This window comes from Dipteris shenzhenensis, chromosome 27 (assembly GCF_047967505.1).
Source record: "Dipteris shenzhenensis isolate YYH24624 ecotype China chromosome 27, Dip_SZ_1.0, whole genome shotgun sequence".
In the NCBI taxonomy this organism is placed as follows: domain Eukaryota; kingdom Viridiplantae; phylum Streptophyta; class Polypodiopsida; order Gleicheniales; family Dipteridaceae; genus Dipteris; species Dipteris shenzhenensis.
Window position 1 is genome coordinate 6,019,652 of NC_141622.1, and position 60,948 is coordinate 6,080,599.

At 44.0% G+C, this 60,948-nt stretch overlaps 2 protein-coding genes across 7 annotated transcripts; one reads left to right on the plus strand and one right to left on the minus strand.

Annotated features, from left to right (window-relative positions):
- Nucleotides 1-3,276: 3,276 nt before the first annotated feature.
- Nucleotides 3,277-5,591, plus strand: LOC147883790 (vicilin-like seed storage protein At2g28490). Its single transcript, XM_087399024.1, has 6 exons — nt 3,277-3,765; nt 3,933-4,114; nt 4,252-4,332; nt 4,455-4,754; nt 4,871-5,117; nt 5,280-5,591. Exons 1-6 carry the CDS (start codon nt 3,279-3,281, stop codon nt 5,417-5,419), a joined length of 1,437 nt encoding a protein of 478 aa, XP_087255150.1. The 5' UTR covers nt 3,277-3,278; the 3' UTR covers nt 5,420-5,591.
- A 19,770-nt stretch (nt 5,592-25,361) lies between these two features.
- On the minus strand, nt 25,362-60,049 carry LOC147883791 (Aldolase superfamily protein). Of its 6 annotated transcripts, none has more exons than XM_087398101.1 (14): nt 59,846-59,896; nt 59,512-59,629; nt 59,226-59,334; nt 59,056-59,134; nt 58,872-58,947; nt 58,653-58,736; nt 57,640-57,744; nt 57,461-57,541; nt 57,141-57,205; nt 50,222-50,291; nt 50,055-50,132; nt 45,489-45,586; nt 25,974-26,109; nt 25,362-25,840 (listed from the first exon to the last, which is right to left on the minus strand). In XM_087398101.1, coding segments are annotated over exons 1-14 (1,248 nt in total). In that variant the 5' UTR covers nt 59,848-59,896; the 3' UTR covers nt 25,362-25,693. The 6 variants fall into 6 exon arrangements, with proteins under 6 accessions (XP_087254227.1, XP_087254230.1, XP_087254228.1 ...); XM_087398104.1 differs by lacking the exon at nt 59,846-59,896 and adding an exon at nt 59,914-60,049 and having other exon boundaries at nt 25,363-25,840; nt 58,872-58,950; XM_087398102.1 differs by lacking the exon at nt 59,846-59,896 and adding an exon at nt 59,914-60,049 and having other exon boundaries at nt 25,363-25,840; nt 58,872-58,950; nt 59,497-59,629.
- Between the last annotated feature and the right edge of the window lie 899 nt (nt 60,050-60,948).

Here is a 60,948-nt window from a genome sequence, read left to right on the forward strand (position 1 = left end):
TTGATATGATGGACGTCCTCATGTTCTCCATTTGGTTGGCTGCCAAGGGTGCATACACATGGATACCATTGTCAGGGACAAAGGAAATGGAGCCATCGAATGGCTCACCCTTTAGAACTGTTGTTGTTGTTGTGTCAACACGCAATGCAAAAGATGATGTACCTCCCTCACCAGAAGCCCTTTTGGCAATGGTCAGACCCTCTATCCTAAAGAATTGGCCAACTTGCAAGACGTCTTTCAATTGCAAGACATGCATGTGGAACGTGAAGTGTGATTGTTTTAAACCACGCTTGGTCAATTAGGTCGCTGCGCATGTAAACAAGGTACATAACGTCTTTAGGTTTGAAAGTACCGTATTTAGCTAACACCTTCCCCTCAAAAGCAAACCGATGTGGAAGAAAGTCAGATAGTGTTATGGGCAACACCAGCAAACTATTTGGATTTGGGAGATTGGTGTGTATTGGCACAGTTAGCCTGCTTGGCCCTACCTTGTTGGCGATAACAGCTAGCGCTTCTGCTTGATGTAAAAGCTCCAAATTCTCCCCATGTTTTCATTTCTTGCTGCCCCGGAATTGGAGCTTGCTGAAAAATACCATTGACATGTAGTTGTGAGTGAGGCTTCACTAAAGTTGTAGATTTACTATTCTTGTTTTCATATTGGATTTGGATTTGCAAAACATATAGTTGCGATGAGGGACAAAATGTTCTTTGTCGTTTTCATGTACATATATGAACTTACAACAGTCAAGTTTCAACAACAAATGGTTTTCCGCTCTTTACAAAAATTATCTTCTTTGAACTAAGTGTGACTATATGATAACAAACTTACATGTTGTGGTTTCCATTTCAAATAACATATACGCATATCAAGATTGTCTCTTCATCTTGCATGGAAATATATTTAAGAAGTCAAAACTAGTGTGTGTTTGTAATTTTAAGAAGTTCTATTTCATAAACACAACATTTGGAAAATTCGAAATTATGTTGCCATGTTTGCAAAAATTGAAAGTGTTTAAGTATCTTGTGTTACGAAAGCCCAACCATATTGCAACATTTACAGAATTACACCAAACACTCAGAAAAAACTTTGCATGTTCGCATTAAATTTCAAGTACTTTCATAGGTTGTTCTATCCATCTATTATCTTAGAAGCACTCTCTTCTTCACCAATTGGAGGCTTGATATCTATAGTTATCATGCACTTCAATTTAGTGTTGTAGCCTTTCTCACGTAGCGTATATTCCGAACTGGACAAACAATGTGAGCCACGATAAGTGTAAAGATTATGGTGTGCCTAGAAAACAACTAGAGAAACTAACGCAACAATACCTTCTGCACATGCTTGCTTAGCAGCTGCGTGGAAGCCAAGTCTTTACCATTCTCTTTGCGTTCTTCTTGATAACCGAATTATGAAGAAGAGACTTGTCTTTTCTGCCTCCTCTTGTTGGTGCCAACACTAAAGGCAAGCTTACTACTGTTATTGGGAGAGGGATACATGTCTTAATCAAACAAGCACTCGAGGTAGATACAAAACCTTGCTTTGCGAGTGCCCGGATTGTATCAATCACATCGGTGATCTACCACAGAGTCGACCATAAAGAGAAATTAAAAAGAGAAATAGTTGTGACAGGATGCGAATGCGAAAAGAGAACTGACAGTTCTAATAGGATTTGAACATGAGAAGACAGATATACAACCTTCAACAGACTTTGAGTATGTTTTTCCACCCCCCGCAGTTGCAACAAATGGAGCATTTGCAACAGGAGCTTTCATCAATTGCACTTCGTACTAGGTCTGGCCTACATCTAAACACCCACCGTCCTTTTGCTAGCAATTCTCGAAACAATTTCATTGTAAACGTATATGTTGAACGAACGACAAAGTGCAAAGCAAGGTACAAACAATGATTGCAGACAAATACAAATGCTGACACAATTTGGATGAGCCCCAAATCGTTGTCCCTCAATAAAGTGATAGTGCATGTCGGAGAGGAGCTATAACTCTCATCGTTTGTCGACAAAGAAAAGAACAGAGACAGAACGACGATCTATACTAGGAAGAATTTCCACGCTTTTTAAACCGTGTTGGTGCGCATATACAACAGTCCTGGCACCATTGACGTTCAATTCACCGATTTCCTTTGCTATACAGAAACGACTAGAAGAAATTCATCAAGAGAAGCACTTCTCAAGCAAAGCTTTACCAAAACGACTTTCTTAAGGTCCGAGGACGGCCTGCTGTGCTAACCATTCCAAAAATCAAAGCCAATATGGTAGCCAATGCTAGGTAGTCTCACCACCACGAAGAGCCGACCCCGCATCATCAGCATAGGTTTTCTTGCTCTCTGCCATGTTCATCATCCCTGAAAGCACAGAAGGAAAGGATCCAAAAAGAAAAGAATGATATCATCAAAATGTTTCAAAGGAGTCCAAACGACGAATACTCAAACCCGAATCCAAAAACAAAGAACCTCTCTGAAACTCGCCACTGCTTGTATCCATGGAATCCCCAGAGTCGTTTGGTCCCTCTGCATAACTTGCTTTGCGTCCACTCGCCATAGCTAACAATAGCTTCTCACAACAAGAACAAACTAGAATGCTTGGCCAGGTGCTAAGTATATTGTAAGTAGCTAATAATAGGCCAATTGATCTAATGGCTTAGAATGTGCCACATGGTTGCGTAAGATTTTATTTAGAGTTTCATAAAACGCTCTAGTGCTGGTCAAGTAAACACGTAGCAAGCATAGAACAAATAAGCCAAACAGCCAATCGTCACAGTAAAGCCCTTCTTACACATCGAACCACAATGTCTCCATTTAGACACACAAAGCCATCCCATGTATGGAGAGCTTCGCCACCCATAACCCGCAAAAAACTTTCTTTCCTCGATGCGAAAGACTCTCATGCAGCACACATCGACAACAACGTTTTGCCATGCAGCACGTAAGCCCCAATAAGGAGACACGCAAAGAGATGGGGCGCGAGGAAATTGGTGAGGACTTCACGTCTAATTAAGAAGGTAGGTTGAGCCTCTCGCAGTTCATCATGAATTACACCACCCCTAACTCTCCGGGAAGAGAAGCATGTGAAGGTGACAAATTTCACGTTAGCATGTGAAAACGGCAGACAAGTGGCACCTCCCCTAGCGCCACACACACCCGCTCAAAGTAGAAAGCAGCTAGTTAAGAAAGATCACAGAAAAAGCTAGTTAAGAAAGATCACAGAAAACATCGTGGAAGCCAATCTCCTGTTTTCGGAAGAAGACGACGACGAAGAAGAATGGTTACGGAGTTTTGCAGGATGAAGGCGGTGACGTCCCCGGTTGCGTTGCTGCTGCTTCCGCTCTTGTGTTGTTGGATGTGCTGCTCGGTGCAAAGCCGCAGCATTGAGGAGCACCAGCTGCAGCAGAGTCAGAATATTGAGCAAGATCCAAATCAGGATTGGAAGCCTCAGCTCATCATGCCCGTGCCTGGTCGGATTCATGCTCGGCCGAAGCCCGAAGAGAAACAAGATCCAGATCGCTCACATGACGAGGATGACGAGCGATCGGAACGCGAGTATGATGAGCCAGAGGGGAGCCCTTTCATTCTGGAGAAGCCCATCAAACTGATCAGGACGGAGGCTGGGGAGATGCGGATTCTTCCTAGAGGGCGGGACAGCATCCTGGCGAGACAGCAGATTGGGCTCAAGTTCCTCGTTTTGGAGCCCATGGCTTTATTGCTGCCTCAGTACATCGATGCCAGCTGCGTCTTCCTCGTCCACAAAGGCAAGGATTTCTCACTTCTTTTACATACAAACGACGGCCTTCAGTGTCGTAGACAAGGATCGTTGATCGAAAGCTCTATTGGCAACTGGCTGCCCTTGGCAAAATGTGTCCGAGTGCTGTTTAATACCTCACGTGGGCCCCTTGTATTTGTGATTTCTACCGTTCAGGTAGAGCGAGGCTTTCTTGGGTCGATGACGGGAAGCTGAAAGAAACAAACATGGAAGAGGGAGACATTTTCAAGCTCGAAGGTGGAACAGTCTTCTACGTTCTGAACTTAGACGAAGGACAAAGGCTGCAAATTTTCAGCATACTGGATACTCATGCAGTGTTCAATCGCGACATCTTTCATGTCTCTCTCTCTCTCTCTCTCTCTCTCTCTCTCTCTCTCCTCCCCCCCCCCCCAAAAAAAAAAATCATGTGGAAAAAACACTGCTTTGAAATTACCTTTGCCCCATCTCTAATACAATTTCAGGGGCCTTCGCACAGAATTTCTTCGTTGCTGGAGGGGAAGATCCCAGACCCGTTCTTTCCGGTTTTGACGAGGACGTCCTTGCGACAGCATTCTATGTATGTGTTAGATCGATTCTTTCTTAAATGCAGGTTTTTCGACTAGGCCTGTTACTTATTCGACGAAAGTTCATTTCTTAAAATTACATCTCAAAGTCGATGCACGTTTGTATGAAAATAAGGTATCGGCAGAGGAGGTTAGGGACGTTCTGACGTCTCAAACTCAAGGGTCCATCGTCTATTCTATTCCGAGGAACGATACCAAAGTAGGAGCGCCATCGCACTGGTCATTCGAGCAGATGTTAAGGAAATACCTAGGTATTCCTGGCTTCTCTCACGACAACCCGTCAAAGCCTTACAACATTCTCAAGAAAAAAAAAGATTTCAGCAACGCCTATGGATGGAGTGCTACCGCAGACGGCAATGATTTTGAGGGGCTCAAGGACGTGAACAAGGGGGCTTTTGCAGTGAGCTTGAAGGCGGTAAGTGCAATAAGTTCACCCAATCGTCGATGATAATTTTTTTTTTCAACTTTTCCGAGGAGGTGGCTTGATGAAGACGATGCGCAGATGAGTATTGCTTTCTTGATTGTGCGCAGGGAGCTCTGTTGGCACCACATTGGAATCCGAGGGCAACTGAAATCGGGCTTGTGACGAGGGGCGATGGAGAGATTCAGATAGCCTTTCCGAACGGAACTAAGGCGGCCAGCGCTGCCTTGCGCGAGGGCACTGTGTTCTACGTCCCACAGCATTTCCCAATGTGCCAGATTGCGTCTAGGAGTGGGCCATTTGAATTCATGGGCTTTAGTACCTCGGCCAAACCGAACCGTCCACAGTTCCTTGCAGGTCTTAATACCAATCTTGCAAAACTCGTTAATGAGTGTACGTACTTGTGTTCTGTTCTTCGTTTCCTCTATTACCCCCTTGAAGCTATCGATTTACGCTCTAAGCATTATGCAACCAAAGCGAAGAGATGAAGCAACGCTATTGGGTGTTATTCCTTGGCAGGGTCGAATTCTGTCCTGAAGGTGCTCAGGGAAGACATTTTGGCGACGTCCTTCAACATTCCGGTAGATGATCTAAGGCATTTCTTTGAGGCTCAATCGGAAGCTGTGATTCTTCCGGGCCAACCGGTGGAACCGCAATAAAATCCAATAAACAAAGACCAGAGATGAAGTTTGCAAAATGGGTGGGGTTTCTCATTGAAGGAATGAACTTGATGGGCAACCTTACATGTTCTTGTGTGTGTTGTGCCGTGGTGCTAAGCGGGTTTCTTTATGTTGCTTCTTGCATCACTCTCTCCAAATGTACATCGCATGTCTTTGGTGCACGATGAGTACATTCCTCATCTCATGGGGGAAATGAGAAGGAAATACATCAGTTTCCTTTATTCCCCTTATGCAATGGAGGTTTCTCCCTCCCAAAAACATTTGAAACTCCCTCCGCTCATCCTATTTAGCATAGGGCTCTTATGACCTCGGTGGTTCTAGTTTATGCTTCCTCTCTTTCCCTCTTACCCTCCCATTTATGTCGTGGGATAATCCAAAACACGAGTAGAGGTTTGGAGGGAGAACATTAGAGAAGCTGGTCTTTTTTATGCTTTTCCCTTGGCATGACATAAGCCCCAAGTAAGCCCCAAGTCCGCATAGCTTCTTTCTTATTTCACAAGTGTTGCTTGGATAATAATAATGCAACTTTTATTTTCTTTAATGTGTATGTTGCGATACAATCTATTGACGTGTTCCCAAGGGTTTTTCCAAAATCCATTCATGTGGACCTCCCATTCTTTCTCAACATGCAAAAGAGGTTTTCCCAAACCCCTTCATGTGAACGTTCATCCGTTCTTTCGTATTCTCCTCATACCAATGGCTTCACATAATCATTTTCGTTTGTTATAATCATTTTCGTTTGCTATAATGTAGACTCTTTAATTTTATTTCTAACCAAAAAGAACACTAAGTAGTTATAATATACACACTCGGAGTTTGTTTCTCTCCATTGTTTGTTTAGGGGAGGTACAGAAGAAGTGAAGGTTTGCAAGGAAAACATCAAAGTTTTATGTTTTTCCCCTTCATAACATAAGCTCTCACTTGCATATCTTTTTTTTAATTTCAAGAGTGTTTCTTGGGCCTTTATGCTTTTCTCCTTCATAACATAAGCCCCCTATTGCATATCCTATTCCTAATCTCAAAAGCATCACTTGAGCGTTGGATTAAAACGTTGCCTGGATAATAAAGCATATAACGCTCGTTTTCTTTAATCAATATGCCGCGATACGTGAACTTCCATCCATTCTTTCTAGGTATTGGATAATAATGCATTCAACGATCATTCTCTCTAATCTATATGTTGCAATAAAGTCTACTCACATGCAAAAGAGGTTTTCCCAAATCCACTTGTGCAAACTCCCATGTAAATTCCATTGTCATACCAATGGCTTCTCAATATCATTTTCAGGCGAAAAAGACATCCATTGGTTATAATAGACTCTATTTATTGTATATTCTGTCTCCATTGTGTTGTTCAGGGAGTTTCACATAAAACGTGAAAACGTGATGGGCTTCAAACTTATCTTTCTTTCACTAGAGTATTTCATTTAGTCAAAACCAATATATGATAAGCCATGTTAATCATTGAATATCCAGATAGTTACCTCGTCTTAGTAAAGCACCATAAGCAAATCCTTATGACACTTGCATCTAAATAACACCCCAATAATGCAGCAAATAAAATTTTGCTTTGGCCATGTACGTTCTTTTTATGTAACTGTTGACCCATCGGGAAAATCTATAAGCTTGTGCTCACAATTTGAAGTGAACCGTATTATTTTACATTAATATATCCTCCTTGAGCTTAACAAGTTCCATAACTAACCCATGTAACACTTTTGTCCAAATAACACCCTATTACCATACCTTGGAGCAAATGTTGAAGTTAATGTAATACGTGCAAATTGAATTTTTGCTCTTGCCATGTACATATTTAAAGTGCACACGTTTCTGTGATTTTGCTCTTGCCATGTACGTATTTGAAGTGCACATGTTTTCGTAACTATTGATCGATCTTTGAGGTAAATCTATGTGCTTATAAGTGCGCTCAATTTGAAGTGCACCATATTTTTTACATTTAAATTGCGCCTAATTATTTATGGAGCTATGTATTCTCATTGGAGGCTCACAATGAAATTATGTATTCTTGTTGGAGGCTTACAATGAAATTACCCCTGAGTTTTTATGTAACTATGTATCCTCCCTAGTGGCAAGAATTTTTTCTTACATAGCTATGTATCCTCCCTAGAGGCAAGTATGTTTTCCTCCATGTATCCTCCCTAGAGGCAAGTATTTTTTCTTGCATGTTTTCCTTAGTGTGACTATTTCTTGCATTGAGTATATTTTCTTGCATATTTTCCTCCTAGAGGTGACTATATTTCTTGCATTTTTATTTGGAGCTCGTGTTTGATGTTGAAAGTTGTCTATGCATTTTCATTACTCTCACATTGATGTTTCCTCTTAGAGGTGACTATATTTTCTTGCATTTTTATTTGGAACTAGTGTTTGATGTTGAAAGTTTTGTCTATGCATTTTCATTACTCTATCACATTGCCGAGGTATTATGTTTTGATGTTGAAAGTTTTATCTTCGCATTTTCATCACACTCATTACATTACTGAAGTATTGTATGATCCTGTGAACATCCTGAAAGTATTGGTATGATCCTGCTAGATTTACAATGCGAGATGTGCATCCGCCTTAATCCTGTGAAAGTATTGGTATGAGATTTACATCCACCTCGATTTTATAGGAAACTTTTTTTTATCGCTAAATTCCATATGATGTGTCGAAAATAACATCTTTTAACATGATAGAAGCTCCATGTAACACGTGTCTTGAGAAAAAAAAATCTCAATTTTATTTAAGTGAGCATGATTGGGTGTGTCCAATCAAGGAAACCATTTTGTATCACTAATAATATCAAGAGTAATGAGATGGAAGTTCCATATGACGTGTAAAAAATCTCAATTTTATTTAAGTGAGCATGATTGGGTGTGTCCAATCAAGGAAACTATTTTGTATCACTAATAATATCAAGAATAATGACAAAAGTTCCATATGACGTGTACAAATAACACTTTTAACATGATAGAAGCTCCATGTTAACACAAATAATTGTGTTACAAAAGGTGGACATGTTAGCAGCTCCATATAACTGTGTCCAAATAACCCTTTTAACTCAAATAGTTGTTTCAAAAGATGGGCATGGTAGCAACTCCACCATCTATCTTCAGTAAGAAAGTTGAGAGAAACACAATGGCACTTGAAGGCCACAAGATACTCATTTGAATTTTCTTCAACCCGATCACAGAACACGGGAATGTCAGCCATGCTTAGAAAATGGAAAAGAGAGGGGCGAAATGAGGCTTATCTACTGGCAAACAATGGAAAGAGGTAGCTTGAACTGAAAATCAAGTGAAGATACATTCACAAAGCACACATAGGCAGGGTAGGGTGTGACTGGTGTATTGTGAAATGCTATAAGGGAAGAATCTAGCTTATAGATAATCTTAAAAGGACCAACCCTTATTGGTCGTGAGGCATGATATTGCATCCATCTTTACATGCGAGGGTTAAAGACATGGCGTTGCATGAGGTTGTTCATCAAGGCAAACAAGAATGCCATGACAAATGTCAACAGTTGGAGAGCTTGCACGTCACCTTCAGCTTCTTCCAGTTCTTGTAGTCGCCATGCTATTTCTTCAAGGGATGTGCGGTTTGGCATCCTTCTTTTGAGCAATGTCCTTAAAGACCTTTCTAATGATGTTTTGAAGTCGGTAAACTTGTATCAAATATGCACAACACTTAGTTTCATGATGACCACAACCTTGCATTCCTTACAAATGATCACCCTCATTCGTGGCTTGCGCCTTTATTAGGGCGGTGCTTCCACTCGTTTCATGCGTGATTGAAGTACAAGCTTCACGTGCCAAGAAATCAATAACTAAATTTTGAGCTCGAGGGATATGTTGAATTTTTACCTCTTCAAATTGTTTGTGAAGTTCCAATGCTTATTGATGTCGTGGAACTAAGCCTTCGCTCCGCACCTTCCACCTTCCACTAACTTGTTCACACATGAGTTGAGAATCTCCTCGCACCTCAAGTTGCTTGAAATAATGTTCTTGCGTCTTTTGTAGCCCAAAAATGAGTGCTGAGTACTCAGCTTGGTTGCAAGTACTTGCACGTGCAGACTTGCTATAACAATACACCTCACCCCCCAATGAAGTGAGCTTCACACCCACACCAGCAGCCTTGGTCGAAGGTTTGTATGCTCCGTCAAATTGAAGGATCCAAGATGGGTTGATTAGGTACAAAGGGATTCCTTGGTCGAAACATTACCAACCATAGCTGAGCCCTAGAAACCTTTGTAGTGAGGTCAAGAAGAAATCATTCAAGACGAGCTTATCCACATGAATTGATAAGCAGATGCGCCAAATCCCACCCCAAGCTTGTGGATCATCCCACCCTTGGAATAATGTCACTCTTTTAATTACCTCCGATGCAACAAGTAGCTCAATCACTGCACAATGAGTAGAGATGGAATCAAAGGCCTCCCAGTGTATCACTAGTTCTTCACCTTGGACCATCCAAGGTGTATCGTCCCACCCACCGTCTCCTCGAGCAATGCATTGTACAATCAGTTATTGAAGATCAACATGAAGATCAAGAAAGAGATCTCGCCAATTGGTAGCCGTAATGAGTGGAGTACCAAGCACCAAATCCTTAAAGTCGTCGAGAAGTGACATAAATATCCACCCTCGTCATGTGACGTGCATCCAAGGAGTGAACTTGAAAAAGTTCAGAATCTGCGGTCTAGTATGAGATATGAATAGAGCACATGAAGTGAAATACTTTTGCTTTTTACAGAAAAAGAAAAATCCCCACAGTTAGAGATTACAGTTCATGAGATTTCAACATATAAGCAATATCATTACATTTTGATCACTTCCTATTTGATGGCCCATTAGTAAGTCTTCCGTTTGTGAATGGGGAGGTCTTGGGTTCAATTCCCACTCCTTAATAAAAGGAGAGGAGAGGAGAAGAGAAAGAGAAGGAAAGGAAGAGGATACAGGGACACATGTGTTACAAGAGTTTTGCAACTACACCCAGAGAACGCATGTATAGGCGGATATGCAGGAACCGCGAGTTGCAACACGACCAGAGAACGTAAGAAGAGGAAGAGGATAAAGGGACGTATGTGTTCCAAGAGTTTTGCAGCCGCAACCAGAGAAGCATGCACGGGTGGATGTGCAAGAATCACGAGTTGCAGTCGCGACCAGAGAATGCATGCGCGGATGCGCAAGAACCGCGAGCAAGAGTTTTGTAGCCGTGAGTAAAGGGCATGGAGATGCACCGCGAGCAGAAGACATGCAGATTAGAGGCGCAAAAATAGAGAAGTTTTGTAGCTGCCGTAGAAACGGAGAACCGCGAGCAGAAGATGCCGCAAAACCGCACACAATTGTGGGAGTAACGGATGTCAACAAATTTTATGCCACTAGCCGTGGAGACTTCGAATCCCAGCAGCCATACCAATTCTATTAACTAGAAAAGAAATCAAGGCATGAGGCTAGATGCTAGGCATGGCGACGCTCGAGGGCCATGGGGGAAAGGGAACATGAGGAGAGAAGCATTAAGATGGGTGGGGGAAAAAGGATAAAGAGCGTGGGAATGAAGGGGGAGACTATGGCACAATGGGGAAGGGAGAGGGGGAAGAGAAGCATGTACATGATGGGAGGTGGAATGTAGAGATGGAGACATCAAGGAAAGAGAGTCATGCTTTATTTGAAAGGAAGGATGGGGGAAATCAAAGTACTAGCTAGGTGGCTTTACAAGAATGAGCATGTCACATCAAGGAATAGCCCCTTCCTTTTATAGCCAAGAGAGGGGGTCTCTCCCAATAAATGCATCCTCCCACATGCATGGTGTATGTGGAGGAATCTCCCATGTGGGCTAGGTGGGTACACACTCTCAATTGTGTGTGATAACCCTTTGCCTCATTTTTCCACATAAATCAAACCCCATATCCCAAGTCTAAGATACTCCCTTGGTCTGTTCCCAATTTTATAATACGTTCAAACATCTAGGAGGACAAGTGGAGGGTTGGCACAAGGAATCTTGCCACCTCATCCTACTTTCCCCATTATTTAACTTGCATTATTAGACTATCTACACCCCCCCCCACATGGGCCTATCCTACATGGAGGGAATAATCCAATATAATATCCATCTCCACCTATTTTATATTACTTCTCCCATGGTCCTTGGGCCATGTCTCACTAAATGCAAGCATGGGACCACCTAGGTGGAGGGGTGGCACATGGAGGAACCATGCCACCTTAACATTTTATAATATTACTACCACGGATTATGTACAACACACCTTATGGGTCCTCTTACATGGAAGGGTGGCACATAATCATTCCCTACCACCTCAACCCTGGCCTATGCACACCATATTTTATTATACTATTGCCACACATATAAGTATACACACATATTTATGCCTTTTACCTTGGTCAAATTTATCCGTAACAACACACACACACACACACACACACACACACATATACACACACACGTTTCTACATACACACACACACACATAAAAATACATATGTACGTACATACATACATACATACATACATACATACATACATATATACATACATACATACACACAAACACATGTACACACACACACACACACCCACACACACACACACATACATGTAATAACCTTTTTTAAGATACTTTTATGTTAAACTTTGACTTCATAGAGAGAGAGAGAGAGAGAGAGAGAGAGAGAGAGAGAGAGAGAGAGAGAGAGAGAGAGAGAGAGAGAGAAAGTTTATTAAAGTCTTCAAAAGACCGATGGGTCTATGAGACTGTGAAAAACCTAGTACAAACGAGCTGTGGTGGTGGAGCTACTAAGCGAGCATCCACACCAATGCAAATGCAAAAAATGCAGACTGGTAGTACTAAGTCCTAAGTACAACATAGTCATGTCGATAGTCGACTATCTTGTCATCATCATCATCATCATGACATTAAGGTGGATGAGGCAATGGGGGCATGAAATCAGCGATAGAGGCAATGGGGGCATGAAATCAACGATAGAGTAATGTCGGCCACTCAAAGGTGCAGCTTTGACATGTCTAGCTCTACATCTAACCATAACTACTGTGACCCTCGTCACGTGGGACCCGACTCTAAATAGGGAGGGGATGTCCCCTAAGGGTGATCTATGTGTCAACCCTCTGTCTGAGTTGTCGGGTCATAGGCTCCTGGTCATGGTCGTGTCGAGGCCTCATCTCGTGGGGGTCCATGTGATCTAGTTGAAAAAACTCCGTGATAGAGCTCTAAGAGGGATCAGCCAAGGAAAAAGTATGCTCCTATCTCTGTGCTCGAAGTATGCGAAACATCCTGGTCTAAGTAGGAGATGAATCGGGCCAAAATCCCATAGCTGTCTTTGAAGAGGTAGTAGAAACACCCTCGGATCTCATAGTAAACAGGACACTTGAAGATGAAGTGCTCCTCTGTCTCAACCTTCTGCATGTCACACAAAGTGCATATGCGCCTCTCCCTAGGTAGTCACTCTGCTTTGCCGCTCTCGATACGAAGTCTATGTGAAGAGACCCAAAAACACCCAAGAGAGATCCTCAGTGAGTGGGGTAAGTAAATCTGCGTGTATCCTGGTGGGTCAATGAAGACCCCCTGTTGTGATATGTAAGAAGTGATCTCTATAGAAGATAAGCTTCACTGGAAGATCACTCAGTCCCAACCAAGTCCGAAATGTGTGTAGCTACTATAATAGATCCTCACGGATAACCTGGCTGACCTCATGTGATAGTAGGGGAGAAAACGGATTATCCATGCTATACTGGAAGGAAGGTAGTCTATCCATGTGGAGCCCCAGTCCCTCAAACCATCCCTCTGTGCATGCATACCAGCACCTCTGGTCCCCTCCTATTGCAAGTGCCATAGAAGAGGACAGTGCTAGCCATGGTAGCCTGCTATGCCCAGAGGTGTAATCCCCATACTCCATGACTCGGTACAGATACGTGATGACCTGAAATGCAGCATCTAGCTATAATGGGGATGACCCAAACTCTGCCTGAATGATCTGATGAGGAACGAATGGCTTACCACGAATGATCCCTGATAACATGAGAACCTGTAGCCGCTCCACACAGGCCCACTCTCTATATCCGACAAATCTGGCCCCCAACCTAGCCAATGAAGCATATCCTCTGCTCAAGCGTGCCTGCATGGCGGGTCTCATAGTGAAGATGGGTCTTGAAAAGACAACCCCAAGATAAGTGTATGATGAAACTATCTCAATAGGTGACCCATCAAATGCGAGCTGCTTGTGGTGCATGATGGCTCGAGATATATTAAAGATCATAACCTTGGTTTTATCCAAGTTGACCTTCAAATCATGAGACTCACAAAAGGATTGTAGTGCATTAAGGTATCTTTGGAGCCCCTCTACTGTGAGGAAGACAAGAGAGCCACGCCATCTGTATAAAGCAATATCTGTATCAACGTGCCTGCAAGAGAGCAACCTACCCCCCTTGTGTCTGCATCATTGTCTCAAGCTCGTCAATGTAGAGGCCAAACAAGATAGGTGATAATGGACACCCTTGTTTGACCCTGATAGTGCTCATGATCTCATCTGTCCACCTAGATCCTACTCGGACTCTACTTGAAACTCTCTCGTAAAGTGCCATGACAGCCCAAACGATCTCCTGGTCATAACCCAAATCCTGTAGGCGTTGTATGAGGCAGGCTCTCAGAACTGTATCAAATGCCTTGTGGAAATCCACAAAGCAACAGTAAACCCTCTGCTTCTGTGCCCCGCCTCCTCAATGATACATTTGAGCATGAGAATGTGGTCCATGGTTCCATGATCATGCCGGAATCCGGCCTGTCTTGCTGCTCTAAGTCCTCGACACTCTGCAAATCTACTGACCTCGAAATCAAGTACTGATGCATAAATCTTGGACATGACATGTCCAATCATAATGGTGCTATAGTTCTCCGGGCTCATGGGATCCCTTGCCTTGTGGATGGGTGAGATATTGTTAATGGTCCAAGTGGATGGAAACCTCAAACAAGTAGCTTCATTAAATAGCTTTGCTAAGATTGGGGCTAGGAGGTTAATCCCATATGCAATGAGCTCAGTGCATAGTCCCTCATGATCCTTCGCTCGCCCATTATGAAGTTTCATTACGACATCCTTTACCCCCCCCCCCCCCTAGTGAAGAGGGTGCAGGATATGGGGCGTGGCATATGTGAGAGGTTAGAGACTGGTTGATTTGGGATATCATAAAGTATGCGTGCATAATCAAACCAAATCTGAGTGTCACTGAGTGGTGAGGGGGACCTTCCCTCTAGAAATCTCAGCCAAAAGTCGTAAAAAGTTGTTACAGAACAAAATGTTTAGTAGCTCCTCCTCATTCCGATGAACAAAGTGTTGGGGTAAAGGGCAGTGTGCCCACCCACTTGTACAGTGCCCATGTATACTCATATATATATGATAGAGGAATAAGCTGGAGTAGCTTTTGCTCCACCACTTTTGGTGTCTCCTCTTATCCCTTCCTGAGTGCTTCTCTCTTCCCCCACAACTGGTATTAGAGCGGGTCGTGGTGTTCGAGCTGCGGGGAGCTTCGTGAGGGCTTGTGGTGTGTGCGGATCGAGCATTGAAGGAGCTTTGGATCGATGTCTCTCGTGGAGAAGACGGGGCAGCCATAGCTATGCTGATCTGCTAATCTGAGCTCCAGGAGCTCGAGGAGAAGAGCCTGAGGAGAGAGTTCAGTGGAGCTTCAAGGATTTTGGGAATGGAGTACTCAGTCTCTCTTACGTCCACACAACTCTCAACCTATTGCTGCCTGAAACTTCAAGCCCTAATGTTTCGCCATAACTTGAGCTCCGTGTGCTAATAGTGCGGCTCTTACAGAAACTTGGTGCCTCACCTTAACACGTGCATAACAGTGCCGGGAAACCCTTCAGTAATTGGTGTGATTAAGGCCCTCCAATCGTCCTACGACTTCCAAACTATACTTCATCCTTCGTATGGTGGATTGTTTCCCTAGCTCCATAAAATTTGCCGCTTTTTCGTAGTTTTGGCTCGCGAAAATATACATCCAAGTCAGCGAAGCTCTTGTTCTTTGACAGCCTCGTACATAGGGTGAGGTCGGTGAAGCTTGCAACTCTTCTGCTTATGACATGTTTGGCCAAGAGTCTCGAATCAGCAGGTTTACCATGAAGCGTCACCCTGCAACTACTTGTAGGTAAGCAAGCGACATCCAAAGAGCTTGCAGGTAAGGCCAAACCAGACAGGCAAGAGGCGAGGTTGGAGAAATCAGGAGACAAATTGCTGCACTCGGGCAGACTCATGGCGACCGGGAAAATGCGAGGCAAGGGGAGGGCACATCGATTAAGGCAAAGCCTTCGAAAGAATAAGACAAGTTCTAATTGTCTTCAACAACTGTATTGATGTGGGTTTGACGTGAGGGCGCGAGAGACGAGAATCTCACTCGAAAAAGTACGTGTTGTGGACATTGTGTGGGATATGTGCACTTGTGCACTATGCAGCTTCTTTCGGTTGCAGTTGAGCTTTGTTAGCTTGTGTTTTCCCGTGCATTTGGGTCCTGTTGGACATAATTTGGCTGCATCTTGTCCATGCTGGGCATTAGACAGCGTCAGTTTCTTTCAGTTGGTCTTGGCTTCGGGGAACAGGTGTAGGTCTCCCCGAGTGATAGTAGGATAACAAAGACTCAGGTTAGGAGCTCTCTTGTTAGAGGCCATTGTAGATACTTTTGTCGACTGCGGACACATGCTTTGAGGTCATTTTGACAGTGATTCAATAGACATTTTGACGGTTTTACACCTACATGTATGGTGGTATTTATGTCAGTTCATTGAACAGCTGAGGAGGATGTACTGTCAGATTAGCATTGTTTGGAGCTGTTTCAGGGCTGATTTGTCAGCATTTTGGGGCTGATTTGTTACCGTATTCGGGGCTGATTTTATGGCATTGTGTTTGCCATTGGTCAGGACATTACAATTGCTGCTGTTGCTGTTTTTTATGACAAAACAGTCATTTTCAGGACTGAATATCTCTTTCCTGGTGCGGAATTGCACTTTGTGCCGAACTGGAAAGTTGTAGTTCACAGAACATACTACAACTTTGCTTTTGGAAGCAAGTTGATCCGGTATAAGCTGCAGGAGTTACAGCCTCTGCAAAACCACAAAAAGTTGCAGTCTACTGTCTATTTGTGACCAATGTGCAGCAGGAAGCTGTTTTTCAGGTGAGAAAACAGCTTGGTGCGGAATTGCACTTTGTGCCGAACTGGAAAGTTGTAGTTCACAGAACATACTACAACTTTGCTTTTGGAAGCAAGTTGATCCGATATAAGCTGCAGGAGTTACAGCCTCTGCAAAACCACAAAAAGTTGCAGTCTACTGTCTATTTGTGACCAATGTGCAGGAAGCTGTTTTTCAGGTGAGAATATCTGAGAATCCACAAGGATTTGGCTCTTGAGGTCAACTGACAAATTGTAGATCTTTCTACCAGCTACAACTTTGCTGTTTACAGCTTTGGCATCCGGTCTTTCGGGATATCACTGTTCAAAAACAAGGACAGCGTGTTATCCTGCCCAAAGTGGATGTGATTTCTCTTGAACAACAGTAAATTACAAAAAGTGATTGGGATCTCACTTCAGTCCAAGGGCATTATTGGCATTTTGGCAAGTCACTTTGGCATATTTGGCAAGTGGTGAATGCTTGATTTTGTTGCCAAAGGATTGCGCACTTGAGGTGATGCATTGGTGATGCAGTAAATGCCATTTCGATGCATTATGGATTTGCATTGGTGGATGCCGCACTGATGTTTATGGATAGTTGAGCTAGGCTCCTATTGCCATTGGTTGAGCAGGCATTGCTCATTTAGTTCAGTGCATTTCTTACTTGGATTGCCAGGCATTGGCAGGTTACTGGGCTGCATATATTCTTGTTTATGCCTCTTTATGGCTGAGTGCTTTTGAGCATTGGATCAGCCAGTTTATTTGGAGACCTGATTGGTCTCGACAACACTATATTTTTTGGTCATTTAGGTTGCCTATTGCACTATACTGCTCTTTGGTTGTGAGCTATTGTGCCACAGATATGGCATCTACAGCTAGTAGTGCCCTCTTTGATATTGAGAGGTTGGATGGATCAAACTTTCAGTATTGGAAAGAGCAGATTTATGATGTGTTAGTGCAGAAGAGGCAGCATAAGCCCATTCAATGCAAAGGTGTCAAGCCTAATAGCATTAAACAGAGTGATTGGGATGACATGGATGAGCAAGCATGCTCTATCATTCAGTCATCACTCTCGAAGTCAGTCTACTTGCAGGTACATGATGGTGTACAGGGTGTAGACTGCCATGCATATGAGTTCTATACTCGTATATGCCGGATGTATGACCATGATAGTGTTATGTTACAACATGATGGGTTGAAATGCCCTGATGTGCTGAAATACAGCCTTGATATGCACTCCATAGATCAATTGGTAGAAGCAGGTCATGTTCAAGGGGGAATTCCGAGAGCAAGTCTAGCTCTCGGACTTGTGTTAGATGTTTCTATTGTGGAAAGTATGGCCACATGAAAAGTATTGCTGGAAATGGCTAAGAAAATGCAAGAAGAAGAGCAAGGTTAAGAATGATAGGAAGAAGGAGAAGAAGCATGTTGAGCTTCAAGGCGTGGATGCCAAAGTTTCCACTGATAGTAGCGGTGATGAAGGCATTCTTTTGTCTATGTCTGACACCTCCTTCTTGGCCATTGATGTACCCATTCTCGATGATTGGATGTTAGATCCATGTGCTTCATGTCATATGACCCCTCATAGGTCATGGTTCAGTGCATATCAGGAATGCATTGTGGAGAGTGGTTTGATGGGCATTGATCATTCTATGGATGTCTATGGTTATGGGGATATCCACCTTGTTATGCCTAGTGGCTCTATTCTTGTTCTACATAGGGTTAGACATATACCAAGACTTGCTACAAGCAAGATCAGTATTGGACAGTTGGTTGAGGCAGGTTATCATGTCTCTTGGGTGATCATGCATGGAAGATTGCTAGAGGCAATCTAGTTATGGCTAGGGGATCATGGGTTGGATTCTCTTATGCATTGCATGTATCAGGTGTCCAAGATAAGATGCTTATGATTAGTAAGCAGCCATCAGTTAGTTTATGGTATGCCAGACTTGGACATATGTCTACTGCAGGTATGGAAGCCCTTACAACATTGAGATACATTCCTGTTATGGATGTCTCTCAAATTTTATGTCATGATTGTGATGATGATCAGCAGTCAGGATCCTCTTTTGTGAGGAAGACAGTCAGTGAGAGGTATGTTGAGCCATTGCAGTTGGTTCATAGTGTAGTTTGTGGGCCTATGCCTACCGTTTCACTCGGTGGCGCCTCTTACTTTGTGACATTTATTGATGCTGCTACAAAGTACATATGGGTATATCCGATTCGGCAAAAGCATGATGTATATGATACATTTCAGCGCTTCTTGGGTAATGCTAAAAATCAGTCAGGAAAGAAGCTATTGAGCTTGATGACTGATGGTGATGCAGAGTTAACCTCTTCTAGATTTCAGCATCTATGTGATACACTTGGTATCAGGAGGGTGTTGACCACTCATCTTTCTACTCGTGATGCCTTGGCAGAACGCATAAATCGGATTCTATTGGACAGGATTGGTAGCATGCTACGGTATGCAGGTCTTACCGAATGCTATTGGGCTGAGGCATGTAAGACAGCTGCATACTTGCTTAACACGTCACCCAGGAGATCTCTGAATGGTAGAGTGCCATTTGACTTCTTGACATGCAAGGTACCATGTTATGAGCATTTACATGTGTTTGGCTGCGAGGCTTATGCTCATGGTTCCCGATCGAGGAGGTGTATCTTCCTTGGATACAGTGAGTCCAGTAGGGACTACAGGTTATGGGATTCTTCAACTAGAGAGTTGATACGCAGCCATAATGTCTATTTCAGAGAGGATGCTATGTTTAGACAGCCCAGGACTGTGGATAGCAGGAGAGTGGTGTTCCAGGAGGGTGTAAGTGCACTGATACCTCCGAATTCTTTGCAAGGGCAGCCCATATCCCTTGGAGTGGGAGGTTTTTCCCACGGTGAGCAGGTTATAAAGTTGGGACAGCCAAGATTACTTCCTGATTTTGGTCAAAGATGGTCAGATGTCTCAAGTATTCCATAGGTTTATACTCCTATGGAGATTGTTGATGCATCTTCTATGGACAGTTACAGTTTACTCCCAGGATGCGAAGTGCCTCTTGCAGATGTTGATGAGGCTATGCATGGTGAGGAGGGTATCTTGGCTAATGATGCCTGGTATGATCCATTGGCTGGTTATGCCAAAACAGATGTGGTTTCTGCAGTTATTGACTCGGGTCATATTGCACATGGGCAAGAATCATTGATATGTTTGCTTCGTAAGTGCCTCCATGGCCCAAAGCAATCCCCTCGAGCTTGGCTTCATAGGTTTAATACCGTTATGAGAGCTCAGGATGTGATGCGCAGTGAGACAGGTTATGGTCTCAGTATTCAGGAGGTTGCTATCCTTCTGAGGTTACTTGCCATATGGTTCCTTATGGACATGGATGCTTTGCAGTGGGAGCTGCATGGTCTTGATGATGTTTGTCGGATACTTGGTTGTTTCAGTATGGAGAGGGGGAAGTTACTGAGTACTCCATTGCCTGTATTGGCTCCATACTTGAAACACAGCAGGTTTGACGATCACAGATCAGTTGAGCAGCAAGTTATGGTTGATATGGCAGCCATAGTACTTCATGCATCCATGACTGTGTTGAGACTTGGTTCTCACATGTTTGCCATTGGGGCTACACTTCCGGTTCTTGCCTCCGTTGCAGTGGGAGTTGGTAGCATGATTATGGTAGATTTTGGCAGTAGGGAAGCCGTTGTGGACATCAGGTCCTTATGCTTCCAAGAGCAGCATGCAGGTGATGCAGGTTGGGTAGACCAGTAGAGGTCTATTATAGGGCATGTGCTTATGGTCACAGGTGCTACAGAGATATTTTCTTTGCACAGTGACAGTTCGGGTGCTATGGACTTAGCACAGGAGCACGTGGTGGTGAGAGTTCACTCTCCCAGTGAGATCTGGCATGAGATCTTGGTTGACAGGCATCTACAGCTTGTCATTTTCTATCCTGCAAACCTGATGTCTACTAGCAGCTTATCCTCTATGCACTTTGCACATTGTAAAGTGCCGATGGGCATAGGATGACGGTCATCTTGTTTTTCAGCGTATGGCTGATTGTATTATATGTGTACTATACTCCCTTAAAGACACACTGCCTTTAAGTGGGAGGTTGTTGGGGTAAAGGGTAGTGTGCCCACCCACTTGTACAGTGCCCATGTATACTCATATATATATGATAGAGGAATAAGCTGGAGTAGCTTTTGCTCCACCACTTTTGGTGTCTCCTCTTATTCCTTCCTGAGTGCTTCTTTCTTCCCCAACACAAAGTCTAGTTTCTTTCTGCATACCAGTCATCGACAGTACTCGTATAGCATCTCTGGTTTGCTCAAAAGACTATTTTTGGTTTTGAATATGAGCTGATGGCGTAAAGCCTTACACTCATCATCGTACCACCTATTACAAGGTACGGTCCTAGGGGGTGGTGGGTAGGTGGAGTGTGGTGTGGGGGAAAGCATAAAGGGCAGCCTCGTGTAGTGAGCGGGTGACGAGGGTAGCACGATCCTCTAATAGGGGTATGAAGTTAATATAGGCAAGAAGTATGTACAGACGGCCGGAGTAAGTAGGTGAGTGATCACGGTCAAAGCATATATCATGGTAGGTGGATTAAGAACTAAATGGGGTGGGAAGTGTTGTGCAACGGGGAGTGGAAATGCTAAAGAAAAGATGGGTATGATCAGCCCTTGGAGGGAGAGGTGCTACGGTAAAGTCAGTGATGCAAGATGTGAAGGCAGGGGATCCCATGATGTAATCAACAACGCTGGAGCCTCCCCCATGTGGAAAGCACGTGAAACCACCTGAGGCGGGCCATCTGTCAAGGCCATTATAAATAATGAGATCATGCATCCTGCCGAGGTCTAATAGGGCCTCCAAATAAGATGTGAGCGGATCTCGTATGTTAGCCAAAACCCGTAGCATACCTGCCTCCTCAAGGACAATGTCTAGCAATAGAGTGGAATCATCCCTGAACTCGAGGAGTGGTGCCTGACAAGCGCCTGTCCTCGCGTTGAAGTCCCCAAATAGGACTTCTCCGCGGCTAGAGAAGTCAACAATGGGCTGATAAAGAGTAGCAAATGGAGATGCCTCATCCTCACCTCAAATATCTCTAGCAAAGTGGGAGTTCTCAGGGGGGAAGTAGCAAAATGCAACAAACATATCTTGGCTGTCCCATGTGTTAAATCCGGATCCAAAGAAACCTGGAATGTGCATCTCTTTGCTCTACTGAGATGGTCCCCAAACTATAAAGGGGAGAGAGGGGAGAGAGAAGAAGAAGAAGAAGAATATATTATCGTCCTCTGAAGACCAAAACCGGCCTATGGGACCTGAGCAATACAATATCACAAGTACATGAAAGCTCCTCCCGAAGATGGGAGGGTGGAAAGAGAAACCACCTTCTAGGATTCAGGTGGATTCCTATGCTTGAAGAGCTTATACACAAATGTTCCTAAAGCTGAAGGTGACCCTTTATGCAGCAAATCAGCCAGTTTGTTATGTCCCTCAAGGAGGTGATTGAACTCTTCCCTAATGTGTGCATAGTGAGTGCATAGAGAGAGAGAGAGAGAGAGAGAGAGATACATCTTATACATTCGTATACATTTCTTGAGGAGGAAGAAACACGTGGCGAAAGGGAAGGTATGCCACGTGTTGAATGGAGAGGGAAGGCTTGGAGTGGAGATAGGGGGCTGGAGGTTTCCACGTGGGAGGTTGGAGTTGAGAGATATTGAATGCTACATGTGCCACTTTGAACCACCACCTCCAATTTGAAGAGAGCTATGGCCGTGGCTTGCCCAACATGCCTGCCCATCTTTCTTGAATTTGCCACGCGCTCCTAAACATTTGTGCTTTTGTCATCCATGCTTTCAATCTCTTGCTTCTGTCGGCTACTTGCCTTTTCCATGGTTTCTATCTCTTACGAAAGCTGAAGAAGTCTCACATCCTTTTCACCAAGGCATGCAAAGACGAGGAAGTAGTTTATGGCCTCTCAAACCAACTTCACACCATGCACAACCCTCACACCTCTTCGTGCTCAAAGTGTCGGTCTGACTCAAGAGTTTCTCCACCAAATCAGAATGTGGGGTGCCCAAAATTAATCGTATAGAGAGATATTTTGAAGATTCATAAGGTCTATATATGTGTTTCTTTGCCTCTCTCTTTAGCAATAGCTTCCATCTGAGAAAAAACGCTATGGAGATCATCCAAGCTATAGAAGACAAGCAACATATAAGATTTGTTTTGTGAAAAATGTGACAAAGCTATGTGTGGCAGACATTGCAAGGCCTTGCCCCCAAAAGTGGCTAAGCTCCGACTTTCCAAACACACGCATCTTATTGGTTTCAAGTAGACTTTTTTCCTACTACCTCGCTATCAAGTCCACTCATTGTTTATGCAAGCGGTGATGTTCTCCATTCTGATAAGGACAATTTGCAGGCAAGTTGTATTGACGAAGTGGAAAGAGACCAAAGCCTGCATCAAGGTACGGGTGCAGTGCCAGAGGCTAGGGCCGAGCTAGAGATCTCCTCCAAGAAAGAATGCCTGATGGCTGCAATGAGGTAATTAGTGCGATGTTGAGGCATAAGCCACCTTGGAATTTTGGCACACTACACACGATGCTTGCTTGAGTGCTAGAACTATGGCTAGAACAATTGCTTAAATCATGTTATCAAGGTCTCTGTTGTGGTGAAGATGGATGACAAAGTGCCGAGATCTTGTTGTTCATATGTCAAATGCATTTCATTTGGTTACATGTGGGTGATGCGCTTTGGTAGCATTTTGTTGCTACTATATTTTGGATGAGTGCTTCTGTTGTGAACCAACAATTATCATATACTAAGCATTGATTGTTTCATTTGCCAATTCACGTGAGACTCAAGGATGAGAGGTTTTATGTATGTATTAAGTTGCCATACAAATTGGAGAAATTATCATGATTAAAGAAATTTGGGAGCATATCCTTGCAGACCTGAAGAATATGGTCTCATCCTCATTCTGCAAAACCATATGATTAGTGGAAAGATCATCTATGAGTTGCTATGTTTTCATAAGAAATGAAGCAGGTACAGAATAGTAGCCGTTTGGTCAAAGGAACCCTTCTTTTGATCAAAAATCAATGCCATGAGATGTTCACGAACTAATTGAAATCTTCATCTACGATGGCTCTACTGATTGCTCAAATGAGGCCCGAATATTACATAGGCAAGATCAAGCTAAGTTTGCATTGTGGGGTCAAGAGTCTGTGTGGAGAGATCTATCAATCGAGCCAAATCTGAAGGAGTAAAGTAGGGCCCCTAAGTGAGAAAAAAAGGATGAGAAAAAAACATGTTTTTTCAAAGACACTGCTATAACCTAAGATCAATAGATGTATTATTATGATCAAAACCTTTGTAGTATAGACCAAGTTTAATTCGAGAAATTTTATTTCTTGAAACAAAGGTAACAAAGGTCCCTAACCAAACATATACCGGTCTTACAGGTACCTATACATGAGACAAAAAAAGAGGGAAGGGATCTCCTATGATTGATTGTCCGTGTGTGCATGCATGTCAAGAAGACACTCGCGTGAGAGAGAGCACACGTGAAGAGAGAAATATTATATGTGTGCTTAGAGAGAGACTGTGTGATAGGTAGAGAGAGATGTTTTGGTGCCTTTATGTGTGCATAAGGGAGACAATGAGAGAGAGAGAGAGAGAGAGAAGGGGGGGGGGGGAGGGGGGGGGTTGGTTGCAAATAACATCAGATGGCTGCTCCTCTAGTTGAATCATTGAGTAAACTAAGCATAGAACCAAGCCAAGTGGTGCCTACGCTGGAGGGGATCTTGAAATTATAACATTCCATCTTGAGACCCAGCAAAGCGAGTCTCTAACCCGTTGTAGAAGGGTCATGCTACTCGTATGGGATAAAGGGCATATATTCTTCAAGTGATTATGGACAAATATAGTCCAACCATGCTTATCAAGGAATGAGCCTTTTTAACCTTGGGGAAATTTTAAGAAAGAGCCTCGGAATAGCTTGGAAGATTGCAACATTGCCCACTATAGTGGAAGCTGTTATTTAAGAGCCTAAATAGGCATTTATATCACTAGACAAGGGGTGGCCCTCATATCGGCCTGGTATTGCCTGAGTTCCTTGTATTTCCATGACCATGGAAGTCATCACTACTCCTTATCGCCTTCATACATTAATAATGCATATAAGCCTATTTTTACCATTAGATGTTGCTGATAGTCATACACACTACAATGAGAAAGCATACTAAGAGAATGCTTTGTGATTATGGAAATTACATGTTGAACCATGGGAACCTTCTCATTCACAAATGCTTCTCTCACATATACTCCAATGAGGAAGCATACCTATAAGAAAACCCTTTGAGATTAAGAAAATTAAATGGTATACATGGAATGTAGCATTCACGTGAAAAATGCTAAGAGCAATCAGTTGAAATTCAATTGCAAATATTGACCTAGCCTTTCTCACATTGAATTTAATTAGTCAGCCATCTTTCAAGCAAGAGGGCATTCACGTCAGCATGCAAGGCCAACGCATGTCATTAGGCGCTTAGGACCTAACCTTGATTTTAAAACTCGGAAAGTGTCTTCACCAAAACATCAAGTAACTAATTTGAAATTCCTTTTCCTCTTGCAAGCAGGCAATTCAAAATCTTATGTCAACATTCGCATATACAAAGAACTGCAATTAACTAATTACATACAAGGTGTACACTATAAAAATATTTGATAATAAGTTTAGTTTAAATTCAAAAGATATTTAGTTTAATATACACTTGGAGAAAACTTATGTGATATAAAGATCTAATACAGACTTTAGGCATGAGAGAGTCTAGGAGTTCTGCAGCCTAATGTACTTTTCCAGACTGTTTTTGCAAGGATGAATCTGATTTAATATGCTAAGTGCATGCTGTGGCTAAGAAATATCCTCTACAAATCCCTGGTGGGCTTCTAATCAGAGCGATTCAAAATTTATCAGCTCTTGTGAACCTGGAAGTGTCTTTACAGATCCTCTGGATCCTGTCCTGTGGGTCAAAATGTGTCTAGGAAGATGATAACGTTCTTAGCTCAAACATTTGGTGGAGGCCAGATCTTTGCAAAGTATTCTTCAAGACGCTTAGTACTGTTGACATAACCCTCCAGCCCTCTAGCCAACAACTCCTCTGCTGCAGGACTCAAAGCCTCTGCAAATGTCTTCTGATCCCAGCTTAGAAGCTGCAATACACCTGTCCCAAGTTAGATACCATGCGCATCTTCACATATCGCCCATGCCAAACAATCCCTCACTAGTTCTTCCGCAAATCATGTCCAACTTTCTGTCACAAGAGATTGGATTGTGGAAGCAGACCTCTTCTGGAGAAAAGTTGTATGCCTCAGCTGTAGCTGGGCTTAAATGCCTTACAAAAGAGTACTTGTCATCCACCAAAGCTTTAGATTCTTGAAGTGATTGCAAAATCTTAACCGGTACTATTACATAATCAACACTGCAACATCAAACAATGCACAATATTAGATGTTGAAGAAGTCTGCAGGTCTGACATTTAAACCTGGGAACAATGGCATTCATTGCTACCCTACCATTAGACAAAGATGGCAATGCAAGTGAAACTGAGGCAAGCTAGTGCATACACCAGGAACATAGATATACGGAGTCAGTCAGATCTATACACAAACTTGTACATACATACATATGAACAACAGCTTCATATCCATAAACAGAGGTGTACAGAAATAAGACAAATTCACATTGATGAGAAAAGTAAATGCATATTATGCCTTCTAGATACTCAATGTCAAGATAAAAAAGAAACCAAATTTGAATCTAAAAGAAGATAAGAAACAGCTTCAAGCTGTCAAGCTAGAAAATAAAACACTCGCACACTGAAGACTAGTGCTATCAAATTAAATCCATGTCAGCAGCACTAAGTGAGTATACCCAAAATAAGTCCTCCTCCAGCCTCTTATTAAAAAGAAAACTTTTGCTGATGTGCAGCAGACCACATGGCAAGGAAGGTTAGCTTTCTACTTAGCAGAATACAAGCAAATCGCATGAAAAGCATGCAAGCAATATAATCAACACATTCAAAATCATACTTGATTGGCAACTCAAAGAGACAAAAGAATGATCGCGTGAATAATGCAAGCGTCTCTAGAGAAACGATGATGTGATCCAACAAGGCGGAAGCTCCATGCATGAGGACGTCGATCTACTTAACATTCTGCAGATTGGACGTATGGGAAGGCTCCAACAATCAGCATGATCAAAATGGTGCAGTTGCAGACAGTAGCAATGGTGTCTCTTTCTACAGCAGGAAATAGGCAAAGGTGAGGCAGTGACGCTCAGCAAATGAACAGCTCATGAAGATGGGCTAGAATGGAGGCAGTCCCAGCAAGGTGTTCACGCAGGAATAGAAGGGAGAGGAGGCTCAGATCTGAGCAACATATCCTGGAACTTGTGTACAGCTGAAGGAGCCTCAGGTCAGCTAGGAAACGCAAGCGCAACAACATGAAGATCAGGAGCAATGGCAGAAGGGAGCTTATCCAGGATGAAGCTGCTCTGATACCATGTTAGAATGCATGGTGAGAGGGGGATAGAGTCATGAAATCACATGATGGGCACAAGTGTTGAGGCACATAAATGATTGTGATGGATCAGATATGGAGCAAGTACAATGGGCCTCGTTTATAGGCTGGGCAGCCTTATCTCCTCACATAATCTACATCACTGATGATGCCATATAGGAGAATCAAATCTTATCTAGAGTAGGTCAAGTGACCCTTCAACCTCCCAAAGGATAAGTGGACTCTAGGACACTTGACACTCTAGGACTCTACGCACACTAGGACTCCAATATCAAACAACTCCTAATTGAAATAGATGCCATTGATTTTGTTGTTGGTGGTACTTTTACAAAAGGGTCGACCAGGGGCTTTTGAAAGCAAAAGGTTAGACCGCGCTCAACAGAATTATTCAGCATATGAGAAGGAAATGTATGCTATAGTTTATGCTTTGAAGAAACGTAGGCATTATGCGTATGGTGCCAAATTTGAGATCATTTTTAATCAAAGTGGATTTGCAACAACCATAGCTTAAAGGAAGAAAAACTGGGTGGGCTGAAACAATGCAAGAGTTTAATATCCAATTGACATATCGGTAGCAAATTCCCTAAGCCAAATGCCAATGGTTAATGAATTGAGTTTTACTCAATTACAAAATGATTTACTAGATTCCTTTAAAGAAAAATGTGAGTTTCATTTCTGACTTTTGTGATATACAAAAGCCAATTATGAGGAGGGACCCAACAAATCGAGGAGCTTTCATTGAGGAGTCACATAGAAATGGTGACACACCACGGGTTGGTGATAAAGGATATAGTATTGAAGATGGGTACCTCCTCAACAAGGGTAAGTATGTGTCTCGGATAATAATGACAATAGACTCCAAATTCTTTTTGAGTGTCATGATAGTCCAAGTGTTGGACAAACAAGAATGCAAAAGACGTATGCACTTTTCAAAAGACAATTCTTTTAACCGGGAATAGATGAGACATTCAAGGTTATGGATTGAATTGCCAAAAATGCCACATCAATAAGGCTGAACACATTAAGGTAGGAGGTCTCCTACATCCCTCGATAAGTATCTCCATGGATTTTATTGTTGGATTACCTGGGCCACAAAAAGGGCATGACTCTCTGTGGGGTAATTGTGGATTGGTTGACCACGATGGCTGAGTTTATTTCAACCAATAAAGAGGTTTAGAATCCCAAATTAGCCAAGCTAGTATTGTTAGTGACTGGGATACCGTCCACTATTGTTAGTGATCAGGATACTAACCGGTATTGTATCGGCTACTAGCCGGTATAGTTAGTGACCAAGATAGCAACTTTGACATCCATTTTTGGATGGCTGTGTTTATGAGGTTTGGAAACTACTTTGAATATGAGCACCGTGGATCATCCACCGAGTGATGGTTAAACTGAAAGGGTCAACCAAGTCATTGAGGATATGCTTTGAGAATATGTAAGTAAAAGGCAACCTAAATTTGTCCATTTTAGAATTTGCACATAACAGTGCCAAGGATTCAGCTACAAGTTTTCATCTATTCATGATGATGTATGCATTTCAACCAATTGCAATGGGACTCATAAAAAAGAAGTTTCAAGCAACCTAAGACTTTCTTGAGATATGAATCAAATGCTTAAATTAGCTAAAGATAGCATTAGAAAGGCTCAAGATAGAGTAAGAAGTTATGCAAACCCACACTGCAACGAAACTCATCCAAATCACGAGTGACAGCACTACGTTTATCCACTCGGCTTAAGCATAGCATTCCTTCCCTCTTCAAGCATCAGCGTCCTTGATGATAAACTCGGGGAATACTCTCTGCATTTGGTACATGGATTCCCAGGTAGCCTCGGATACAGGTAGACCATGCCAAAACTTGGCTTAGGCGTTGACTACAGTTAACCAAAGACAACAACGCTGCCTTCGGTCAGAGAGTGTTGACTTTGATCAACGAGACTTGGCTTACGTCAAGAGGGTTAACTTTGGTTAACCAAGATGTGCCAACTTCAGTTGGAGAGACTTGGCCATAATTAGGACACTTCAACTGTCGATCAAGCGCCTTAATTATAATCAAGAGAGTTGACATCGGTCGACTAGACAAAATTGTTTTATGTTATGTGTACATGTTTGCTTGGTGGGGACGCCCACAATGACTAGGATTAGTCCACAGATTATTATTTGCATGCAAAGCGCTAACCATTAATGGGTACCATGAGTGTGTGCTTTAGTTAATGGTTGCAGGTATCAAAAGGGATTGAAGGCTCAAGCAATATGGAGCCTAGCAAGCGACCAAGAGGTGTTCGTGTGACCAAGTGCTAAGGAGACTCCAAAGTTTTGCCCTTTGAGGCAAGTAACTAGAATCTAGTTAGGATGATGACAAGTGGCTATTGCCAAATGAATGAGTCTGCGAGCTCTTTTGTAAAATGATTCAAGTATGGATTTTGTAAGCAGCTTGCACACTGAACTTTTGTACTCAGAATTCTCTATGATAATAAAAGCCTTCAAGGGGGTCCAGCCCGACATGTTGTCTTGGGCCCTAATGTCTTGCGCGCGCGCACACAAAGAGAAAGAGATCTTGAAAAGAACAAAGCTACGCAGAATTTTTGAAGGTTTTCTGTGGAGTGATAGTTTCAACAGATATCATTGGTATCAGAGCATTAGGATCTCCCTGCCTTCCATGGTGGGAGCCATCAAGGTAAAAGAATTGAAAAAGAATGGTTATTGCAATTGCTTTGCAAGCATGTACGCAAGGTAGAACAACCGATCGTGCAAACGATTGCAAAAGGGGGAGCTTTCGTCGACTGGCGGCGGGTATCGTGTGACATGAGCAGACGATTGCTTGACGTCTTTGACGAAGACCCAAGCAGGACCTGCGACGCCATAGAGGCCTTGCTAATATTTATCACCTCTTCCTTGTCGGGCACAGACGACCATTCCCGTATCTTCTATGCACTATTCCAACACGATTAGATCAAGGCAGACAAAGTCTTGACGTTGACAGGAGTGGAGATCCAAAAACGGAAAGGGTGATTCCGTTGACACGCGACACCGCACGGAGATTTTCCATCGCCATTTTTTGTTTTTACCTTAGGGTGATGTGGCAGTACACATGCATGCACTGATGTGGCATTGACACATGGATGTGACGTGGCTGTCAGCTGGATGCTGACATGGCAACATTGGAGGAACGCTGACGCGGCGCAGTGACACATGGCATCTTTGCAGTGCTGATGTGATAGGTAGGCTACTGTGCTGACGTGGCAGCTAGTACGCTGATGATGTGGCACAACCAAGATAGTTTGTTGATGTGGCAGTCAGCCAAGCTGCTGAGGTGGCAAACCTCTCGTTAGCCTGAGTTAACCTTGGTTGGATAATTATGGTTAAAGCTAACCAATCAGTTGCAACTAACTAGACCAGACTGGTCCAGTTAACCAAATCCCAGTTTGGTTTAGTTACTCCGGTAAGCCAGCCAGCCAGCCAGTCAGTGGAAATATAACATAAAAATAGAGGGGTTTTACCTGTCAGTGTTTCTGCCTGCCAGAAAACAGCAGAAAACATCAACAAATCAAAGTTTGCAAAAGTAAAGAAAATGCATTCCTTTGTGCAGGAAAAGGGGAATCAGATGCATTCCTAGTGCTTTTTGCAGCAGCCAGAAAAGGGGCAACACAGAAAATGAGGCTCAAGCAACCTTGTGGTTTACGCCTTGAGGTGACAGCCAGTTACTAGCACCAAGTTTGTGGATGCAATACACCTCTTGTTGAGATATTTTCTTTTCGAAAAGGAAGCAGGATGTCATGCCCTCCCGTGCCAGGGATGATCAAGCCATGCAAGAGCAGAGTGCGTAGCCAAAGACTGAGGCAACTTACAGACATTTACTGGCACAGCCTGTAGAAGCCAAAAGGGATCCATTGTTTCGCAGGCTCGTAAATCCTCATGCAGAAGGAGAGCAGCAGAGAGTTTCTTTTGGGGCAACCCAGAAGGTCACAGCCAAAAATAGATCCCTGGACACAGTCCCTGTTCTTCCTGTATATGATATTTCCAAGAACAGCAAGAAGTCTCATTATGAGGACAACAAGAAGAGAAAAAGAGGTAGTCAAGAAGGGAGTTCTCATCCCAGAAAAAAGAAGTCCAGACATGATCATAGCTTTTCAAGTTCTTCTTCCTCTTCTTCCAGTTCTACCTCTTCATCCTCATCTTTGTCTTCTTCTGGATCATCAAAGCCCAAGCATAAGAAGAAGAAGAAGTTATCTAAGAAAGCAAAAACTAAGGAGTTCAAAGAAGGTTCTACAAACAGTTCATGCCTTAAGCAATTCAGAGACCATGTCCTTGTTGCATGGGACAGTTTGCATATGGATGCAGGAGATACAATAGAGACCTATAATCAGAAATTTTGGGATGCATACTTGCATATTACTCCCTTCAAGAAGGTCTCAAAGAAGACCCAAGTAAGAACGTACGGGTCTGGTCTCACTCCAACGATACAGGCTGTGGTTAATACCCAGTATCATAAGGGCATACAAGACATCATGCATACCAGGATCCCACCACACTGCCTTCTCTTTTTGCCGGGACAGCAGATAAGAAAAAGGCAGCCACACCTCAATCTCAGAAAAAAGAGTTTCCCAAGGCTCAAAAGAGGGAATTTCAGCCTCAGAAGCCGAGGGGAAACCAAGCACCGAAAGCCTTCAAAGGTAAACCTCAGTTTTCCCCTGAGCAGATAGCCATTTTCCGAAGGAGGGGGAATGTTTCACATGTGGAAAAGAAGGGCATGTGATTGCCTAGTGCCCCGAGAAACCTTCGGGTTCTAAGGAGCAGAGAAAGCCACCAGGACAGCAAAAACCAATGGCGGGAGGAATTCCGGATGTTTTGGGCAAAGTGATAAACCCAGAGGAAAGAGAGTTGCTGCTTTCTTGGGGCAAGATAAGAGACCAGCAGGCACTCATATTGTTTGATCTAGGGGCTACAGATAGCTTCATCTCTGAAGATTTAGCCCTGAGACTGGGGATAAAGATGGAAGAGTTGGGCAAGGCTCTTGATGCTAACCAAATGTTCTGGGGGGACCCTGTACCAGTTACTCCCTTGATAGGGAAGCTCCGTCTTCATGTACAAAACTATGTTGATCAGAAGGATTTCTTCATCTTCCCACTTAAACATCATGATGTAGTTTTGGGAAGGTTTCATCGCAAGGCAGTGAAGCTACCCCTTCCTAAAAGAGTGCTTGAGTTTGTACATAGGGGTAAAACGCAGCGTGTGGTTGCTAGGAATAGAGGGGAGACCGTCCTCATTGTATCTAATGTTTCAGTTAGAAAAGCAATAAAGTCTGCAGTTTCAACGTATATGGTTTTTATAAAGAAAGAGATGTTGAAATGCATGCTGAAATGAATGAGGCAGATAAAGATAAATTTGTGTTTCTTGTAAACTTTAAAGATCGTTTTTCTGATGCTTTGCCAGGGAGTTACCCCCTGAGAGACCTAAAGATCATGGCATAGAGCTTATTCCTGGCATTGATCCACCTAATAGACCCCCATACTGAGTTAGTGCAACTCAGCAAAGAAAGCATGGCCCAAGTGCAGGACTTGTTGTCCAAAGGGTTGATTCAACCCAATTCCTCTCCATTTTGCTCCCCTGTACTTCGTGTGCAAAAGAAAGATGGTTCATTTCATAGGTGTGTTGACTATCGTGCACTAAACAAGATGACCATCAAGAACAAATTCCCAATTTCATGCATCGATGATGTGCTAGACCAGCTTAAAGAAGCTTCAGTCCTCAGCGGGATAGACTTAAAAAGTGGTTATCACCAAGTCAGGATAGAGTCATCGGATGTGCACAAGACAACGTTTTGCACTACTTTTGGGCTGTGTGAGTATCTAGTGATGCCTTTTGGGTTAAGAATGCCCCGGCTATCTTCAACAGAATGATGGATCGTATGTTTGGCCCTTATAGACAGTTCACAGATACCTTCTTCGATGACATCATTGTCTTCTTTAAGTCTGAAGAAGAGCATAAGGAACATCTTGCTACTGTTTTCTAAGAGCTGTGAAATCACCAACTCTATGCAAACAACAAGAAGAGTGAATTCTTTTTGGAAGAGATACATTATTTGGGCATATAATATCCAAAGATAGGATACGGATGGATTCCAAGCCATCCAAGAATGGCTAGAGTTGAAGACTGTGCATGAAGTCCGTAGTTTCCTAGGCCTATGTTCTTACTACAGAAGATTTATCAGGCATTTTGCGGATATAGCCGCACAACTTCACGACCTAACCAAGAAAAATGCAGCTTTCAAATGGAGTACTCCACAAAAGGAAGCATTCACTACACTCAAAGAGAAGTTGACCACAGAGCCAATTCTCATAGTTCCAGATTTGTATCAGCCATTTGATGTGGATTGTGATGCATGTGGGGAGTGTGTTGGGGCTGCATTGCACCAGAAGGGTCATGTAGTGGCTTTATGAGAGCCGAAGACTTTGGGATGCTAAGAGATACTTGGGAATCTATGAGAAAGAGTAATTGGTTGTGATTCATGCCCTCCATACTTGGAAGCATTATCTTTTGGATGCAGACTTTACAATAAAGACTGATCACCAAAGTCTAATATATTTATTGACTCATACTAAGCTCTCCGAGAAGCACATGAAATGGGCAAAACATGCTGTCAATGTATCATTTTCAGATTGTCCATACTCCGGGAGCTAAAAACAGAGTGGCAAATGCTTTGTCTCGAAGACCCCAAGTGAACAATGTAACTATTGGTTATCATAGGGATCTCGACGACATGAGAGAGCAATATGCCAATGATGCAGATTTTAGTGAGATTTTGCAGCAAGTGCAAGTGGGGCAGTCCACCAGTCACTATTCACCGAAAGATGGGTATCTAATGAAAGATGATTGCTTATGCATAACCCAAGAGATGAGGCAAAAGATTTTGGAGAAATGCCATGCACCTCCATATGCTGGGGCATAGAGGAATTGCAAAGGCATTAGAGAGGTATTTCTATTGGCCAACAATGCAAAAAGATATACATCAATTTGTTACAGAGTGCCTCACTTGTTAGAAGGTTAAATATGACAAGCGGAAGGCACCTTGCCTACTTATGCCTCTTCCCGTGCCCCAGGCACCATGGGAAAATATCGCAATAGCCTTCTTCTTTTTTTGCCAAGATCAAAATCTGGGAATGATGGGATTTGGACTATCATTGATAGATTCAGCAAGTAAGCTCATTTCATTCCAGTACACAAAACTATAAAGGCAAATCATATGGCTAAGGTTTTCATGGCACAGATCTTTAAGCACCATGGTATGCCTAAGTCCATTGTCAATTATCGAGATCCCAAAATCACCAGTCTATTCTAGAGAGCCCTTTTTGATAATATGGGGACGAATCTGAATTTTTCTTCTTCTTTCCGTCCCCAGATAGATGGTCAAAGAGAAGTAGCAAATTCTACAGTGTTGGATTTATTGAAATGCTACATGGCTGACCAAAGTTCAGACTGGGAAAAGTACCTACCACTAGTGGAGTTTCCATATAATAATACAATCCACAGCTCTACAAGGAAAGCCCCCTTTGAGGTCATCTATGGGAAGATGATTCTGCTACCTATCCTGAGAACAAAGATGAGATTTTTGCAGCTGATCAGTTTGTCAGAGACCTCCAGACAGCTTTTGGCCAGCAGTAATAGAAAGGTTTCAAGAAAAGCATAAGAAGGCTGCAGATAAGCACAAGAGACAGATCTCAAGCGAGGGGATTGGGTGCTTTTGAAGTTCGAAAAACCTAGGCTCCACAAGCTTAAAGGCAAAGAAAAAGTGTATGCAAAGTTATCTCCCAAGAATTATGGCCCTTTCATGGTTATAGATGAGATTAATGAGGTTGCATACAGATTAGCATTGCTAGAGCATTTAAGGATTCACAATGCCTTTCATGTGAGTCTTCTAAAGAAATATCAAAGACCGGAGCCTACAGAGCCAATAAACAAGGAACCACCTGAAGTGGATGAGCTGGAGGAGGTCCTTCAACTAGAACAAATTGTGTATCATACTGTACGTAAAGGCCCTGGGGGCAAGGAATTTTAGAGGTATCCTGTAAAATTCAAGAACTATTGGGCATTGGATGCCAAGTGGATGGATGAAGACATGTTGTCTGATCATCCACATCTTTTGGATATTTACAAGGAAGCTTTTTAGTTGAGATCAACTGAATAGAAGCCGAGGGGATGTCACCAAGTTGTAAATACTCCAATGTCAAAGTTCTAGTTGACCATTTATTTGATCATTATTAAAGAGCCTCTCATTTATTTAATTATGTTTAAAAAAGTTCTCTCTTATTGGTCAAAGTATTGACTTCGGTCAAAGATACTTAACTCCGATTAAGTAAGCCCAACCTCGGTTAGAAAGACTTGGCTTAGGCAAAGATGGTTAACTACGGTTAACCAAAGAACCACAGCCTTGACTTCGGTCAGAGAGTGTTGAATTCGATCAACTAGACTTGGCTTACACCATAGTTACCAGGGAACGGGAACGTTCCGAAATTTCAAGTGCCGGAACGGGAACGTTCCGGGAAGGGGGAATAGAATCACCAAATCTGAGTTTTCTTGCACATGACAGATTTGAGTTTATTGCACTATTGTCTTGAATATGCATGTCACAGACAAAGTATGCTAAAGGTCTCTTGTAGAAATTTAAGATGGAAGAGAGCAAACCCGTGGCTACTCCGTTGGAAAAAGGACTCAACCTTACTAAGCAGGATGAGGCTGAAAAGTTTAATGGCACACTTTACAGGCAGCTGGTTGGTAGTTCATTTATTTATGCTCCACTAGGCCAGACATTGCCTATGCTCCAGGGTTGCTGAGTCAGCTTATGCATTGTCCTACTGTCACACATTGGAATGCAGCCAAAAGAGTTCTCAGATATGTGCACGGCACTCTCTCTTATGGTTTGCATTATGCTTCACATTTCTCTGAGTGGTTTCACACACTCAAATTGGTCAAAGGATACCGATGATAGAAGATCGACTTCCGGCTATTGCTTCTCATTGGGTTCAGCTTGTATCTCTTGGCTCAATAAGAAGCAAGACCAAGTCTCTCTTTTCTCTAGTGAAGTAGAGTGTAAAGTGGCAAATGCAGCCAGTATGGAATGCATGTGGTTAAGGAAGCTTTTGCATGACTTGCATCATGCATAGGATGGTGAGGTAGCCTCTCTCCTTTGAGACAGCCAGAGTTGCGTTGCCATTGGCAACAATCCCGTCTTTCATGCTCACATGAAACGCATTGAAAATCATCATCACTACATATGGGATTGTATTTCAAATGGCTTCATTGACCTTATCTATTGTTCCACTGAGGACAATGTCGCAGATATCTTCACCAAAAGTCTGTCTTGGGGATCAAAGACATTAAAACAATGTCAAGGGGGGTTGTAAAATGACATTGTTTCTTTTGTACTCGCATAGATTACTATATCCACACATGGATGAATTTGTGCAACCATGGCACTTTAGGTGCACTAGGTACTTCTGAGATCATTCCAGAGTACTTCAACCATATCATTGAGGGGGGATTTGTAGACATATACAATGATATGGTGGTGTAGGATAGACAAGGACTTAGTCTATTTTGGTGTGTACTACTTGAATACCATACATACCTAGTACTTGTACTTCATTTTCATTGAGCGTACTTCATTTTCATTGAGCATTCTATTGGAGTTTCTGTGTGACCACTTCTTGCTCACTTGTGTTCACAACCCTTCTCCATTTGTTCCTTCACATTTTCTTCAGGCCTTGGTTCAAGGGAATCAATATGGTTACCTTCATGAGAATCTACAAGGCTATATTAGTCAGGATGTTACTCAACCCATTGAGACTAAACGGCAAATGGGGACCATGATAGCCATGATGGCTGGTTGACTCAATGACAAGAAAGAGGGCTGATCTCAATAAGGAAGCACACGGATTTGAGGATCACTATCCCAAGCTCGGATACCAATGAAACCTCTTCATGCTCTCTTAAAGGGGAAGGGGAACATTTGCTCTGCATAACATTACGAAATATTCCTTTACTTCAAAGATTTGAAAGAAGAGAAACTGAAACGTACTGAGAAAAGATGAACAGATGATTGAGGGATCAAGACGCAACCCGCCCCCCCCCCCTTTATCTAGGCTCTTTATTACAATGAGATGCAAAGCCAAGGTGTTGAAGTAAAATGTATCAACACCTTCCAAACTTCAAACTATAGCATGAGATATGTACAAGGCATGAACATGAAGCTCAAGGCTGAGCTGTAAGTTTAAAGCACAATTACCATTGCTTCTACACATCAGTAACATTTAGCCAAGGTTTTGAAAAATAAGATTTTGATTTAGCATAACTATCTTTGATGCAACTTCAAAAGCTATGCAGAAAGAAATGGAAATCCGCTGCAGATTTTGCCACGAAATTTGAGTATAGTTGTTGGAAAGAAGTAGCATTTCATAAGGGAGAGTTGCACCAACAAAAGGGAGCAAGGTTGCATAGGGAGATGTGTTGCTGTAGAAGGAGCTGTTGCAGAAGGGGCTGCTGCAGAAGAAGGTACATTAGAAGGGCCTGCTTGCATGGGGAAGGAGCTGCAGAGGAAGGAGACTGCACCAGAAGAGGGAGAGTGCCCAAATGAAGGTGGCAACAAAGAACTTCCATCTGCCATCCTGACTGTATACGCATAGTCAGATGGACTTGTCTTTAACTTCAGCCTCTTCACGAGCTTGGAGTTAATCACATTGTGAGTTGACGCTGAGTCAAACAACACAATGGCATCATGATTGGCCACTTGCCCTTTCATTTTAATTAACTCCGTATCATTAAAGGCTGTATACCCCATTGCTGCGGGCTTAGATAGGATGTTATCAGGTGCACTCGTTACTAGCTTAGCAACAGACACAAACAAGGTACCGACCTCTGAGAAGATCCCGCTAGCTGAATCTGCAACTCTTCCGCTCTGGGACTTCCCTCCATTTCCACGTCGCATTCTAAGACCACCATCTCAACCATCCGACGATCTTTGTTACGTGGACAATCCTTCCACTGATGAGGCTGAAGGCATCCAAAACACAAGCCTTCTCTCCTCGCCTTTTCTCTTTGTTCTGGATTTAAGGGAGACTTACACCAAGCCCGGGCTGCCATTGGGATTACTTTCCTCTTCACTCCAATGGTGGTACTTGGTTTAGGAGTTTCAGCCGGTTTCGCCTGCTTGGCTTGACCACTCGACTGAGAACCACTCCCTTTACTAATCCATTTCTTCTTAAACCCAGATTTCTTCGGATACCCATACTGGGTTCCGACCTGTGCAAACCCACTTGGCCTGCTGCCCTTGGCATCTTCATAGTTCAGGGCTATGGCTATTGCATCATCTAACGTGTTCGCATACTTAGCCCGAACTTCCATTTTTATCCGATCATTCAATCCAAATATGAAATCTTTCACTTGGATTGATTGAGGTAGGGGTTCATCGACCTTCATTACGCTCTCTCGAAACTTATCAGTGTATTCTGCCACTGACAAATTTCTCTGACGAAGGTTCCTATATTGATCCCAAGCTCGGGATGCTTCGTCAGGAGGTAAGAAGTGTTTCCTGAATTCTCTTTTAAACCCCTCCCAGATAGTGGATGCTATGCCATCTTTTTGTTGCTTAATCCACCACCGATCCGCTGCCTCACTAAACATGTGGGTGGCCTCGCGGATCTTCTTGTATGTCATTTCTGATTGCACAAATGGCGAACGCCTTGTCCCATTTGTGTAACCAAGTCTCAATGACATTGGAACTACGGTCGTTCATCCGACCAGAATACTTTTCTGGCCTGTAATTGGCAATATTTGGTACTTTAGCCTTTCTAGGCTCGACCGTATGGACACTAGACTCCGGTTCCATTGGAGCCTTTCCCTTCTCATCTCGAGAAGGTCTGGCAGACATACTATGTATTACTCTTCTAAGTTCAGACTGCCCTGCATTGGCATGTAACTGTTGCGCTAATAACTGCTGCAAGGCATCCTCAAGCAATGCAATCCTGCCAGATAAGGTGTGAGCTACTGGGCGCGACACCTGCTGGGTCGGCCGGACTCCTGACTCACCAGGGTCCCTCCTGGAAGCCCCTTCTTCTGCTTCCATTTAGTTCAATGGGTGTTTTGTTTTGTTTTTGTGCTTTTTTTTTTTTAACACCGCTAAAACACTGTATTTACAAACTGACACAATTCAGTGTACTGACACTCTGACACAATTCCCTATACTAGGGAATACCTGCAATCCCACATGCACACTGACTAGGCATTTGACACATGCATATAACCAAATACCACTTTCCCTATACTAGGGAAGTTCCTGCAAGTCAACTCAGACTGAAGTACACAGGCATAGTAAACTGTAAACTCTGCTATACAGAAATAATAGGCTGCGAAAAAAAAACTGAAATCTTATAATGAAAGAAAAACTGATGCTCCCTCAAAACTGCACGCAATTCGAATCCCCGCAGCTTGCAGCCTTCACGTACGGCCTGCTCTCTGATCGCACTACAGCAGATAAACGAAACTGGTGGCCAAAGAAGTCCCAACATGCGATCTGGCTACCTTGGAGGGCCAAGACTACAACGGAGCAATGGCGATCATCAACCCATCGCCTGGTTCCATTTCCTCATAGGTCCTCCGTAATCTCTGTAATCTCTGCCTGCGTGACCTCTAATCCTTGCCTGGCATCAACCATCAGCGAATCTCATCGAAGGCCTCCCGTAACACGTATCACTGTTAAGCCTTCATTCCGTCGTAGACCACGGGCAGCGCCAACACCTTGCTCACGGGTTATTCCATGATCACGTCCAAACCCACGAATTGCTTCGAAGGTCTCCCGTAATACAAGCTCAACCACCACGCTGTCCCCAGGCCCTGCTGTTCGTTGTCACGGGCAGCACCCCTCCAAAATTCGTCAATCACGTCGCAAGTAAGCGCCGATCCAGTCTGTCCGTCGTGTGGAGGTCACGAGTAGCCGAATCGCCCCACGCTCCTTATACCCGACCGCTTCAGATCACGCTCACTATGCACTTCACGCATCCCACGCTCATGCCGATCTTCATCACGCCTGCGCTCCAAACCTGTTGTCCGCTCCCAAAGCCTTCACCTAACACCCCGCAATCTCCTGCTAACCAGTGCGGGATGACCACCGAACAGACACGTTGTCTGTTAGATCAAAATTCGTCCCCTCTCTATCTCCTAGCCTTTAGCTCTGATACCAATTGTTAAACACTAACTTCTAACTACAGACAAATCACAGGAATAGCACCATATCTTTCCTCCCAGCCAACCTTGCTGAAGCATAAGAGCTAACAGAGAAAATTCGAATTCCCAAAAGCATACGTGAACAGTTCATTCTCATCTCTCTCTAGCTCCAACAAGCCCCATCTCCCTAGATGGATCTAGATGCCACATGTCATCATCACAGGGCCTTCCTAATGCAACATTTCACCCCTCTCTTGGGATGCTTTAATATCCTTTGCCCCTAGGCACATTCCTTGCATTAGGCCCTTAGCCTTAGATCCACCTAGTCTCGTGCTATCAACCCTCACCTAAGACCTTGACATTAATTCCCTCCCGATCATTTACATGAAGCGCAAACAAATAATTACAAACCTAGATCCTTTAAGGGAAATGTCGACTCATTCTTCCGAGGTCATGCTACCTCGGCTAGAGCGTAACACAAATGCCACAAGCCAAGTACAAGTACTACTACTTGACAATAGCCATAGAACCATGTAACCATATGATGGCATCAAGGAAGTGTTCTTCAACAAAAACGGATGAGACATTGGGGCTACTTGTTAGAAAACAACGGGTGCTGAAGACTAATCCAGCCCAGGAATTAACATCGTGGCGTTAGATATGTGGAATCCAAAACTTCTTTCCTTATGTGTACTTCGTGTAGATGAGTGCAACAAGTACATGAGTAATGCACAAGAGAAACGTAGAACCAACAAAACTTATATTTCCATCTCAACGGACACAATACAAAACTGATGCCCAGTGTGACACTCTCTAGTAGCAAAGTGATGCCTTACCCAACCTGGTCCATAACCTCTGCCAAACAGCTGCTTGTCAGTCCGCCTCTGTTCTGACCCTGTCCAGGCTCTGGATGCCCTGCTACAATTCCATACAGCCCCCTACAGTCTTCCGTACAGCTTCTCCTGCAAGCGCCAACAGCCCCGCAGCCAGTTCCTGAACACTCTCTTGCCCGGGAACCTCTACCCTAGACCCATACACCTCCTGCAAATAGTCCATACCATAGAAGCCCTTGTTCCGTACTGATGACGTCACATTCCACGTTGGATTACCTGCTGCAACCAGTCCCTGCAAGCCATGTGGCTGTTCCGTACAGGTTCTGTCCACCAAAGAAGGCTCCTTCACTACTAGGTACTTCTCTTGTATGCTGCCCATGTGGCAGCCCCATGTCCATGCTTTCTTTGCTTGTATGCTGCCAACATGGCACCAATGTGCTGCTCATGTGACAGCCCCATCCTATCATGGTCCACCTCCCCCATGCTCTCCTTATATGGGAGCTTACAAATGAGGAGGTGACCAGCTGAACTCCAACACCCAATTTCACTTGCCCATTTTGGGCCAATCCCAACCCATCGATGAAGGCAGTCGATCAGCTCCCATGATAGATCTTTATGGAACACCTCAAAGTCATCATCGTCTTTTGTTCTTTGAAATATTAGTTCCTTCTCCTCTAGGACCAGCTCCCACTAAAGAACCACCCTAGTACAAAGGTCCACTCCAAATGGAATTCCAGAATACCTGGTACCATGAGCTTCCAAAGAGCCCTCAAATAAGTTCTCTCTCTGGCTTCATCACACTTGACCTCCTGTAAGTGTCCCTGTCTCCATCAGAAAGGCTTTCACAAGTCCACCATCTTCACCTTCTGAAACCCTACTTCCTCTCAGAGAAGCACCAAGCCTCCCTTCTCTGACTTCCGGGAAGGCATACGCCTTCCAATCTCTCATCACCTGAGAAATACAAAGCACAGAATCTGCCCACAATCCAAAAACAGGTTATAAAGGCTCAAATGACTATGCAATGAATGTACATAACATATCATCCACTTGCTTGTTTGTTTGCTTTGAATGCAAATCATGCATCTCATGGAGGCACACCCAGCCACACTGTGTAACTCTGTAATGCCCCCTTCAATTTTATATCTCCCACCGAACTCTAAGTCCAAAGGTCCTCCTAAAGAATCTTCCCTCATGCCAGTGCTACCAGCCAAGTATCTTGAGGAATCCAAGCACTCAATGTTGTTCTTCACCTTCACAAAGGCATCTGAATCTTCTTTTGACTACATCTGAATGTCAAACATCCTTACTCTTAACCTAGGATTTGCAAATATGTACCTCAATAAGACATGGAGATGTCACCAATAAAAGCTCTCTCATTAGCACAGGTGCTTTTGTCTCATCTGAATCCTGATCGGAGTCTTTTGATGCGCCTTCTTCTTTCTGCAGTCCTTTGCCAAATGTCCTTGCGTATCACAATAGAAGCACTTCTATGTTTCTTTCTTTTCTTCTTATTTTCATCATCAGAAACCTCCCTGTCATTCTTAGATTTTTCAACCTTCTTGTTGGGCTTGCTGTCGCCTAGTTTGTCCTTGCCCTTGCCTTTGCTGTTACCCTTGGCCTACAAGGCCTAATCCTCCCTGGATCCCTATACTCAAGTTCCCGAGCTTCTTCCTACAAAAGCAATGGAACCAGCTCCTCAAATTTCACTAGTGTCACCCTCTGCCCTGCAATCATTGTCGTGACGAAAGGCTTGCAGCTCCTAAAAAGCATGCCAAGCAAAAGCCTAGCTGTACGCGCTGAATCCGTCGCTTGACTAACTACTAAGACTCTGTCCGTAACCACCTGCATCTTCGTGATATGGTCCTACATTGTGTCCCCTTCATCCATGCTCATGCCGTAGAGCTTTGTCTCGAGTTCGAGAATCCTCACATCATTGTTCACATCATACACCCCCTTCAATATGGTTCACGCGGCAAAGGGAGTGTCCACCAAATAAAAATGAGGTAGCACCAAATCCGCAGTGGTGCCAATGATTATGGCCAAGACCTCCGCATCATGCATCACCCCAATCCTTCACTGCTACTGGTCTACCGGTACTGTAACTAGTTGGAGTCACAGTGGGCTAAGGCTTCAACTCAACTCCCATCGCAATCTACCACATCGATCTCACCACCAAACGGCTCCGGACCTTCTTCTTCCATAAGGAGTAATTGGTCCCATCCAGCTTGCCCATTTCCGCAAAATTCGGGATTGGATACCTAGAGGCCATGACAATGAACTGAAAGAGAGAGAGAGAAAGCCGTACACATGTCTGAACCTGAGTCTCCCTCCTTCTCACAAGGGCACCGTCCTTCAATCGTAGAAGATGATTTCCTAGAGTTTTGAATGGAGGTCACCCTTTAGCAAGGTCCTTGCCTTCAAGCTCCGCCAATTATCAACTTCCGTCAGAACTCTGATACATGTTAGAAGACAGAGGGTACGCATAACAAAAGACTGATCCAGCCCAGGAACTCACACAGTATTGCCAGATATGTGGAATCCAAAAATTATTTCCTTATGTGTACCTAGTCTAGATGAGTGCAGCAAGTAAATGAGTAATGCACATGGGAGATGTAGAACCAACAACACTTATATTTCTGTCTCAACAGACACAATACAAAATTGATGACCAGTACAACAATCTCTAATAGCAAAGAGCTATTGTACATAAACCAAAACAGTTGTTCTCCTACCTCCGGGGCACTCTCAAAACACTTGGCCTGCGTGCTCCCTCTGAGCTTAAGTGGGTCTCATTGTTGTGCTCCACAAACACATTCAGGCTGATCCTCCTGGATAGCCACAAGTAAGGCAATGCCTCACCTCCTTGCTGCTCTGGAATGCAGCCAATGGTGGAAACCAAGCTCCCCCTTTGATCCTTCCTTCCTTCCCTGAATACCAGCCTAGGATGGAGACTCCTTTTGAGACCTTCGTCTGCAGCATCAGCCACTCCTTTGCAGTTCCTGGTCCTCCCCAATGATGGCCCAAAGTATGCTGCTGCTCCAATCTGCTCCTGAAGTGCCTCCTCAATAGGATGATGAATGAGCCTGAAGTGGCTCCCTTTATACACTAACACCCCTCTAGATCCATCGCCACTGCATGGGGCCGACTTTGGTTGGCTGGACCTGGTCAGCATTTGATGGCCTGCTTGCCCCACATGGCCACGTGGCACACAGCAACTGGCCCCCCATGCTGTTACAGCCCCCAATCTAGGCCTATTTCTGCCCAACCTTGTCCATAACCCCTGCCAAACAGCCGCCTGTCAGTCCGCCTCTATTCTGACCCCATCCGCGCTCTGGATGCCCTGCTACAATTCCGCACAGCCCCCTGCAGTCTTCTGTACAGCTTCTCCTGCGGGCACCAACAGTCCCGGGCAGTTCCTGGACATTCTCCTGCTCTAGAACCTCTTCCCTATACCATATACCTCCTGCAAATAGTCCGTACCAGAGGAACCCTTGTTCCATACTGATGACGTCACATTCCACGCTGGATTACCTGCGCAGACCTGCTCCAGCCAGTCCCTGCCAGCCACATGGCTGCTCCGTACAGGTCCCGTCCACCAGGGAGGCTCCTTCGCTGCGCCAGGTACTTCTCTTGTATGCTGCCACATGGCAGCCTATGTCCTGCCCATGTGGCAGTCCCATATCCATGCTTTTCTTTGCTTGTATGCTGCCCACATGCAGGCTTATAAATCGGGAGGCGACCAGCTAAACTCCAACACTACTACATGATAGCAAAAGTTTCCAACAAAAATGCAGCTGTCATACAGAGTAAGATGAAATAATATCCAAACAATACATCCCATCAAAGCAGGGGCCAGGCTTCACGACAAATGCAAGGAGGATCAACTAATTTGGATATCACCACATTTGGATCAGCCATTGATGTTAACGCTTGATTTTACTGAAGCATACAACACTATGTTTACTGAGAAGATCTGAGACAGATTGCCTTGTGGATACATATGTCTTAAATATATGAACACAGTTATCACATTGCTGTCAAATCCCAATACCTATATGTTGCTATGTTGTTTGCTGCTGTTCTGTCCATATACAGCAGGAGCTAAGGCAAACTCAAAGAAGTGCAGAGGCTTGCAAACATGGGACAGCCAAATGGAGAGACAGGAAAGCAAGAGAAGACAGACATGATTTTGGAACCCTGTTCATAATAGGAAGAAAAGTAGTTCACCCACCCAAGAATGCTGAACAAGTCTTGTTTATTGCGAATTGCAGCAGCCATCAGTTTTGACTTTAATCCATGTTTGTTAATGTAGCTGTATACCTTTCTCACCTGTACAAATATACATGAATTCAGGTTTCCACAATTATGTCTGCAATATATCTTTCCAATAATTGCAGACTAAGAGTATAAATATTTAGCACTGCATTTTTTCAATAGAAACTAGCACATGAAGACTGTTGCAACGTTCTATTAGACAAAATAATAAAAAGATGGAATATGGATGAAAATGGCTATATGTATTACAGCACATGCATGTTTTGCAAGCACCATGGCACAGAAGGGCACCTCATTAATTGCTCATGGAGCCCATATATGCTTCACCAGCTTCAAAAGCCACTCAAGATTCTCTCTAGAATGACTTTTCCCAGGAAACAAATACAGATATGTCACTTGAGAAGTAGGGCAGGTGATGATAACTCTTTATGAAAGGAGCAAGTCTGTACCCATTTGCCTGGACAGCTGGAACTTTTGTCACGACAAGGAGTTACACAACACTCACCATTGTCCTGTGGATGCGGTGTGACAAAGGGGATGGCTTCCCATCACAAAGGCCAGGTTGTCAACCTCCCTCTGTACTATGGCATGTTGCCTCTATGCTCCTGCCCTGGCTATATTTTCCAACAGACCCTTCTATAAAATTATTAGGAAGTCAGATAGATGTGGCTGCAAATGAAAAAATGTATTTAGCACCCCATAATCATAGAAAGGTGTACAATTCTGGTTGAACTGGTCAGTTCAATCACGAGCCGCTTATAGGGTCATAATGTCAAAAAACGTCAGTTGAGATTTGCTGCAAAAAGTGCTGGCAACCCACAACTTCTGGAAATCCCATTGTCCAGCATGGGGCACCTTGGAGTAAGCATCTCACAGCATAAAGAAAAAGAGAAGGAAACTCTAGAGGAAGAGTATATCTATGAGCTCCTGGCACACACGACATTCCCCCATACAAATCTAGACCACAGTGGAATGGATGATTTAAAGATCACAACATAATTGACCCTTGACTCCATCAAGATGACAAACACCACGGGAATATACTTAAATGGGCCATCTTATGCACAATGCGACAATGTAGAATGTGTGGCTCAATGATCACATCTTCGTGACAGTAATATGACAAACCCCATGGGGTTACAAAAGGCGTCACACACAGTGATCTTTGACGAAGTCCTGCTACACTCCAGCTTTACAAAGGTGCCTTGCAAATATAAATCCCTACTACGACAACCAAAGCAAGGCTTTCGACTTTGCATTAACCACCCACACACTCCCTCCTATCTATAGAAGCCATTATTTCAATAAAAGACCAGCATGCAAAAGGAATGAGAGACATTTTATGTAGTGACAACTTCACAACCCCTTTAAAGATCTTTCAAGCTTGATTCGCAGACCTTCATCTCTTTAAGACCAAGTCCTAACCACACTGATTCGAAAAATGAGTTAAACACATGCTTTATCTTTTTATAACCAAGTCTTTGCCACCACTGACTGAGCAAGTTAGGTAAAGCACCTGCATTTCAAGCACTTACCTTTGTCTCTCTCTTTCTCGAGCTGTTGGTGGCAACCAAGTCAAATTTCATTTTCCTTCATAACTGCAACTATAGACTTTCTATTTTCCAGTGCTATCTGCTCCAATGCACGTCCTACAGGGCAACGCCATCTTTATTTGAGGCTTGAGAAGGCTTGCCTCTTCATGCCTCGTGATCTTGCCTCAGGCACCCAAAACATCACTTGAAGCATCTTGATACCAGGCTCAACTATCAACCAGCTGTTCATGCCTCTTGTTCTTGCCTCAGGTACCGAAAATGGCACTTGAACCATCCTGATACCAGACTCAACTATAAAATTTGAGCTTTTACTCGGTTTGTAAGATGTTAGTAGTTGCTCAGTATGAACAGCTAACACCTCACCAAGAGGCACTTTGTCCCCAATTAGGGGGTTTTCCTCCTTGAGCTAGTTAGCGTTTTTGTTTTGTGTGAGAATACATAACCCCTTTCACATTCTAGCAATAACAGTTCATGACTTTTCTTCGTGCTCGCTCCACTATCTATCCTCCGCCCCCATTTCTGTCATTTGGTATTAGAGCTGGTTGCTTGTAATCTCCCACACCTACCTGCACCTCCCCGCTCCATTCCCGCACCCTCTTGTTCCATTCCAAAGCCTAGGAGTAACATTCTCTCACGAGGAAACCTGCTGCTCAGCTCTGTTTTGTACAGCCGCCTGGATTCTGGAGCTTGTTTTGACAAGCTACCATCATTTTGAAGCTGCTTAGACCTGGCCGCCTGCAGTCTCCAGCAGGCCACCTCTGTTTTGGGCCTCCACCTTTGCAGGTCATTCCCTGCCTGGTTGACCAGTTACTTCAGACCCCCTCATTAGGGTTTCCACCTAACTGGAATATTGGAAATTAGCCACTTGGCCTCTCCATGTTCGTCTTCGAATTGTGCAATCAATTTTGGTGGCTTATATCCAGTTCTTTTTGCCCTTGATGATGTTTCAAAAAAAAGACATTTCTTATTTCATGTGTGGCACTATTATGGAGACTTTCCGGTGCTCGAAGCATGGCCATACAAGTATCAAACTACTCTCTATAGAGCATTTGTGTTCGCCAAAGATGAATGGTGCTTGTTTTGGCACATGAGGGGAAAATGATGCTGCATTTTTTAGAAGGTGATCACCCTTGGGCCGCCATGATCTCTCATTTGCTTTTGCAATTGACTACTGCTTTTGGGCATCCCACTCCATGGGATTTCATTCTGGTACACATTGATGGTACAATTAAAGGCCGTCCTTTTGTTTCTCAAATGCTATTAGCTTGGAAGGATATTCTTTCTCAGCTTAAATGGAATGTGCCTGACTCTCTACATGGCAATTCCTTAAGGGCTGAGAGCTGGCACTGGTCGAAAGTTTTTTATCAACCGCTTGCTCTACAAGAACCCAAGCGCTCATATTTCCTCTTATCTAAAGGCATTACTCTTGTTGGTGATGTCCTTCATGATGATGGTACTTTATTGTCTTTTCATTTGGCGACCTGACATTATGGATTGGGGATACATTATCGACCACTTTGGCATTCTCTTTCTCAGCTGCTAACATTCATTCTTGCCAGCACCCAGATTGGAGATTATGTATCGCCTTACTGATTGGTCTTTGCATCGCTAGGGTTCTTCTTTGAGCCCGTTACGCCTAGTTGATATATCAGTGGCTGGTTTATACAGGATTTTGCTGCCCCCACCTTGGATATCGCGTCATGCCAATCAGCTTTGGTCTTTTAATCATAATGCCAAATGGTGGTGTAAAAGATTGCACCAAATCTGGTCATGCAAACGGCCACTCCGCCAGTAGGTTTTTCTATGGAGAGTGATGCTTGATGCAATTCCCTTTGGCCAACTCTTGGCTCGTCGACACATTGCTCCAGCATCATGCCATGGATGTTTGGCTCCTAGGGAATCCTTGCTTCACCTTTTTTGGAATTGTCCTATCAATAGGGATTTTTTCTTGTTTCTTCAACGTCTTCACGCTTTTGGAAATCTTTTTTGGATCTTTGGGATTCACCCACGATGACTACAGTTTGATCTATTTTTCGTATGGGTCAGATATTGGGCACTCTGGACCATATGGCAAGACAAGAATCACACCGTCTTTCATGAGCCCACTTCTTCCATGTTCTTCTATTTTCGGATGTCACTCAAGCAATCATTCTATGATTGCTTGTCTGTTCATCAGATAGATTATGTTGTTTACTTGTCTTACACTGAGATCTTCCGATTTTGTACTAGCTGATCTCTGCTTTGGGGACAATCTTTTTGTAATATAAAGTTTTCACTACACAAAAACATTGTGTGTGTGTGTGTGCGCTCCATGCCTCTCTACGACAATCATTTCATGATTGTCTTTATGCACGGAACATAAATTAACCTGCCTTGTCTTATAATGATGTCTTTTGATGTTTGTAATTTTCCATCCCATTCTTTGGGACGTTTTCCTATAGTGTAATCACAAATGGATTTCAATTTTTTAAAAAAAGTCTGTGTATGTATTCCAGAGGCATGCTTCATTAATTCCTATACATACATACAAGTGCACACACACACACACTTTTTCTTTTTCTTTTTGGGGCAAAAGGTGCACACACACATACAGACACTTTTTTTTTGTAAAATAAATTTTGCATTAAGAAAGCATTTACATTCATAGCTGTCCCAGAGTGGGACAGCTACTAGTCACAACAAAATACTGAAAAGTAAAAGTAGTAAAAGCTGCCAGTAAAGAACAGCTAGTACAAAGAACTAAAAACACTTCTAGCTGGGCCCACACACACACACACACATGTATGTATGCATTGTATTATACATACATACATCTGCGTTGGTGAGTGTGTACACACACACACACATGTGCATGTGTGTTGCAACCAGGTAGCAGCAGAAATTGAGATGACCTGAATTTGCACTGTGCACTCTCTATGTTTGACTTGCAGATCAATAAACAAATGACTGTGGTTCCATGTTTCTCATACCAGAGCAACACCAGGATCTTCTCCTTTTTGAATGGCTCTCTCTATCTCTGTATCACCAGATTTACTTCTCGCCCAGTCCTACACCATCAAAGAAAGCCTCAGATGGTAGCAATCAGATAGAATAGAAAAAATAAAACGGTTCATATTTATCCACATCAAATACTGACCCGCAATCGCCCAACAAAAATTTGTATTACAGATGCACCAGCCTGAGCTGCTGCCGCAGCCTGAGAGAAGCTGGATAAGAACACTAAATTGTAGTCAAGAGCTGGTTAAAATTATTTACATGATGGTCAATTCATGTTTTTCAAAATTGATTATATGAGAGCCCCAAACTCGTCATCATGTGTAGTCTATTATATAAGGCAACATTAACTTTCATTGATATTTTCAAATCAAGCAATAAGGAAAAATTTTGAAGAGAACAACAGAAATGGTACATACACCTAGATGAATCCAGGAACATTCCCAAACTCATCCTCTAAAAACACAACATAGTGCAGTTTCAACCTCACGATAGTCACTCATAAGATTGAAAACCATAAACTCCATCATACATAGCAGGGACTAGCTACTATGACATCCCCACTGATGTCATCAGCGCCCAACAATGGGTGTAGACCATAGTATAAAAGTATGCTCTCACACATACAAATCCACACACCCACACATACTTGAGCATCCATTTATACAAAGTCTTCCTACTAAGTTTCTGTCCGCACTCCAAAGGTGAAGGGCAAACTCAGCCATGATGAAGGCTAGCACTAAAGGAGAAGGCTAATCAAAAAGTAGTCCAAATCTCTTCATTCAAGCTACATGCCAGAAGTTGCCACCAAACAAACGAGGACAATGCGCTTTCAAAAGCAAATTCAAGATCAATTAGCCACCCCGCATTAACTGAAGTGTCTGTCTGTAGAGCCTAACTTCTCCCTGTTTGCTGCTGCACCCCTTCCCCCCTCCTCCGGCCATAGGCTCTTCATCTGCTATTTCTCCCCCCCTTGCTCTTTTATCCCCCTCGCCCCCTTCTCTTTTCCCTCCTCTTTGGTGCGTCAATGATCCCTCCTTCAGCCCGCATTGGAAGCCCTTGGTCTTCAGCATTGCTCAGGAGCTTTGGAGAGCCCATCTGGCTGCTCCCCAGTTCGTGGTCAGAAGTTCACCACTGTTTCCAACTAGTTGCTCGTTCAGTTCTGAAGCTTGCAAGGCTTTCGTTTCAGTTCGCATTTCCTCCTGGAGATTCCCTAGCAGGTCGTGACTGTCTCTTGGGCTTGTTCTTGGTCGCAAGCAGCTGCCAGTTCTCAGCCCACCAAGCAGTTGAGGCTTCGCTAGTGAGCCCGCCTGGCTCTGCTCTTTTGTCGTGATTGGACGTGGAGCTCGCCTCACTTGTGGATACCCTTTGGAGTTAGTTCGAGCAAGGTGGAGGGTTGTCATGTGCACGGATGGGTATCTGACGTGTACAGAGGTACACAAGACTAGCTCAGTTAGCTTCAGGCTAGGCACGCTTGATTCTCAAGTTGAGTCGCAAGGGTACAAACCACATAGGGGCCTCCGCTATTTTTGGCGCATTGGGCCCGAGTCTACAAAAGGGACCCAGGGGTTTAGTTTTCGGGAGCAAGGGGGGAGCAAGTCTAGGTCTCTCATGCAAGGTCTGGATCCTAGATCATGTCGTGGACGCACACCTGCATCCCAGCGTAGCCCGAGGTCCAGCAGCAGATACAAGGCTTCGACGCACCACCTGGTGCTATGGTACACCAGGCAGGTTGGGGATCTCGTTGGGAGTTTGTGCCATTAGCTCAGCTCATGGCTCTGAGGGGACATCTCTTAATTCGAAATCATTTCTCGTAGATGTCGTGGTTGGGTGGTCTACTCAGATCCTCATGTTTCTTGTTGTTCTTGTGTTTGCCTGCAGGTCAGGATCCTCAGGAGCTCTAGGGTCGTGTCAGTTGGTATCAGAGCCAACTGTTGAGGTATGAATCTTTGTAGAGAGAAGGTGAGGACGTGATTTCCTCCACGTAAGCCTCAAATTAGAAATTTCATGTGGTACCCTGCAAGGTGCTCCATCATCGCATTGAAGAGCTCTAGGGTCCACTTCTCCACCCCTGTGGAGGCAAAGTGGAGGATCCGAACTAAGTGAGTGCAGGATCCTGCGTTGATGCCCCCTTTACGGGGCTGCAGAATCAGGATGGTCAATTCCAAGGGCCTGGGGTACGAATTTGGAATCTCCAAATAGTTCCAAGGCCCCAACCGCCAAAACTCTCGCATCAGAGGCCTATGCGGAGACATGAAGACTCAGCATCAGAGCCCCTCTCGCCGACAATATGACACGAAGAGGCTAAGTCCTACGTGCCCGAAGCGCTGACTGTTACTAGGGAGAGGTCGACGAGGAAGTCTTTGTATTTCCCTTGCTCGCAAATGAGGGGTCTACTAGTGAACCTGGCAGGATACGTGAGGAAGAGGCCCTGGGCAAGACTGTTGTTGTCTGAGCAGAAGGAGAGGGTGCTAGAGGGGGTGCTGAGAGTAATCACTGTGGGAGGAGTAGGCGGCGGGGTAGGTGCGGGGGAGGGGCCGAGGGCGAGTCCATTGGGGATGGGGGAGGCGACTGTGTGGGGTTTGTCGCTGTCCCAGGAGAAGGACGCTGAGGTGGTGGCACCTGTGTCCTCCAAGGCTGCTCCTCCGAACTGTAAGGCCGATGGGTCAAGGGGGTTGTGGGCACTGATGCTCCGTGGATCACTAGAGGCTGCTCCACCTGAGGTAGAGGATTCTCCGGTGGGCAACAAGTCTCTCCTCCATAGGAACCTAAGGAGTGTCCTGAGGTCGATGGCTCTCGCCAGATCTCGTGGTGCGCCTACTAGCGGGTCGCCTATCTAATTGCTCTATGCCTGCACAGCTGCCTATGCTCGCCTCTTACAGTTGGTGCGCTGTCTTTGGTTCTTCTTGGCCCACTTACTCCGTTTCATTTTTCCCACCTTGGTCCACCTTTCCTCCGAAGGCTCAACCTAGGCTCTGCCTGCTATCGCATGAAATGCTGTTGTGTCTACCTAGGTGGCCTCCGAGTCCCCTCCCCTCTCGTGTCATTGTGCTCTCCCCATGTCTCTTGGGGGCAGGGATGCATCTTGTGCAAGCCACGTGTACAATCTCTAGCTCGATGCCCCTTCTGCCTACACCTCAAACACTGACCAAGTAAGCCTGAAACCTCTAGGCACTGGCGAAGGGTACCTCCCTCCAAAGTCTCCAAGAGAATCACCTCTGGAAGAGTATCTGGGCTCTCTACCACTAGCCTGAGTCAAAGGACCCCATCATCTGTCATCGCTGCCGCCTCCGACTCTAAAGGGTACTCTAAAACTATGCCGAAAGCTCGCCCAATGGAAGGAAGAATGGACCTGTATTCCCTCGGGAGCCCCGAAAAACCGAGCATCACTAGGAAGCGAGGACACGGTGAGTCGAGTCCATGTCCTCCACTGTGAATCCATGATACCAAGGGATGAGATACACCAATTAGGGCCCAGGAGAATTGGGCTTCTCTCCACGAGAGTCAAAGCGGTATCCGGGGAGCCTAGCTGGAGGAGGAAGACACCCTGTCCATTGATAGTGACCTCCTGAATGTGGTCGCCATCTAGTGCCAAGCTGGTCTGGATCCAATCCCTAATCTATCTCCTTGAGGGAGTGAGGCTGACTATCCTGCCGATGACTACCCTATCCAGTGGGAGATTCACTGCCTACTTTACCTGTTGCTTATCCACTGGCAACAAAATCACTTTGATAGCAGGGGGAGTCGAGGGTGATGCCATAGATCTCCCCTGGCCAGACCAAAGGTCACCACCAAAGTCCCAGTCACTAGCAATACGCAATAACTGCAATAAACTGCACCACCCGCAAAAAGAGAAGAAGGAAGCAAGAAGGCGCCTGCGAGAATGAAGACTGCCAAGAAAGCCGCCCAGCCACGAAGTAACAACCCTAGAGCTCTTCCACTAGCAAGCTCTCAAACTTGGAAGGACCGTGAACTGCACAAAGGGAGCTGCCACGCTGACCAATAAGCTTTGGCACTTCCTGGAACTCGGGAAGCGCTTCAGCTCTTCTTCTTGAGGGGGCTGGCCAAACTAATGGAGAGCTGGACATACAATACCAGCCCCTAGACCACAAGCTGCCTACACGAGCTGCCTTAAGCCTCTTTTGGACGATGAAGATGCGTCTTGGAATCGGTGAGCGCCAAAAGGAGGACTGAAAGACCTACAGTGTGCTGTCCTGCTCAACAGGAGCATCACGTGAGCCAAATGGCGAGCTACACGGCGATGGAGTGCATGTTGTACACGAAGGGCCAGGCTGGGAGAAGATCTCAACAGTAGTGGTGCTGCTCCTAGCGGCGGCCTTACTGTAGCTATGGTGGCTAGCAACTGTACGGTCAAAACAGCCCGTATGTGGCAGAAGTAGAAACGAGGAGGGGGTCGCGAGGGCTTGGACAGAGAGGCTGGAAGGGGAGGAGGGGATGGAGAAGCAGTTCGCGGGTGCAGAGGCATCAGCACCACACTTATGTCAAATCCATTAACCAACAATCACACCACTTTGTTCCTTGATCACATACAACTATCAAGGAGCCCTATCATAGTATATAACAGCAATTTCGACTGCAACTATAAAGGGATGGCATAGATCCTATGTGCCTCCTCAGAGGGCTTCTATGGGATCTTGCCCTTGAGCTGCTCCAACTCCATCTACTAAGCCCGGCTTAGCACAGTTACGCTCCTAAGCTTTGTTCTTTGTTGAACAACAGACTTGTGACCTCTTGCACGCCACTAACTCTTGTCTCCCACCAGCAGCTCCCAGCAACGCCATCAACAGTACCAACAATTGCTGAGAAGGAAGAATACGAACTGCGTCATTCGAAAGACCAAAGGGCATCTATCACTTGCCTCCCCATCTCCTCATTAGGGAATACATGTCAGGCAATGATCTCTAACATATTCTCCATCCATCATGGAATAGAATTTCAAGCCTCTCATCCCCAAAGAGTGATATAGCCCATATTCATCAGTGGCATCCACTCTTTTGGAAAGATCTTGATTCTTCGCAAAGGTCTTAAGTCTTCACCTCTACCCACAGGCAGCTTTTTCCCACAAATGCAGCATTCTAGACAATATGTTCACCATTTTGAAAGGAGCCTCTCCGAGTCCATTTGGGCTTAAAGAAGGTTTAGATAGGGTGATTGGACATTTCTTGAAGGGTGCCATGTGCAAAAGTGGATTCTTAGAGTCCTTATCTGGGGCATCTCTCCCCTCTATGCGGCATTATGAGCTAGCTTCTCATACAGGGGCACATGGACGAGGCCTTTCCCCTCACCATATCAATTAGCTAAGGCTGCACCTTGGTACCCTTCCTTATATGTTTGTGGCAAAGGCTTTGGATTTCTATCTGTGATCACAAGAGTTTGACCAAGTGGGTACGAGACCTCTGATTCGGTAGGAGTAGGACTTGGCTAGACTTGGTGCTTGCCAATGGCAGGGCTTTGTAAATGGAGGGACGGTCTTGTGTTTGAACAGTATTTACACTCTCTTGGGTTGATACTGTTCAACGTCAAGCGCTCAGATCAACTAGCATAAATCAATTGATTTTATTATGAACTCAGAGGGCTCCCTATCATGGGGCAGGAGCTTGGGGTTTATGTGGATCTCTAGAGGTCAAACCATAATGATACTTGGGATGCCAGGTGGAGATGTCATGACATGCACTGCAATAGTTGCCCTAGTTTTGAAGAGCGGCCCCGCATAAGACGAGAGCTTGCCAAGGTCTCGCTTACAGCTATGATGGTGAACCAAATTCTTCTAGAAACAGCCTGGTATATAGCCCTCTTCTTGGTGCTTTCATGGGAAGTATATGGGACAGCAAAGGACATCAGCCCGGAGCTTCCCTTGGGCAGGATCTGATGGCCCTCATGACACAGGAGCCAAGGTGGGTTGGCAGACATGATCTTGCCACGATCAGAGGGTGGTCTGGGCATATAGATCCAGATATCAAGAGCCACGCTTTATGGAGTAAGCTCATCATCAGAGGCCTCACTCCACAAGTGGAGCCCAGGAAGCTTCTTCTGCAGCATGGTCTTCTCGAACACTTCTAGACAAGGTGGAATTGGGCAGGTCTTGGTAAAGGCGATCTTTTCCAATGCCCTCCTGACAGGGGAAAAGTTTCCCTATGATCCAAATCCTGATGAGGGTAAATTTGAGGCATTTACAACAAATGCTTATCGTAGGCCAGCCCACAATATAGGGAAAAGCTGGAACAAGGAACTTCTCTTCAAGGGGATTGCACCTGCCATCTTGCAAAGGGATCGTCTAGCTCTCCTACCATGCATCTGGAATGGCTGCATCAGTCTAGAAATCCGAGGCTCCAAAGGCTTGAGAGCTAGTTGAGCTGCCCAAGGAGCAGCCCTTTGTCCCAATGTTTCCATGAAATCTGCTTATGGCTCTTAACATCTCTCCCTTTACATCCCTGGACCACAACATGCCACACCAACTTACATAGTGGAGGGCTTGGCAATAAGGCAGGACATCACATTACTCATGCCAATGGGTGGCCCGTTGATCTAGTCAATGGCAATCTTGGTGAGCACCTGGCTGGACATTGTGTATAATCTCTGGTCAAGGCAAAAAATGGTTCCCATTGTACATTTCCGCAAGGCCAATTCTACAAGAACCTTATACACCCTTACGGATCAAGGAATTGAGTGGCGGTATAGTCCTCCCTAACTGGCTGTAAGCATCAGCTCCAGGGTTTCTTTAGGCACGGAGCTACAAACTGTGAAGCAGACCACAAATAGCTGGTCTTTCTCACAACCCCCTATTGTGATGCAAGCTTCTTCGTCTCCTTCTTCTTCTTCTTTGGAACTTCTTAGGTAGGTCAATAGCTCTATATAATTCATGTTATATAGACCAACTCATCATCATCCTGTGCTTCTAATTGCTGCAGAACAGCGCTCCTACATGAAAGCAAAGAACATCCTGAAAGCATGTTTCAGCTTGCAAGAAAGTCATTGAAACAGCTTTCCACAAATTGGCAAGCCTGATACTAAACACAAGTCACGATTGAATCTGAAGCTACCTGTAGACAAGCGTAACGTGTGTTTGAATCCCTTTGGCTTCTAGCTGCCTTGCAGCTTCAATGCCCTGCATCAAGGATCAGCTGTGGTAAGCATGAGACAAATGCAAAGCTTTCAGGACTAAAAGTTGCAGCATACAAGGGGTACCGAAAGGAGATTATCTTTGCCCCAAATGGCAAGCAAATGTAAGTTAGGAAATGTCACAAACAAACAGATATGAACAGAAAAGTGGCGTTGATGCCAATCCCAACAATAAAGTTCATTCAACGTTCTTTCTGTACAGTTGTAACCCAGCATTTGTGGAAGCCTTTGCACAGCTTACTTGCCACGTAGCAGGAATTTTGAAAAGCAAGCGCTCTTTTGGAACATCAACCTCTTCGTACAATTTGATGAGATCATAAACCTTGCAAAATTGTGAAGAATCAGAAATTCCACAGGATGAAATTGCAAGTAACATCATATTGGAAAATTGATCATGTTTGCAAAGATTAAGGCTAGTACCTTAGAAAGGGTGCCATCAGTGTCATATGCCAGTCGTGCATCCAACTCTGTGGAGACACGACCTGGCACAAGCTTTGCCAATTCACTTCCGACATTAACAAGTGCCTGTCACAAATAGAAATTAAAACCTGAAAATCCTCTTGGTTTATACTCTCCACATCAAGAGCATCCCACTTTTTAATAATACAAATAAACTCAAAAAGCCTGACTTAATTGCAAGATAAATTGCATCCAGACTCGTAGAGATGCCAGCACTTTCTATGTTCAAACACTTCTCATGTTCTGCGATGTATTTGGATACGGTGTAGATGTTTTGTCACATTTATAAGAGAGAAGTTTTTACTGGGCAGAGTGAATACAGGTGATACTAGCAATTTCTAATATGGAGCATAACAATAGCTAGTGCTGTCTCTCAAGAAAGGGAACCTTTTACTTTCAGCAATGGTATGGCTGTAAGAACACTCATTTGACATTTGACAGTTTCGTCTCCACAGTAAGAAGTCTCATCCATGCAGCAAGTCACTAGCTTACACCTTCTCCAAGGAAAAACATTTTAAGCTGTTAGTAAGTACAGCCAGCAACTCAAAAACACTAGTCATGACGCCTTCCAAGCAGAGAAATGGTATGACTGAGTGTCGTTTGAACTCAGCATACTTTGTATACAAAGGAAAGGGGAGGGGGAGGGGAATCAAGGGGATAGCGGACTTGTAAGGTGTCACGTGTATTGGGGAAAGTTATAGTAGCAGATTCCAATAGTGCATCAGTGTGGTCGTCTTTCAATTCGAGCCCAATACTAGCTTTCTCTCTCTCAAAAGGAAGGAAAATTTTAAGCTGTAGGAAATTATATGGCTGTAAGAACAATGATGTGATATTTGACAATTTTTGTCTCCACATAATCTCCTTCCATACGGCACAATCCTCACAATATCTCAAGGGAACTTTGTAAGCTACAGCCAGCAACTCAAAAACACTAGCCGTGATGCCTTAAATGGTACGACTAACTGTCTACATACCTTGTCTACAAAGCAGGAAAGTCTATTCTCAATAGAGTCCTTCAGGTAGCATTTACGGTAAGCTAATGCCATCTCGATAGCACTCTGCAAAAAAACGAATAGTCATAGTTTTTTCAGGCTATGAGTCCTAATTTTTTCATGACTATTACTATGAGTCCACGGTCATTTACCATTAAATAAACATGGTTGGCACAGATGGAGCCCGGGCAAAATACTCACATTGAACTTCGTTTTTGGAACACTTGTAATGCCGAGTAGAAGAGACGAGCTCACTGTTGCAGCGGTTGGAGCAAGCCTGCTGAAGGAAGAACCCGTGAGAAGAAGAACCACCCATGCTAGCATTCTAAGAGAGCCAGAATGCTGATTTAACTAAGCGAAAAGTGGAAGGAAGAAACTAGGTGACCTTTCAAAGTCGTCAAAGATAACCGTATCGGGGACGATCTGACTGAAATTGGAGATGGCATCAAGTTCGGTGTATTCAGCTGTAATAACATTGCACAACATTATTTCTGTCCTAAATCTCTCGAAATGAAATTGTTAAAAAAAGGAAGCGCTAATAGTACCAGTTATTACCGGTTTGAATCGCAGCGCGTGCAGAGGGACATTTCGATTTCCATGGAAATAATTTCGATATAGATTGTTTTCCCACTCTTCCCGAGAAAGCTTGGCGCAAATCAACGACCTGTAACTCTGGGATTCGTAAATAAATTTCAAAAGCACAGCATGCTGAAAAACGTCTGCCAACGATATGTCCACATGCGCTTAGAAATAAAGAGGAGATCAGAAAGTAACAACCGGACACGGAGCGCCACATTATGAATTGAGAGGACAAGGAAAATCATAAATTTAAGCCTTGCACCTGATCGACAAACAACGATGACTGATCAAGGCGATGCCGTGAGCAAAAAGATATTGTCGAAGAAGAAAGAAGGGTAGCAGCCATCGTGAGGCAATTAAAAGTTATCCTCCCCTGTAACCTGTAGAACGCAATGTAAATCACAGTCCGTTTGCACGTTTCAATAGATAGTACATACGTTCTACAGGGAAAAGTATGATACGAGATCTATTGATCGCTGAATTGCAGGGCACATATTCCATACAATCAAATCTTTGAAATTTTGAAGGAGTATGAGCTCCACACAAGTGCTGAACAACGAATTGATCACCAAATCTAACTAATCTACAAACGTTACATGCGGAAATAGAATTTTGTTGCGAAACAGATCAAATTGTCGACAGATCTGGTGAATGTTTGAATTACCTGAAGGAATGTGCACCTTTGCTCAGACGTACTGCGAGTTGATAGAGTAGCTAGTATAGGTCCTACGTTCTCCTTAGTAATCTCCGACCACTCTGCTTATCAAATAACACATGCACGTGACCTTTTTCTTTTAAAAAGCTTTCCACTTGTATTAAGATAAGAACAAGTGAGTACAAGTTCCCGTGAGCACTTGCTTAGGTTCCGCCAAACACGGACGATTGTCAAGATGAATGGATGATTAATTTGCAACACTTGTGATGGAAGCCAACCATTGGAAAGTTGGAATCCTATAATGCAACCGCTTGCAAATGCAAAGAGATTTGCAAACTCTATGTGTGTGCGTGTGAGAGAGAGAGAGAGAGTTAAAAATTTGTGTGTGAGTGTGTGACTGAGTGTGTGTGTGAGAGAGAGAGACACACACACAGATTAAACCAAAATAGAAGGGGGCCACTTGGCAAGAAATGGTGTGGGACACTTTTTTAACAAAAATGTTAGTATAGTGTTGCCTGGAAGGCAATGCTTACAAGGTGAGGCCTTCCCCAAAGGATTTGTCCTTGTATTACGATAAGAACAAGCTCAGGCCTTCCCCAAAGGAATTGTCCTTGTTCCCTTGGTGTGCCTCTTTGGAGATGCATACAATCCTTTGGAGCCATACGAAAACATCACGATCAAATGAGATGTCATGTCTTGGAGTACAGATGGCTATGTGGTTGTCTAACTCGAGAAGGATTGGCCTTCGAGAATGGTAGTCGTTTCATAGTTCTACTTGTCTCTATGCAGTTGCTTACTACTTTCTTTCCCAACGAGAATTAATCATCTCGATTGAAATTATGATTCTTGTGTTTGTTCTTCGCAAAAGCAGGCTGTGGTCACATTGTACAATTTTCAAGTCCTAGGATGGCATTGGGCACGAAATGAAATAATGTGGTCTGTGGTTGGTAGAAAAGCAATGATGTAGGTACATTGTTCAAAGTTTCGTAAAATGGTATCCCTCACTATTGCAAACACGATCCCACCATCGTAGACTTGCTCCCG

Bases quoted from the DNA above. Each gene is read 5' to 3' on its own strand.
- LOC147883790 (XM_087399024.1), top strand. From the start codon at position 3,279: ATGGTTACGGAGTTTTGCAGGATGAAGGCGGTGACGTCCCCGGTTGCG. The intron at 3,766-3,932 runs GCAAGGATTTCT...TCTACCGTTCAG, and splicing joins CGTCTTCCTCGTCCACAAAG to GTAGAGCGAGGCTTTCTTGG. The intron at 4,115-4,251 runs GTCTCTCTCTCT...GCCTTCGCACAG, and splicing joins TCAATCGCGACATCTTTCAT to AATTTCTTCGTTGCTGGAGG.
- LOC147883791 (XM_087398099.1), bottom strand. The intron at 58,737-58,871 runs GTGAGTATTTTG...GTTTTTTTGCAG, and splicing joins TTCCAAAAACGAAGTTCAAT to AGTGCTATCGAGATGGCATT. The intron at 57,745-58,652 runs GTATGTAGACAG...TATTTGTGACAG, and splicing joins TTTCCTGCTTTGTAGACAAG to GCACTTGTTAATGTCGGAAG.